Source organism: Falco rusticolus, chromosome 4 (assembly GCF_015220075.1).
Source record: "Falco rusticolus isolate bFalRus1 chromosome 4, bFalRus1.pri, whole genome shotgun sequence".
Taxonomy (NCBI): Eukaryota; Metazoa; Chordata; class Aves; order Falconiformes; family Falconidae; genus Falco; species Falco rusticolus.
In genome coordinates this window covers 12,340,591-12,412,679 of record NC_051190.1, presented here as the reverse complement: position 1 = coordinate 12,412,679, position 72,089 = coordinate 12,340,591, and the positions used below count along the sequence as shown (strand labels likewise).

General features: G+C 42.3%; 1 long non-coding RNA gene across 1 annotated transcript; it reads left to right on the top strand.

The window, feature by feature from the left end:
* The first annotated feature begins 14,752 nt into the window (after window positions 1–14,752).
* LOC119147634 lies at window positions 14,753–54,715 on the top strand. Its single transcript, XR_005104096.1, has 3 exons — window positions 14,753–14,930; window positions 27,639–27,751; window positions 54,548–54,715. It is a non-coding gene; the product is annotated as an uncharacterized LOC119147634 (long non-coding RNA).
* Window positions 54,716–72,089: the final 17,374 nt, after the last annotated feature.

Sequence of the window (72,089 nt, the reverse complement as noted above, 5' to 3'; positions counted from 1 at the left end):
AACCACTTCTTTAAGAGCTATGTTCAGTTGGGAGGGTGTTGTCAGAGACACGTGGGACCTAGTGTAGCCGTATCATAGCCACAAGAATCTACCAAAAGCAGTGGTCTACCTAAATCCTTTGGCATCCGTGTACTGAAGATGTGTTGATTTGTTACTAAAGTAGAAGCTGGCCAAATGAGGTCCTTCCTTAGTATGTCCTTGTTCTACTGGTGGACAAGCGTGAAGTAGCCCCAGTTAATGGGTCCCTCCTGGCTGTCCAAGATGCTATTTTATTGATGAAAAATAGCAGTTAATATTGAAAGCTGTGGAAAGAGTGGCCTGCCAGACACTTGAAACAGCAGTGAGGGAGGCTAGACATGTTTAAGCAATAGTAGGGGATGGGTCATATAATCTTGCTGCAGCAATCTATTTCCATTTGGTTCTGCCTGCTGGGCCCAAGGCAAAGCACAACTCTCTCCTGGATTAGTTGTCCAAAGGACAGAATCTAATGAGGCTAAAAATGGATCACGCTCGTTCTCCTTAGCTCTTGAAACAAACAAAAAAAAAAGTATGATGCCATTAGACTGTGGAAATCATTAAAAAAACCCATGCATATTAAGTGGTTGTCAGATACAGAAGATCAGGGGAAACAGCTCTCTACCTAAGTAGGTTGTTGCCTGATTTCTAGTAGGAGGCAGCTGTTGGAGCCTGCCCCACTAAGGAACTAGACAATATTTGGGAAATGTATGAAAATTGCAGTGGTCTTGAGGTTCCACAGCTATTTCTGAAGTAGGTCCACAAGGCAACTGCTAATACAAAGTGAGCTGCATGTTTTTAAACAAATAAGAGAATTTAGGTTAAATATTAACTTTTGGTCATTTCAACTCTGATAGCTTTGGCCTTCAGGTTGATCATTTAATGAGCTCCTTCCTGTTGCTACAGCAACTGCAACCCTGGAAGACCTTGATGTTTAAGTCAGGAGAAAAAAAAAATAAAGCTTGTTCTGAAATTTGCTTGGGCTTCTATTGATAAGTGTCTGTGCTCAGAGTCAATTGTTCAGACAAACAAGGCTTGGAAATGTGCCATAGGGTTTAATGCAATCCTTGTGCAACCCCATCCTAATCCATCAGCTCTTGTGCAGTGGTAAAAAAAAAAAAAACCTAAAAAACCCTCCAACAAATCTTAGATTTTGTGTTCTTCTCTGACATGTGTTAATTCATGTGATGTTTTAAGAAAGCAGGCAGACTTGCTTGTTCTTCTTGCTGAGTTATCATTGCACATGATATAATTGTGGCCTGTGAAGATGCATGCCCTCAATGTGCCGTGTACCAGTGGAGCGTCCGCGGTGCGATATAAGCTGACTTCTGGAAGGACAGTATTCATCTGTGCCCCGCTTCCGGCATGTGCTTGTACACAGTACTTGCCAGGTCTCAGCTGCTTCTTTTCTGTCCCTTTCAAATACAACTTCTGGCTAGAAAGTCCTTTCTTCTTAGACCTCTCCCAGACTCAAAGCATTCAGAATTTCCCCTGAACGCTGATCCTATTTTAGAAACTTTCTGGGATGACTTCTTGGCTGGCATACATCAATATCACCTTGTTGAATTCACTGTAGGTATGCCATTTCATGTCAGATCAGGTTTTGGCTAGTTGTTTTTGCAGTAGAAACCTCCCCAGTACTGTTTACTTCTCTGAACGTAAATCTTAACACTGTTTGAGTTCTCGCTCTGTCTAATTTCCAAGGACAAGAATTCTTTCTATGTCTGGGCAATTGCACCTCCATTTCTGATACAAGCAGAGGTCCAGAATGCACATGTGAGCATGACACACATTTTTCTTTCTAAGTAGAGTCCTCTCTCTCTCTCTCTTACAGAAGTATAAATATTTTAATGAAATGTAGGGCTACAGATGTATAGCTAAGCGCTCATCAAAGCTGATGGCAAAGCTGCTGTTTTCTTTAGTGTGCAGCCCTGAGGGCATCTTGTTTGAGTCACGCTTCACAATTGTTTTTAAATGTAAAGCTTTATGGCCTGATTTAAAGTACAGCTGGCAGGAAATGTTTTTTTCCTGTCCTGAAGAACACTTGAAATCTTCAAAAATAGTCCTGCTCCATGCTGAGATGGACTGACAGCTCCCAAACTGGAGAGCAGAAGCAGCCCATTGAAACTAGTTAAAGCCCCAGTAACTTGGATTCTCTTGGAGAAGATGAGACATGTTTAAATCCACAGCTGATTCCTGTGTCCTGAGACCTGAGTCTCCTGTATCAGGGTGGATGGCCTGGCCAACAGTGCTTTGCTACTTCATGTTTTCTCTTCCTGCTCTGATTCTTAAAAGTACACCATGGACCTGAGATAACAGCATTTTTCCTGAGCTGTCACTGTGAAAGCTCTTCCCAGGAACTGTTTCAATTTCAGTGACTCTGCATTTTCTGTCAAAATAGCATTTAGACAAAAACCTCCAGACTGTTTTCCATCCAAAGCCTGCTGAAGTCAATGAAAAACATTCCTCTTCAAAAGAATTATAATTACTATTAAGAATACCAGAATAAAAGCATAATCGCATTAGGAATTCGCTCTCTTGATGGAGGTCTGTATTGATCTTTGTTTTTTCTGCACTAATGGAAAATAGGAAAGGGGTTATTGGATAAAGAACTGGACTTCCTCTTGGTTTGAAAAATTGGGTACAAGACTAGTTCATGCCTGCCAGAAAGAATGTGTTTGATTGCTAGAATAGTCTAGCAAGGGATGGGCTGCCATAAAGGACAGCCATGACCACATAGTGATACCCTGGTCAGACATGTGTTAATACAAATTCACTCCAATACTTTTTGCCTTTAAAAAACAACAACAAACAAACCCTCAACCAGCAACACAGCCTTTTCCTCCTTCCTTGAAACTTTTGGCTGATAGAGCATCATAGATTTTAAAGATGGCTGGAAGAAATTCAAGAGGCAACAGTTGCAACATCATAGGTTGCTGTTTGTTTGTTTTTAAAAAAAGTATATAGTTAAGAATGAATGAAAATAAAAGACAAATGAAATCACCTCTCTACCTAACTCCTACCATAGGAATGCATGCGTGTGTGCACACAAAAATATCTTGGTGAGCTATTAGCCTGGAAGCTACTCAAGTCTTAGAGTGATCCAATTCTCTCGGGAAGAAGAAGAAAGTAAAGCTGCCAACTTCATGCATCAAGTGGAACAATAATCCTGAACTAAAAGAAAAGCTTCCAAGTCTTCAGATGGTGAATTATTTATCTGCTGACATAGAACAATACGCACTTTGTAGTTGATGTACGAGATTCCCTATGTGCGTCACATTAGAAAGCAAGAGGATGTGGAATTATACAACTATACTTTTTTTTATGGGGGAAACACCCGCTCCCTCTACAGATTTAAAATCTATAATTAGCCACAAGGGAATCCAAATGTCTCTGACAGCCCTTTTTGAGGTGTTTGATTATTATGTTACTAGGACCAAAGGATGCTGCTGGCAAAAGTTTGCAGAGTCAAAGCCCTGGTATTATCTGTCAGTTCTGAGGACAACTCCAGCAGAGTATCCCAAAGGACCCCAATCAGCGCAGTCCAGTTGCTTTATAAGAGAACACAAGAGGAGAAAAAATTATTTCTCTGGATTTTTGTTTTGACTGCAAGCTCTCATCACAGGGATCTTGTCTCCAAGACTGCCTGTAAAACACCTTTTACTACTGTGATGTTGGGAGGATAGCAGAAACGTGGTTTGCTTCTCAACAGGGAAGAGCCATCTTTGAAGGTGAGTCTTTGTCCCAGGATTGCCAAGCCTTCGCCCTGAAGTTGAGATCACAAGGCCTGGCTAAAGGCAACTGCTTTGGGGTTTTCATTGCCTGAAGCCCTGTCTGAGGACAACTGGGCTCACTTCACCTGGGAATTACCCAGGCTACCATGACTTTGCAACCATCATCATAAAATCTGTATTATTAGCACCAGTTATCTAGAGGCAAAAAGACATTGTACCTCATCACCAAACCTTTGAGTCAGCATTTAATATTCCACCTTTACTGAAGGTAAAGTTTCCTGTGGACTAGTTACATCATTACGATTGGAAAACTGATATTGTTCTCTCCAGTATCCCTGGAGCAGGCAAGATGCTGCTGCAGAAATTGCCAGAGGCAAGCCCTAATACCACCCTTCCATAAAAATCACCCGCTCTGCCGATTTCCTCTGTAGGTTGTAATGTTAGGTTATGAGCCATAGAAAGTACTTCAGAGATATTTAGCAGTGTTAAACATGATGATCTCCTGATGGGAATCGGTGCATATACCCAGCAGACAAACGTCCTCTGCCTGGTCATCAGAGCGGTGACACTACCTGCCCTCTGTGCTGCCTTTCTCAATGGGGAGGCCCAGTGCTCAGGAGAGAGTGGCTGCCCCTGCAGCCGGTCGTGCGGGTCAGGGTCAGGGCACATTGCATTGCTGTTGCCTGTTAGGGAGATCAATACAGGACTTCAGTCTCCCCTGCTTCAGCACCTTTCATTGGAATAATCCTCACATGCATTCAACATGTGAAGAAAAAAAAAAATAAATCCAGGTGCATCCCAAGTTCCTATTCAGAGCAGCATGCATGTTTTGTACAGGTTGCTTGCATGTAGTGATTCCTGGATGCATTGCCTCTGATCCTGGGAACTGTGGCTTTTGGTGTATATCCCTCAAATTAGAAAAGTGGCTTGAAAAAGAAAAGAAATTTTAAAAAGGCATGAGGTACTGAAAGGAAGATCACGGATGCAAAGGCCCCATCTCAAGTTCTAGTGAACTAACTTATCAGTTTCCAGAGAACTCGGTGAGAAGCACATGGCATTGTTTAACTGAAATACTTGGACAGGAGGAAGGCACTGTCAGTTTTTGCAGTGTCAATCAGAACAGGAAAAAGCTTTGTGGAAGTGCAAGACAAATGTGGTTTGGTGTTAGCTGGGGTTTTTTTGTTCTCCCCTGATCTAATATGAAGACCGATCTCATGATCAGTCTGGGTGGTGAGTTTGCAAGACTTTCTTGTGTTAAGGAGACCAGTTCCAGTTGTACTAATCTGGCCAAACGTCAATGAAGCTGATTAAATTCATTCCCTCAGCTCCCTTCCTTGGCTGTTGTTTTGCAAAGGAGCATTGACTACAATTAGTTCTGATTACCTTTTTTTTTTTTTTTTATAAAGGTATTATAAACCACTATTTTATCTTGTAGTATCAGCTCCAGCAAAGGGAGAAACCACAGACATGAAACTACACCGTTTGCTGCATTTAGTCAACCAGCTTGATGCAATAAAATGATCACATATATCTCCTTTCAGAGCCTTTGCTTCCTTGTTTCAGGATTGCAAACACCTGCAAAACCCTCTCCAAATATCTAATCACCACCTGTAATGTGACTGAACGGTAGGACCATTCTCAGCCTTCACCACCTTTGCTGTCCTGCACAGGGATTGCCAAAGTTGCTCTTTGCCTTCACTGTCTTTGAGCTTACACAATTTTGCTGTTAAGCACGTTGCAGAACAGCCTGATGACTGATGAAATACCTTGCAGAGATGACAGGACACAGTGTAGATCTTCACACTGCACTCTCACGGGAGAGAGCTGCACGTTGCAATGGGCCAGGGTCTGTCAGGAAGCTTCGGACTTTTTGACTGACATATTCGTGCTACAAATGATGTCATGAATTTGAAATTTTGAGCAAGAAAAACTCTGACTTTGCACTGAATTCAGGTTTGCATCCAGAATGGTTGTTCACTCAAGTCTAGAATTTTTCATCTTAAGACCTTTCCATGCTATACATTTGGGATCCTGCCACTGCAGAGGCATTTTGTGGTGTATGTTCAGAGTAACGATCAGTGTGCCCAGCGTACGTTAGGAGCGGAGGTAATGCGAGGGCATTTGGCTTGCTGGCGCGATGGAAGACCTCTTGGCCCTGTACAGCTTTGTATGGCTGGGTCTTCTTTGCTCAAAATGGGGGTGTTGGCACATGCCCATGCTTGTGTTGCACTGGCAGGACTGGCTCTGCAGCAGGCTGTCAGCAGGGGAGGTGTATGCAGGAGCTCAGCTGAACATTGACTCTGTGGCATGCTGTGATCATACTACTTCTTACACCCTGCCTCACCTGGGCCCTTTCCTAGGTGCTAAGGTGGGGAAAGCAGCATTTCACCTCCTTGGAGGGATGTCTTGAGGACTAAGAAGGGAATTACCTCAGGAACAGGGGTTTCTAGGAAGGGCTCAAATGCTTCTCTAGCTATGCTCCAACCTTGTCCCGTTGGTGATATTTCCACGCTGGGAAAGTGGGCACAGAAGTAGCTGAACCTGGTATTTTCAATTGTGTTGGTCTTGCCATTGCTGCAGATCGCTGTTTTATAAACACGACATCTCTAGGAGAAGGGGTTTGTTCTCCTCCCAGCTGCAGGTTACAGTGCATTGCAAGATGATCATGCAGGAGCTTTGCCCTCGGTAAAAGAGGCACAGGGGTTGTCTAGTTTGGCCCAAGTGCTCATTTCAAACCTTTTTAAAGAGATACTCTGTTCTGCAGTAATTTAAAATATGAGTACGTTTTTGGCAATGAAACAGTTCAGTACTTGCTGCAAGGTATCTCTGCATGTGTAAAGCAACACAGTTAACTGCCTGATATGCACCCTAAGTTGCCTTTTTTTTTTATATTCAGCTGGTATGAGCATGTATAGTAGATATACAACTCCTAAAAGAGAGACTGAAAAGGAGAGGAAAGATTTTCTGTTTTCCTTGGATTCTTTCCTTCATCGCTTCTCTTTCCAATAATGTCAGTCCCTCCCTGATGTCCGTGCTGCCAGCCTCCTCTGTGCCAAAAGAGTCTGTGATGCAGACGGAGCAATGCAGCCTGGTGTCACATCAGTGCCTGATCCTCCTGTACAGAAATGGGCCACCAAAGCAGTGACTACACCTCCCAGCATGGCTCTCCTCTGGGAGTGGTGTGTGGCTCTCAGAAGACCTGGCACCTCTTCCAGGAGCCGTGTGGGTCATGGTGTTGAGCGGATTTGTTGTGGGTGCTGTAGCAATGCTGGACACTGTCAAATCCAGATCGCTTTCCTCCAAGTTCAGAGAAGTGAGGATCATGCCTTCCTAGGCTGAAGTCTGGTAGGAATCTGATTCCCAATCAGCATAAAAGCAAACAGATTTTGTACCTCCAAGACCCTGAGCTTTGGAAATCTTGGTCTTTAATTTGCATTGGTGTGTATGGATGGCAAGGGACGTTCTCTCAAGCGAGGCAGTGTCCTGGAACAGCTGACAGGGTTCACAACCAGAAACTTGACCTTCTGTAACTCTTTTTGGACCTTGTAACTGGTTAGCAAGACTTCCATTTTAACCAGTGCACTCATGTGGCACAGTTTTAATCCTTCACTGCTTCTGAAGAACAGTCATTTAAAGGGAAATCCTGGCCTTGGAGGAGTCAGTGGGAATTCTGAGCTGACTTCAGGCAGGGCCACCACGCCAATTCTCATATCCCCACAATGGCTCTGGGTGAGAGGAGGGGAGAGAGCTTGTGTGTATCAAGTGCAAAACAGAGCAGGGGGGGCAGGAAGAAGTTAGGGTGCTGAGCTGTGCATTAAGCTGCTGCTGCCACAGGACTTCTGCCAAGGAGGGGAATATGTACTTTATGTACCTGATACACATGGTCTCTCCTTGCTCAGTGTCGAGGCCGTGACATACCAAGCACTTTTGTGGGAAAGAAAAGTACACAAGCAAATAGAAGCAGCCTTTAGCTCCAAACATGTCACAGTTGGTTGCTCCTGTTTTCTTGTCAGAGGAGTGGTTAAGTTAAAGTAATTGAACTATTACCGGGGGGGTGGGGGAACACCTATTAGAAGTGAAATAATTCAAAATATTGGAGATGGCTCCCTTGTGTGAGAGTGCCTGTGTTTGGCTTGGCTGCTGACCTGTCCTTAGCAATCCTTTCTCTTCTCTTCTCTCCTGCTGGCAAAACCGTGTTCAAGAGCTGTAGGATGATTCCTGTCCTGGAGGTTAGCGAGCTGTAGAAGTGTCCTTGTCCATACCAATACATGGTTTAGCTGGGAGAAATGGTGGATGACTACAGGGCATTTGAACCAGCTGCGAATATCTGGAGGCTGTGAAGGTTGAAGAAAGGGAAGGGAATGGCATGCTAACTCAAGTTTGAGCATTAGGAGTGAAAAGCTTAAACTGAGCAATGGAAACTGTAGATTTAAATGTCAGGATATATTTCCTAACAGAGACTTCTGTCAAGTTGTTGAATAATCCCAAAGGGAAGTGGTGGAAATCTTATACATAGAGTTATTTCTCAAATTAAGTTTGGATGAAGGCAGAAGAGAATACATAATTGCAAAAAAGTTGAACTAGATAATCTAGGAGTATTTTCCCATCTCTAAAGTGTGATTTATGCTATAAACACTGCCAGACCCTGCAAACTAATCTGTTGTACTAAAAGTGACTCAAACACGATTACTTATATTTTTATACCCCTCATGTTAAACATTTGGTTTGCCAGGAAGAGCTGGAGTATCCAGGACGCACTTTACTATGAATGGATTTCACAAACTATAATTACTAGGCAATAAATCCATACAAGTGGGAAATGTCTCAGGTCTTGTGCTAGATAATAAGAAAGGACAGGAACTGACTGTTTTGGGGGTTACATTTTTGTGTGAACTTGGAAGGAATTAAAACACCAGTGCTACTTTTGAAGGGCCAGTTAGGGCAGAGGCCACAAAATTGTTCTTTACATTAACAGTAAAAAATGTATTTACGCAGCTATTTCTTGGATGGGAGCTAGCACAGAGACAGCTGGTTTTAATTATACAAACAGATGCAATAACTGAGCAATTACAACTTGATCATGAGCCCATGCAAGGCAAGGGGATCTTTAGCAGCCTGTGCTCAAACTGCTTGTGTTGGGTAGGATCAGACCTGCAGGCAAGAAATCTTGTGCTCACTGCGGCAGTCCTAGGAAGCTGCTGGGAGTAAGACTTTTCCCGTGGCATGCTCCATTTGTGCACCAGCACACCTCAGTCTGATTTGGTGGTAGGTGCAGGTCTTGGGGAATAACCAACCTGACTGTGGTTCATTTGCTTTGTTGGCATTTCTTCCTGCTTCCAGTGGGGTAAATGACAGGAGAATATGACTAGGTGTACCTCTGGGCAATTCCCTACTACCATTTTGGGGGAGAGTGCAGCTATTTCTTGCCTTTTGCCAGAGGAGTTTGCTACTGATCATTACAGTAATTGCTATCAGTGGTAATGGTTTTAGTCTAATAGCTCACAAGGGGTTTCATATTACTACAGCCACATTGAAAAGAGCTTCTTGCCCAAAAGAGTTTAAAAGCCAAACTTGGATATGGATCTATCGATCTGTGACTGTTTTAGGCACAGATCACCACAGTACCAAAGCACAACCAGGCTTACCGCCCCACTGAAGGCGACAGGACTTTGGTTGTTGGTTGGCAACTTGAGTAGGGTTAAGCCTCTCCAATCTGTCTTTTTTACTCAATGTCTTTCAGTATTGTTTTTCTCTCCCCGTTAAAGAGGCTGTACAGGGTATCAACAGGTGAGACACAGCTTCATCCACATATATCTATACACATATATAAGTGTTCTACACATATATCTGTGTGTGTATACACACACATATATGCTCTACAGACTTTAAAAAGAAGTAATTATAAGCTTCCAGCTGTCCAAACTCAGCATTATCTTATTATCATCAGTCATGGGGCTGTAGTGGTATAACAATCTAGCACTGCTGAGAAGGACAAATAACTCATCAAAGGAAAGACATGCACTTGTGCATTCAAGGAATTGTGCAAACCACCAGCCTTTAACTGCTTGTCATAAAAAGCCACAGGTTCTGCAGGGAGGTCCCATCACCTTCTCACCTCCTCATCCCCTGGGCACAGCCTGTTCACTGCGTCCAACTGAACTGAGAGGAAAGTCTTAACCTAAGTCAGAGTCCAGCCCTCGGGCTCTCGATCGGACTCTGAAAATAGCAGCTCCAACCCATATGAGGTTGGGCTTCCTTGCCTTCTCACTCTGTTTAATATCACTGACAACTCTGCGTAGGAGGATTTTTTCTGGCATGTACAAGAATACTTGTGTAGCATTGCTCTGCTGATTAAAATGTGCAAAACAAACCATGTCAGGTCCTGCCCCCTCTCTCCCTTGGGCAAGGGAGCCTAGGCAGGACAGCCAAGCTGAGACCCTCTGTGAGCCTTTACTACAAAGAAGCAAGAGCTGAAGACCAGAAAGCAGATGCTGACCTGTGGTTCTTAAACTTTGTAAAAGACTGACTCAAACTGCTCTCCCATCAACACGAGCGTAACTGTATGGCCATCTCAAAGCTCTCTGATCTGGCAGTGTCTGGCTTGGTTTCTCTATGCCTCCATGGCAGCAAATCATGCTGAAGTGGAGCTTGTCAGTGTGGGGTGAGAAACAAAAAGGTGACCTAGCTGTTGGAGGAAAACATACAGGCTCTTGCCTGCAGCCTGGGCATCGAGCCTGCCATCTGGTTGTTAAAATTACAGCTGGGTCCTAGGTTGGCCAGGTTCCCTCCTTCCCTCAGCTGGACCTGACTCTGGGGCACGTTGCCTGCATCTGGCTTGCAAGTGTCTCTCTTTCCTCCTCCTTCCTCTGTCCCCTCTAGTTCAGATCCCCAAATCCCTCTCTGTGTGGTAAACAAGGGCATGTGGGGGTCTCCCAGGCCTCCCCTTCAGAGATGATTGATACTGATTTGCAGCTTTGCTTGTTCTAGTCTTGTCTCATCCTGCACCCCTAGCTCCATGCTTCTCTTAGGTTCCTCCTTCTACTTCTCCCATGAGCAAAACACGACAGGTATTCAGTCTCCTTTTCCTTCTTGTACTCTTGTCTAAAATCTTCCCCTTATAAGTTCTTCCTCTGCAGATACCCTCATAAATTATGTTTGAACTTACTGTTCTAAGCAAGGAGAGTCTTTATTTGTTTGGTAATGACTTCTGGCCATCCCAGACCAGCTCCAAGCTCCTTCTCAAAGAACTTGAGGATGCTCAGAAGTGTATAAACAGGAGGTGCTAAACACCATATAGGATTATAACTGGTAGGGAATGGTATCATATGGAGGCATGACTAGGCTCCACATTTGCCTCATATATATCCTCTGCCATGTGGTGCTGAGCAGACTCTTAACCTTGATTCCTACCTTTGTGACAGGAATAATATGCAGCCCACTTCAAATTACATTGAAGACCTCTTAATTCCTTCCAGAATTACACCCTCGCTATGCAAAGTTTAAGTTTTATTACAGATCCTAGACCAACCTTTATCTCATAGCGTTTGATCACTGATTTTTTTCTTTGGCTAGATGCTTTTTCATTGTAATTCCTGCTGTGACTTTCCCAACACTGCCCTTTCTGTCAGTCTATGTATTTTTCTGGTTGGAACTGTAGATCTCTGGATAAGCAGTATCAAGTATTGCTTTGAATATTGAGCAATTAAGATGATACAAAGCTCCTCCACAAAGCCAATAAAATGGTCTCTGGTGCACATACAGTTATCAACAGTGCTTTGTTGCTCTTTTCCCTTTTGCTTTATTAACCCTGGCCCTGTGGGCATTGAGCAATGATCCAAATGATATCTGTGCTGCACGTACAGTGCATTTTGCTGGCCACTTCTACACAGCAAGACAACAGAACAGATTTCTGAAGCTGAGTACTCATACTCACTTGCAAACATATTTGCAACAATAGCATAAGTTAGCTTATGCTTGCAAACTTCTACAGTGCATGCATGACTACTTAGCCAGAAATGGTCATGCACTCACACTAACTGAAATAGTGACAATTTGCCTCTCTACAGTGGCTGTAGCTACAGCAGGAACGTTCTGCATGCTCCCTAACAACTTTTATCTGCAATTAGGTTTTTAATGATTCATAAAGTGACTCCGAATAAGAAATTATGCTTCCTTCAAGTGAAATCTAGAGTAGTTGTTCTTGCTTTTTGCACAAGTGAGCAGGATGTTTTCCAAAGAGGGACTGAGAGAATGGTATGGAAAAGAGCGGTCTGATGGGGTAGGGCACACACTCTCAGAAAAGCTTATTTCAGTAAGGTGCAATGGGCTTTATTGTTACTTCTAATGGCATCTTTAGGGCTTTGTTGGCTACATGACAGCAACATGTGAACAATATGTTACTCATCCAAAGCTACCTGGCATGACTACCTCAAAAAATAGAGCTGCGAATAAAAACAGCACAGAGGGAAGTGACGACAGCAGCCACATTTCAGATAGGTTAATCTTTGTTTAAATGGTATTTTGATGAAGAAAGATTAAGTGATGTGCTGGAAGTCATGCAGTATGACTAATGAGAGAATTCACAGTTTTAAGTGATAGGAGAGGAAGTATCAGAAGGGATATAAACCATCAGGCATTCACACACTGGTGGATTGTCAGGAAAAAATTTTGCTGATTGGCAAAAGATATCACTGTTGGCTGTTTTTCTAATCTTCCTCTGAGATGTTTCAGAACATTAGAACTATCTCCAGAGGATCCAGAAATGAAAACTTGGGCCCAGAAGTGTCTTGCAGCAGCTCCAGGCTATGGCTGCAAGGACAAGTTGGCCTGAGATAAAACGGGGCTGATTTCTGGCTTGTCTGTTCCTCCCCAGTAACAGCCCAGCTGCCCGCTATGACACTGCAGAGGGTAGAAAGCAGCTTCCCATGTTTTCATGGCCAAGGAAGCACACTGACATATATCCAGCTGCAGACAGGCAGCTCCTTGCAGGATGGCAAAGTTGCAGTGACTTGTTTGTGTAGCTGTACTCAGGCAGGAGGGAACAGCAGGAACGCCATAGCCCCATGGATTTGGTGAGGGAGGTGAAGTTTTCAATTATATGATGAGTATTAACATTGTGTTGCAAGTCTATGTGTATTTTTTCATGCATTTTCCAGTATTTATTAGGCCTCTTAGGCTGGGTACAACTCATATTAGTAACATATAATAATAGTAATTAGTTCTACTTTACAGAAAGGAACACTACAGCAGAAAAATTATTTTGCAGGTGCTTAGCTCAGGGCTAGAACAAAATGAGTGCCCAGCAGCTCTCTAACCAAGGGAATATACTGCCATAGTCTTTGAGATGAGTGAAGTTTTTCCTTTCCAATAGTTTCAATATTTATGCCACTCAACTATTTTGGTGTTGGCTCTTTCTGGGCTAAATCAGTGTATAACAATGGAGAAGACCAAGGAAAGGTTCTGTGAATGGCTCTGGACAGCAGCTCCACGTGCAGCATTAGAAAAGTTTTATGAGAATTTGTTCAGCTAAATGCCCTGAGGTTACTGTCCAAATCAACCAGTAAAGCTCAGCCCATTTCAGAGGGATACAGCAAAATTTGCAATAAGGCTCCTTCCTTAGTCTGTGAGGTGATGCTATACCTATGTCACTGTGCAGGACTGTTAGTATTGCAAGACCTTGGAGATACCACAGCACTAGGAAGACAGGGTGACAGCACCTGGCAGCTCGAACCAAGTCCTAGCATCAATGCTGCAGGGACCACACACAAAATAAAACTTTCTGGCAGAGAATTTGATCATTGATCTCTATGGCATTGGACACACAAAGGAAAATACCACTAACAGGAAAAATCCAGCAAGAGAGGGAAGAGGTCTCTACACACTTTTCAGTTCAATTGCTGTATTTCAAGCCTTATCCAAAATCTAATGGATCAATGGGAATCCTTCCAGTAACTTCAGCTGAGGTTTTATAAGGTTTTAATTAATGGCCTGGTTGCTATGATTGTGTATGTTCCTCTCACAGTACCACTCAGGGTTGTGCCTCCAAAAAAGAATTAAGCAAACATGGCTCTTTGATCAACATTTTGCAAATAGCAACAAATTCAGTCACCTGGGAAGGATTTGATAGCAAAGGTTTGTCTCCAACTCTCTAAAAGTTTTCTATTATAAATGGAGGGAGAAAAACCATTTTTGACCCCATTTATGGCAGAATTCCAGCTGTATTAGGTTTAAGGCTAATTTTCTGATAAGAGGTAAATGCTTAAAATTAAGACTGAAAACGTCTTGGTATTAAACAGCTCTTTGGAGCTCATGTGAGTGTTTGGCATAGGACTGCAAACTGCATCTGACTCTGAGGAGAAAGAGCATGCTATACTGTAAAGGTTCAGGCTTCTCCTGTGGTTCTTTTTCCCTTCGGGCAAGGGTCTCAGTGCTGTGGTGTACCAGTTCAGCCCCTACCCCTCATTCTCCTTGTGTCAAGAATCAAAAAGATTATTTTTCTCCCTGTGCCTTTTGAAGAATCTGTCCCACCTCTTTTTTAATTATGCTGCTTATTTGCTCGAAAAATCCTCCCTTTGCTCTCCAGCACCCACCCCGTGTCTCATGCCCAGCAGCCACAGTCAGCTACGTTCCTTAAAAGCCAGTCAGGTTTTAATAACCAGCCAGCCAAGACAGTTGGTATTGAGTATCAGCTTGTGGGTGCTCATGTACCTGCTGGCAACCACAAACAAGGCCCTGCAATCCCTGCCTTGTGCTGGAAAATAACTGAGTTTGAAACCACAGAGCTGCAGACACAAAGACAGGGCTGTGGTCAGGACTGGGCTGAAAGAGCAGTGTCTGTCCTGGAGAACCTCACTTTGTTTATGACTGACTCTCTCTGGGCTGCTTTTAGTGATGTGGGATAAAAAATGATAGTGTGTACTCTGTAGGAGTGTATGTATATATGTGTGTGTGTACACCCCGAGACAGGCACATTTTTAAACAAACCACAGAACACATTGCAGTGCTTGAACACACTCCAGTGTGTCTATGGACATCTTGTTCTCTCTCTCCTGTCCTTGAGGTATCAGGTTTCCTTGTTTACTGTCTGCCTCATTCCGGATCTGGAATTCCTAAAGAGAAGCAAAACACTGTCATGTGACTGAAGACTTATTTCCAGGAAAAGCGGAAGAAGTTCTAGGAAAGGTCAGTCCTCACGTTCTCGCTTGCTCCCAACAGGAATACAGAATGAAGAAGATGACGGCAATGTGACGTCCCTGATCCTTTGTCTCTCTGTTGAGCCTGGGATGAGATCTAAAGGATAATCTAATGCTTGACGCAGAGTTCCTTACTCTTCTCATATTTTTCACCCAATTTAATGGCTTGTTGACATGGAACATGTCACACAGAAGCAGGATTCCTGCCTCTGGGTATGTCAGTCCTTCCAGTGGCTTTCTTATCTTCTGAAAGGTTATTTTTGCTTGTGCTGTCACAAGTGGTCATAACCCTGCATGTGACATACTAACAATACCATGGGACAGATCCAGGCAACAGTGTATGTGGGGAGGACTATATTCACGTCATAAAAGAAAACAAAGAGGAAAACACAAAACCAACAGCCCCCAGGTCCCATATACCATAAGCAACAATGAGAGCATTTCTAAAGCTCTTCTCACTGGGCAAGAGCAGAACCAATGAACCTTGATTATTTGGAGTTATCTGGGTGAGTGGCGTCTGTGTCCCTGGCCTTGTGCTATAGCTTTCAAAGACCCTGCACTATACCAAGTCTGCAGTGCCTCTTCTGGCTGTGTCCTACAGGTCTCGGGAGCCTAGCATCTCTCTCCTTGGGATGGGGCCATTTTGGCCTCCTCAAGGCAAAGGCGTCCTCAGGCACTTTGCCTTTTTAGATGATGCAGTCATGCATAGTTCCTGGCCCTCTCAAGGTGTTTCTGGTCTTGGATGAGATGGAGTATGAAGGATGAGCAAGGGTGAAACCTGCTGCTGACATGCCTTGTTCAGCAAAGAAGATGATGGATGTGATGGAATGAAGTGCTATAAAATGTAATGGAAATCCTTAGTTACCTACCCAATGAAAGAGTGGAAGACAGTGTTCACAGGTTTGGCTTTTGGTAGGAGCAAGGTAGACAGTTTCCTGCAGTGGCTGTCTGATGGCTGCCCTGTCCTGCAAGGCCATGTGAGCTATTACTGCTATGAGGGAGTGACATGGTGTGAAGGACACTGGCTGCTCCTGGGGAGCTGCTGCTAAATCTCTCTTACAGGCTGCAGCCACTGCTTCCACCTCCCCGATCTTGCTTGCAGCAGCAGGAGAACCCTTAGGTGGTGACAGATACTGAATCTTGTTCTGATAACATTGTGGTCAACAGCAAAAATTCCCATTATCTAGATTTTTGCCCTGCAGTGGCATGTCTTTGTGCTTTGTGGTGCTGAGTTTTCTGGTCTAGCTCCAACAAGAACATGTACAAGCATGCTTAAGTTTTAGCAACAGTCCTCCAAAAAGACTCACACGCTTAAGCCCTTTCTTAGATCCAGGCTCAAACTCTCAGCCCCAGGCATGACCAAGCCTATAATGATTCTCTGTTTCGGCACAATACTGCTGGAAAATACATTTGCCTGGAGACCTGCAGCAGGCTGAGTGTTTAGAGTGTTCCCCAGGCATCCTCCACTTGTGCAACGCGCTCACACATCTGTACAGATCACCCGCACAACATCCTGTTGTGTTGTGTCAGTATTGCAAGGGTCGTTGGTGAAGTTGCAGAGAGAGAAAATATCAAAGTATGCAGCTCTACTGCCATGAAGTGAGAACAGTAGATACTCTAGGCTCCATTGACTGTTCCAATGCAAATCAATGTTGGATTATAGAGAAAATCCAAAATTTGGAGAAGCAAGAAGGAAAGTCAGTAATGTCTGCACAGTCTTCATTCCTGAGGCACACTGACTATAAAATACAGTTGCCTATAAAATCTGGCACACATAGATATGTTATGAAAAGAAAACTCATTGCTGCAGCCTGGTAAACACCTACAGCACCTGATGTGGAATATCAGGAATTTCAGGAAATTCTGATTCACTGGCTCAAGTCTAGACTGTAACTTAAAATTAGCCATGCTGCCTGAGGTCAGGGCCTTAGCTTCTCTCACTTGATAGTGGCCAGCAGTGGTTACTTGCAGAGAGAGAAAAGGAAATAGATATAGCTAGTCTGTCCTTCCAGTTACAGCCAGGAGCAACTTAGGGATCTTCTAAGCCTGAAGTTTGTTGTGGGTCTTCATGTTAATACCACAGATCAGCCATGGGATGATCCTCATTTTGAACACAGTCCCACCTTTGGACTCGTAACATTCTGCAGCTACCAGATTTGTGGGTCCATGAGGGTCAGTGTGAGATACGCTTGTGTGTTCATTTTAAATATATGTACTAGAATGCTGTCGTATGTAGCGTTTCTGCACATTCTCCCTTGCCCATGAGACAACATCAGGCAACTGTTCCCCAGGTTCAGATCTCTTGTGTCGATCAGGCAGTGTGAAGGCATGCTGTGGTTCCTGTCAACATGCAGTTGTTTTCTGGCTGCTGGATGCTTGGTTACTCTGAGTAGAGGTGTGACTTTGAAGAGAAAGTCTTGGACCAGAAGAGCCCTAGCCCAGAAGGTGCCTGTCTTTCCTGTACTTTGTCAGAGTCCGTACTGAGTGAAGTCTTGGGCCATGCAGTCTGTTTGCTAACCAGAAGGCTTATGTGCTGCTAGGCTGCAATTCCATGTCAATTTGAATCAACAAGTCTGATTTTTATTTTACTGAGATCTCATCTGAGCTGCTATCAGCTTGGATCCAACCTGGTGGATCAATGAAAGTAATGACGCTGTACAGATTTGTTTTTCAGTGGCATTGATAAATCAGTGTTGCAAGATCCTCAGCTCAGACTCTGAGTCTGGCTAACTGAAGGTTGTGAAATTTCCAAAGGCGACAAGGGAGAAAAAACCAAAAAAACACTCTCCCCTGTGTTGCAACTCTGAGTGCAATCGGTTGCAAACAATAATCCTCTCACTGGACACTCAGATTCATTTTAGTTGGGTCCATGGAAAGTAATTTCTATATATATCAGCTAGATGTCTGACCTGAGGGTTAAACCAAAGAAATTTGCTTGCAGAAAAGTTGCGAATGCAAAATTCTGGCATGGCAGTCCAGGTTCTACCCTCGACTAGTACAGTTTGTCTCAAAATTGTGACCACGTTGAGCAGTTGTACAGGGGAAGAACTTAACCATTCTGAAAAACATCAGTAAGCTAAAAACCAAGCAATGAGAACCACCAGAAATGGAAATACTTGGTTAATGAGCAACAGTTTAATGAAGGTATTTGCTGTGAAGCAGCTCCCAGGACTGCACTGGTGCTTCAAAGCATTCTTCCTCATCTTCTTGGGCAGCTGTGGTTTTAGCTGCTCTGTGTCATAGACAAATGAGAGAACCCAATTCCCCTTGCTCACTTTGACTCAAAGTGTGGGCTAGTGACTGAAACGTGAAGGTACTATGTTTAACTGGATCTGATTCCCACACCAGCCTACTGAGACATCTCTGGTAGTAGTGGGTATGTCAACACCTGAACATGACACAAAGTCAGTAAGAGTCTAGTGAGTATTCAGTGATGTTGTTGGGATTATGGCAGAGCAGAGAAGCCCTAGTTTTGAGCTGTAAAGGTGATGTATAGGCAGGGGACACGCAGGCAGTCCCTACTTCAATGAGCCTGGCCAGAGCTTGACAGGGCTCTCCCAAAACACTCCCTTAAGCAAATTCAGAGGAAGGTGCCAAAGGGGAAGCATCAACAACACAATTTGCACCTGGGAGTTGAGGAAAACAACAGAAAAGCTCTAGGAAATTCTGCTCCAGCTCTTCCCACTTGGAAGAACGGATTCACAATGTGATTTCAAGCCCCCAGAAATCCCCCAGAATATAGGCCAGAACAAAAATAATCCAATCCCATCTAATCTAATTTCATTTCTCGCTATTGTGAAATGACCATAAAACTTTCTAAGACATTTTTACTTCTTTTAAATGTTGACTATCTGCAGGATCATGTCATGCATACTATTGCTATATGGACACTGTCCCTTAGTGGAATTATTTAACTGAACCACAGTACGTTGCAAGAGGAAATCCTTGTTAATGACAGCTACAGCCAGGAGAAGCCTTGTGAATATTTTTACTAGGATCACTATAACAATAATGGGAATATGCCACGCTATGACGATCATTCAATTATACCCACTGTGGAATTGCCATTGTAGGTGACCTTTCTTTCAGTAAGGGCAAAATGTAGAGCAGAACAGACTCCTGATTCAGCTTACCCACACCTCAGTGGACCTGTCTTCGGTCACCTTTCACGTGAATGTAAGGAGGCACCTAAGATGATCCCCCATCTGAATCTGAGAAAGCAGGTGTAAGAATAGGTCAAAGCCCTTCAAACCTTTTAATGCATTCAATAATCTTTCATATGCAGTGCAGCAACTGCTGAGAGCAGTGCTTCACACCTCAGGTAGTTTTCCATTTTCTCCTTGACTAGTACCTTGATTATCAAACTTCTGTATTTGTAACTGGTGTTACATTGAACTCTGGATATAAAGACTAATGACAAGAGAAAGTGGCAGTAATTTCTGACTCAGCATTTTCATCAATAAAATCAATCCTAGAATGACTGACACTGCATCAGCTAGGGCAAGAATCTGATCCCTTTGTACTTAAGATACTGCTTCGAACCATAAAATCAAACGAGGTCACTTATATGGCAAGGTGCATGAGTAAAGGCATCACAGTCTGACACATCTTTGGTGAAGCACAATGAAGTACTCCAAAGGGAGGTGCAATAGAAGGGTGAAGTGTTAATAGTTCCTTTGGCTTTTCATGACTCCTGTTTTGCAGAGTGATCATGTGCTGTTTTGAACTTCACTCATGTTTGTTCTGTTTCCTAGATCTGCCTTTGTGATGGCCACTCCCAGGGTAATCACCCCTGAGGAAATTCATGTCTGGACTGATGAAGCTCAGTTTTATTCTCAGCTCCTCACTGACAATATGGAGGTTTTCTTACACCTGCATTTCTTCTAAAGCCTTTCTAATTTAAAAGTCAGTGGATTAGTTCTGGCTGCTTTGGTGTCAGGTCTTCCATGTTATCTGCACATATTCTATTACTTCTAGGATCCCAAACCCACACATGAAATGTGCCAGGTAGATTTTCTCTTGCCTGGTGTTTTGTGTACAGGGCTATGCAGGGTCTGTGTTTAAATTCTGAGCCAGGTGTGCCAAGCCTGGATTTCAGTGAACCAAGAAGTTTTGATGACACCATAGATATGGGCTATAGCAGAAACATATTTAAGCCAGGAAGAGCTGCATCTGCATCACCTAGTGGTGTTGAGACTAAGGCACTAATTGTTGATACTGGGTTTGCTTTTTTAAGTGGGTACAACACCAGGTCAGTGTTAGGCAACTGCAGGTGGCTTGCATCCACACAGTGTGAATACCTCTTTATCATACCTCCTCAAATACCTTTCCATTTTGTGTGCAAAAATGTCTTGGGACACTCTTGTGTTTATTGAGGGGTACCCAAGGGATTCTGCTGAGTTCAGCCTGGTTTCTCTTCTCTCTTCCTTAAGTAATGCTCACAGAATATTTTAGCTCCAGAAAGAGAATCCTTTAAACTCCACACATCAACTGTAGACTGCGCCCTGCACAGAGCAAGGGTTATGAAAATGGCCACTCAACACTATGGGACTCAAGAAAGCTCTGTGTTCCTACAGAAACAGAGCTAACCTGCCTCCATATCAAAGCACTGAAGGCTGGCAGGGGCAGAAGCAGCTCGTGTTTGGATGGATGAAGACTCCACATTATGAAAACCTCCCAAAAACAATACAGAGGGAAAAATAAAGTGTTTCAAAATTTGAGCCCAAAGGAAAAGCAAATTGACGTCTAACAAAAGACTGATTCTCTTCTCCCATAGAGAGGTGTCTGCCACTTACTCGAGCTGGCAAGGCAGTGTCTCAAAGGGCAATTTAACCAAGTTGCATAAGGCCTTGGCTGGGTGGCTGTAGAAATATAGGGCCTCTTATCTGAATGCTGGCCACAGCTGTTACAGATCTTGAAGGAATTATCTCTGTGCTTGTCAAACATCTGCTTTGTAAGCAAAGAAGCTGAAACACTAGTGGTGCATATGACACACTGCAGCTCATGGGGCAGAGCCAGGAGGCAGAAAATGGGACCTTTTTTCCCTGGCATCAGAAACCTGATGTCCCATGAGTGACTCTAACGGATGGTTAGGCCCTAATCCCTTTGCATTATGTAGACCTGTGCCTTGTCATAGAAAAATAGCCAATATAGTCCAAGTGCTGATCTCAGTGTCTTTGGTAAGCTATAAATCATCTACAGCTCTCATGAATATTTTGGCATATAGCCTACAGAACTACATTTATTTTCTCTCTCACTACCCAGGAATTGTTCCATATACATGTGGGTAAACCAAAAAGGGCTGATGCTAAAAATTGGGATGTGCGTTGAAGCCCTTTGACATTAAATATCTTCTTCCTTTTCTGTCTTCCCTCTATTAGTCATCACTATATTTTTCCTCTGCAATACAGTCACAGTGTTTCTTCCGTGAACAAAACTAACTGCCTTTCTGTATCTCTGGTAGTCTCTCCATTACTAACACCCCCACAACACATAATAAATACCCTTTGAGAGCATGGCCATAGGGAGTGCAAGACATCTGTATTTTGGGTAACCAGAATACTTTCTGGGTTTTGTGTGTGCTTTTATGGTACCCCCAGTCCCATAAACCCCCTTGATAACTGCCCATTGCTGTGACTTTTTTGCGTGTATGCATGTGGATCCAGATCTAGGCCGAACCTTCACTTTCTCAAAATGTAGATGCTGTGGGAGAACCTAGTCCAAATATGAGAATGGGCCACCATATGAGGTTACTGATTTTGTATTTTGTCCATTCAAGACTTTTCTTCTTTATGCTCTACCAAAAACCACTGGCACTGAAGAGGAGGTTGGTGACAGTATGAATGGATGAACAACCAGATAATGAATGTAAAGGGTTGTCCTGTGGTGTCTCTCATCTGTTTTTCCCCTGGCAGAGACCTATAAGTGTTCCTGAGCTGTTTATCCACATCTTTTTGAAAATGTCTTAGTTCAAAGTGACACAGCTTCACATTTTCTTTATATGTATAATCAAATGCAAACAATTAAGATTGCCTAACTGAACTCTGTGCCAACAGGTAACTACAGTTCAAAGGACTTTTTACGCAGTTAACAGGTTGGACAGCATTTCCTCCACACCCTTCAAACAAAGTTATGGTGTAACATCTAACAGAACTTTCCTGTCAAAATCTCCAGTTCCAGGGTGAGCTCTCAGGCCAGCTGCCTGAGGCCCCAGGTTGTGAAGGACGCCGCTGGACGGAGTAGAAAGTTAATGCATGACATTAAATGTTCAACTGAAAAAATGGGAATGCATCCATCTGAGGCTTCATGCAAGACCACAAGGCTATTGCTAGTTCTCTGTGTGTCAGCTGCAAACTAACAAAGCAGTATCACCTTGCAATGAAGACAATCTTATCAGGGACTACCAACCAATTTCCATTTCAGTTATGTTGCTGCAGTTTTTATCTCATTATTCTCAATGACACTGGGCAGAGGAGCTGCTAATATAAAGGAAGCTTGTGTTTCTAGTTACAGCTTAACACCATAAAGCAGAGAGAGTGGGTTTTGTTCCAAGTTCGCCATAGATCTAGGTTGCTTAACATACTTTTGCCTCAGGGCTTTTAATCTGCAAAGTGACGTGAGCAGTTACACTTAGCTGTGAGTCTAAAATCATGACTATATTTAAAGTGTTTTTTCTGGAAGATAGTGCTGGTATATAAATATCATTGCAGTGCAGGTGGCTTGGCTATACTTGTAGGAGAGATCACCTCCAAGTGTCTGCTCAGATGCTGTATTTCAGAGATTCGCATAGTTAAGTTCGTGCTCATCATTCACATGGATAGCTGGATTTAGTTTAGCTAGGGCTGGAGGTGGTATTTGGCTAGACAGGTGTCTCATTGAATGAAATTTGAATCTTCAAAGAAAGGAGAGCAGCAGGGAATGGACTCAGCCAAGGACTGGCTGTGAGATATGGGACTCTTCAACTTCCAGGTTCAAATCCAATAAAGTTAATAGAAATCACATGTCTTTCTTGCCATCTGGCAGCCAGTTGTTAGCTTGTGTGCATTGTATTGGTGAATTTTACTGTCAAGTTACAGGACAAGTGACTTTACCAGCTCTAAAGACAAGCTGTGAACAGTGAAGAAAACTGAATAAACTCTATTAATCTAGGGCAGTGGTTTGGTACTTTAAAGGAGTCATGTGTGAGAGGAATGAATTAAGTCTTATTTGTCTTATAGCTCCCTTTTTTGACAGAGGAGGATAGACTTTACAGCAGATGCACACCAAGGCTTCTTAGGCTTCTTCCCTGTGTAATCACGTAGGTCAAATTCTTCTACCATCTCTGTGGTCCTTCCCATGAAACTGGATGATGGTTCTGATGCATCAGGAAAACTCACAGTTCTAGTCACCTGTTTTCTTTGGTTTGTTTGAGGAGACAGGTTAACCTCCCTTTTTGAAAAAGCTTACTTTTATCTTCACACTCACAGAAAAGATGGCTGTGAATACAAGCGACAGGTAAAGGGATGGTTTGCTAGCATGGCCAGGGCACCTGCAGGATGTAAAAATGTTCAGTGACTCATGGATGTGTGATATTATAAAACCTGCACTAAGCATGTGCAGGTTTCAGAAGGGTTTTTTACTCCTGAAGAACCTGAACCGTGGAGTCCTGTCTGTTCAGCTCTGGCCTCGTAGTGCCTCATGGTTTCCAAACTAATGTTATACCTCAGCGGGCGGCGGTTTTACAGTAGCCCTTGGCTTCTTGTGTACTGCAAAAGTACAAGCCCTGTGATCTCTGAAACACCCCGCTATTTTGAAAACAAATCCCAAGGCACATTGCAGTTTACCAGAAGGAGAAAGGGGTTTCTGAATTTCTGCCCACCCCAGTCTCATCCCTGGGGAGCGCTCTCATTTCTCCACAAGCTCCAGAGCCTGCTTGTAGAAAGTGATGAGAGACCAGTGCTTCTCTCAGTGGGGAGTTAATTAACAGCCATGGGTGAAACACAGAGAGAAAGTGTTCTAGTGCCAGGGGAGGTTTAGATCAGGTATTAGGAAAAGCTTCTTCACAGAAAGGGTTGTCAAGCAATGGAACAGGCTGCTTAGGGAAGTTTTGAAGTCACCATCCCTGGAGGTATTCAAAAGACGTGTAGATGTGGCCCTTAAGGACATGCTAAGCGGTGGGTTTGGTAGCACTAGGTTTACGGTTGGACTCGATGATCTTAAAGGTCTTTTCCAATCGAAACGATCCCGCGCTTTTCCCCGTCCCTCAGCACAGCGGCACGCTCCCGAAGGTGTATTTGGAGAACTGGGTTGAGCCATCCGTATTTGGAGCAACTGGCATGTGTTGTTGTGACCTTCAGTTTCTTTCTTTTGACTACACTTGTTTTTCCCCATATTAGTTTCCTGTTTGTTTGTACTTACCTGGAAACTTGTGGTGCCTCCTTTTGTTGTGCTGACTTATTTTAGGTAGGGGGGTGCATTTACATTGGCTGGAAAGTGAAGTATGAAGAGGTTTGCTAATATATCTGATGTCACAAGAAAGGTTTAGTTACAATGTGCATATGTTGCCTAATGCTTAGGCACAGTTCTGGAGCTGCTTTTGTTTCTCCCCATTGGGTTTATGCATCTCCTTGTATTTCACTTTGAGTTTGTGATCATAGAAGCACAACTTGGCAGATGCAGCTGGCTTGGTTCTTCCATATGAAATTTCAGGGTGGGGAGAGAATTTCTGGGCATTTTGTGGTGGAAGTGGATGTCCCAAGCCAAGGTTGGAGCTCCTGGAGTTGAAAAAAAACCCCAGTCAGATCTTTTGCATAAAACCAAGCAGTAAATCATGGGCAGTGTGTCAGATTAAAGTAAGAAAACAGGCCCCCAAAACCACTGTTATCCACATTCTATCAGTGTTAGTAAATAAAAATTAAACTAATGATTGTGTAACTGGGGAAACTGAGGCAAGGAGTGACCAAGACCACACATGAAATCACTGCAAGAACTTGGAGTGTCACCTAAGGATTCTGGGTGTGACCTCTTGCTAGAACTGATGATTTGGGGATTTTGGGTGTCTCAGTGTGAGAGCTTTAATAGAGCTTGGTGTGTGTCCGGTTAGTTTTTTTGTTTGGTTTGGGTTTTTTTGTTGTCATCACCCCCCCTGCTCCCTCTCCCTGCTCTGGATGTTCACTCCTATCTATGTGAGAAAAGGTACATTTGCAGCGCACAATTTTGGGTGCTGTAGAAGTGAATTGTCTGGAATAATATTTGGAAAAATCCTTACCTTGCATCCACCTTCTTCCTTGAGTAAGCAAGCCTGTGGGAAATAGTTCCACTGACGTGTGCCCTGAAGCTAGAGCCTAAGGCAGAGAAGCCTACTTGGCTTTTGTCCCTTGTAGCGCACAGGTGAGAATAGGCTCCCAAGTACATGACTTGCATTTCTAAAATGTGAAAGGCTTACACAAGGAACGGCAGATGTAGCTACAAACTTGCCAGAATGTTATCTTTCTCTGTGTGGATCTTTCTCTGTTGTTAAAACTGGGGTCTCACTTTAAGGAAGTAGCAGACCGGACTGTAAGACGGACACAGAGAAATTATACCTTTGTGTGTGAAATTAAACCTTTGTGTGTTTGGCATGTTAACGTGGGCTCTGAGAGCTCTAAAGGGACTACCCCAGAGGCGTGTACTGGTTAGCAGTTTTGGCTCGCCACAGGTAATAGGAGGCTACACTCATGAAGAACTGAATGTACAAGCTTATTAAAACACCAGTAGCCTGTTGTCTTTCTTCAGGATAAATTTCTTGTCTTCTTTCATCACAATTTATAGAGCATGTTGAGACATAATTGAGAAGCAGGGAGTGTTCCTGTGAATGGGAAAGCTCCATTTGGATTAATCATGGGTGATTAGGCATTTAATAGCTTTTGCAGCTCTTTAGATTTGAGGTCCGCAGCAACAGCTGATGCAAAAATGCAAAAAGTGTGTATGTGTGACGGTAAGAGCTAGCATGCAAGGGCGTGTGTGCAGCCCTGGCTATAGGCATGTACATGAGTTCTGTTCTCCTGGTCTTGCAATTTCATACTTCGACCACGTTATGTCTCACAGCTGTCTGTATGATCACTTATTACTGTCCTCAAAAATGGTGTTAGTCAGCATATTCTGAGCTTTTTTTTGGAAATTGTGAGGAACTACAAAGTTGTCAGGAGTGTGTGTGTGTGCAGAAATAATACAAGTAAGGTCATTGCCCGAAGGGGAAGGTTGTAACTCAGATTTTTGTGTGTGTGTGTGCGCTTGGTCTTATGAGCAAAAAATGGATGTATTAAAAAAATTAATCAGAGTGTGGTAGGAATACGGTAAGTGAAATTTGTGTTCTCTCTTTAAGTAATGGGAGGAGAAAACACACAGAACCATCCTTTTTTCCCCTTTTTAGAAGTGTCCCACTGACTGCTTTGATCTAGGCCTGCTTACTGATCTATTAAATCTTTCCTCTGGGGAGTGTCATGGAAGGTCTTAATTTCTGCAGGCCATCTCTCTTGATGCTGCTCCATGAGTTTATGAGAGAGAAAGATCTTGTTGTCAGATGTCTAAAAATCTATTTTAAAGTGGAGTAAAAAGCAGGATATGTCTTTTTGTTCTGCATTTATCCAGCTCCTGCTCAGCAGGACTGCTCATGACTGAGGTCCTTGATATCTATACCAGTATAGAAAACTAATAAAATAAGCTGCTACCTGGGGCAGGCCAAATTCCTAAATCTGACCAATGTAAAAAGTAAGGCTCTTTAAATGCCAAGTAGACCATCTGTGAACATGTTATACCAGGTTTCTGGAAGACCAGCAATTCAACTGAAATTGTGAAACTCTAAAAAGTTGCATAGATGATAGTTTGCGATATGAGACTTTTAAGTTGTGATGAAGCAGCAAAAAATCCTGCTGTGTAAGTCATGCTGTCTGGGAAGGGAGCAGCTGGACAATAGCGAGCCTACTAATGATGCTTGACCTACCGAACAGCCAGGCACTTGAGGTGAGACTGATGCATTTCAAAAGGCTATGCAGCCGGCTACTACGTTGCAGTCAGCTGTTCTATTCAATGTTCTTGGAAGGTACCTGTCACGAAAACATCTTTACTGAGACTCACTTTAACATGGTGAGGCCCTGTTGTAATGATTCATATAAGGGAAGGTGTAGATACTTGTTCCCCTCTGAATACTTGTTTGCATCTTGATGACTTCTTAAGACTGAGGTGATCAAAGCTTAGCCCAGGCTGAGTGGGTGGAGGAAGGAGATATTGCTAAATGAATGCTGTGCTATTAATTGCTGAGCAGATGCCTCCCAGATTGTAAACACAGTCTTTTTGCAGGGCTGTCTCAGGGAAGCAAGATGCAGCTGAATAGATTCCAGCCTTACAACAGTGAGAAGGTGGCCACAGCATGTGCATAAAGTTGCTGCTCTAATACCTGAGCTGAGATTAGGAATGCTTTGGGTTTGTGTTCTCCATCTGAATGCTTGTCCTTCCCTAGTTCCTGTTTGTGTGATTAGAGGCTTAAACAAGTGTTGGTATAAATTAGTACATGTTACAGCAAAAAAAGTCAAAGGTTTAAGTGGTGAATGTAGGTAGAAACAGAAAGTTTTTCAGACTACAGGGGTTTTTTCCCCTGAAGCAGAGAACCAAATTAAACTGTCTTGCAGTTCTATCCACTGTGGCATTGCTCTTTACCAACAGGTGTTTTTTTTCTCTGCAGTTTCTACTCCAATTGTGTGACCTTATTCAGCTGACTTCCATCTTGTGGAGGCACTTACTTCCCAGCCTGCAATCCAGTGAGAGGCCATGGCCTTGGGTCCTGATTCTGCAGATGTGAGTGTCCTTACCCTAGTTTCCATCAGTGTGCTACAGAAACCTGCTGGTTTCTGTACTAAAATTAAGCACAGGCATGTGTGTTTGTGGAATTGGGGCCTGAGAGAACAGAATCCGAATGTCCCAGGGAGTGTGTGCTTTTTGCTTTTAACCCTCTGAAGTGTATGTGCTTTGAATTTGTTCTTGAAATGCATTCACTTTGCTGTATCTGCTTGGGAGTCCTTTTGCAATGAAGAAAAGGAAGGAGAACAGAAGTGGTTCACCCTTAGGTTGTGATAGTTTTTTTTGACAGGGGATGGGATCAGTTTCTAATTTGACAAGGTAATCGCCTCTGTCTTGTCCAAACATCCCTTGGTATGTAGGGGGGTTATGGACAGAGATCTTCAATGTCAGCAGAATAGTGGGTTTCTTGGGGACACTTTGGATGTCTAATGAAGGGGCTTCCTGAGTCCTGTCTGAAGGAAATTTATAAAGACACGGAGCCAGTGTCATTCTGCAGTGTGAGAGGTTTTGAAAAATATGTATGTGGCTGTCTTGTGTAGTTGACAAATGGATTTCATGGGTGTAGAGGAACTTTGTGCTCAAGGTCTATATCTCAAAATATTTCTGGAGCTGAAAACAACTGAAGGAAAGCTTGGGGATCTGGGATGAAGCTCTGAAACAGAAGACTGCCTTTCAGTACAGTTTTGTAGATTGGAAGTGTACAGGGTTGTGTCGATCAAGGGGTTTTTTTGGTGCCTCTTTTTGTGTTTTGTTTTTTGTTTTTTAAAAATCTATTGCATATGGAGTCATAGATCACAGTGAAAGTCATACTTCAAAAAAACTAGAAAATTGAAAAAAATGAATGTTTTCCTTTATTTTTGTGCATTCTAATTCTTTCCTTTTATTTTGCAATTTCCAAGTGACTGAATTCTTCATTACTACTCTTCCAAAGATGACAGTTTTATCACTAGCTACAGGAATTGGGTATCTGTTACTCATCAGGTCTTCCTTGACTCATTGGTGAGGGCTAACTGTGTACCTGCAGGGTGATTCAGCCTGTATTAAGACCTTGGTGAAATAACATTTGGATGTGCCTGGCTATCTCTGTAGGCAATGGGGAGCAGTGCTCACAGTTTTTGAGTTAGGAGCATAACCCACAAAGACCCATCTTGTCATCAGTGTTTGTTGCCAGTAGACACCTTCTCAGCAGGAACATCCTGGTGTAGTGCCTGGTGTCCAAGCCTTTTTCAGAAATGCTGGTTTCTAGCAATTCATATTCCTGCTCTGATCCTCGACCTTGTCCTGTGTCAAGCAAGATTTCTTGAGACAAACTATATTCTTTGCTGACTAACAGGTAGGGAGGTGATTATAGGCTTAAAGTGACAGTATCCTCAAGCTGTGGGAAATCTTTAAGACAGTGCCATGCTGAAGTGTGACACTTGTTTGATAGAATATGATATAACTTTTTGGTGTCATGACTGGATTTGTTTGCTGCTTGCCTCCAGTAATACTGGACAAATTGTGTGGTCTTGCATTTTAAAGGAAGTTAGTGCTTATGGAAGGTACTGATGCTGTGGAGATTTGAAGACAGACTTACATGGCAAACTTCAGTGCGCTCTGGCAGTTGAAAAGGTGACAAAGCTAGCTCAGACCTCTCTGGGAAAGGGGAGTGACTGTGATATTTAGATCTGCTTGTGAAAGTTTCTTTTCCCAAATTTGGGGATTTACATCCACTTCAGATTGTCCTATAACAGCTTGCAGAAGAAAGACAGTATGGTTACCCCCACTAGAAGTGTCCGTTGCTTCTCCTTGGAGCCTGGCAGCAAATGTCATTATTCTTCAGCAATCCAGGCATTGGCATCGAGGACAAGGAGACAAATACCAAGAAGGGAGGGAGCTTTCAGTTGCTTTCATGTTAAATGGATTCCTGTGAGGTTTTTAACGTGCGGTGTTGATGGTGGAAACCTGTGACCTAGAGATAGGAGATGCCCGGTTTGGCACCCACATCGTGTCAGTGCTGTTCAGGATGCAGCAGGGTCACCTGACTGGGCAAGAACATGTGCTGAGCTCTTCTCCGATCTCCTGCAGTTACGTGCGTGTGTGCCTGTGCGCACTCATGCTGCAGAACCAGCCAGAGGCCCTTCCCACTGCAGACCATCTGTCATCATGTATTTAAAATAATCTGAAGCTAAAATGGGAGCGTTCACTTTCCCTTTCTCTCCAGCCAGAGCCCAGAACAGGCAGCAGTCTGCCTTAAAGACTTGCAAGTAAATTGTGCAAGATCTTGGCAATGAAAGTATGTGGCGTGTGTCTCCGCAGCTGGGGAGCTGTTGCAGGAGAGGGTCAGGGGACCCTATGCAGGACTGTGGAAGATGCCAACATAAAAGCCCAGCCTGCATTGCCAAATTACAATTCCTGGGGTGATGGAAAGGAGTTCTTGTAGGAGCACTCACTTTGGATCTGCTTTCCTTATAATGTGTTATGTCCAACCACAAGTCTTCAAATTATATAGAAGAGTAATTTTCCCAAACAGTACACTTCTGTTTTCCAGTGACGCATAAAGGCGAGGTAAATGGTAAGAAATAAAACATGCTTAATTTAATGGGGACGACAGCAAGACAGATGGGTGGTGGTGGATCATTTACTGCAGGCCTGAGAATGCCAGCTTCTGGGTGGAGATGAGCACTGAGAAAGTGCTCAATTAATCTCACTGGAGGCCAGTGAGCTGCTTGTGCTCGCGCTCGCTCATGAGCTGCTGTGGGAACTCAACTGTGTTTGTGAATTTGTGTTGTCTCTGGGGATGTCTGTACGGGAGTGATTGTTCTTCATGTAAACACCTTCCCTCTCAGGCAAACAAAGCAATTTGTGCTCAGACAAGTATTTGCAATTCTCCCATTTTGTAATTCATTTCTCAAAAAACATTGTCATTCAGCTGTGGAGAAGAAACAATGCTATCCACCCACAAATAAAGGGCAGCAAACAGTCCGTGATCTCTTCAGGCTAAAAACTGTTTGCTCAAAAGATTTGCCAGCTACTTTTCAAATAACAAAGATCTTCACAAAAGCATGGACTGGGTGATGATTAGTGTGGGATGTTTGGGGTTTTTTTTTCTGCAGCCTGCTTTCCTTTTACCCCCTAACCTGCATGCTGCTGTACCCTGCCCCTTATGTGCATGTCTTTAAAACCTAAGGCTGTTGCACATAAAAGGCACATGCTTAAGTGGCTGAGACAAGTAAAGGTAATGTTTTCTTTTAAGGCAAGGAGAAACCTGGTAGGAGTTGCCCTTAATCTGTCCCCCTTGTACCACTGGTGATGAAATTTTCTGGTTCTTCCTGGATATGACAGTGAGAGAAGGACTCATCAGATAGCCCAATTCAATTAATATAGGTATGTATAGCACAAGACTGTAACGCCAGCATGACAAGATAGTGGACCTATGGATCACTAAGGGGATAGCATGGACTGTCATCTATGGGCAGCGTTCTATACTGTTGCATCTGGCATGTGTCTCATCTGAAATCTGTGTACTGATCTGCAGGTGAAGTATTTCCCAGCATGGTCTGCCTTTCAGTGCACCTATTCTTACCAGTCACCTTATGCATATAATGAAATAGCTTGTCTCTTGCTGCTTTTTTTCCTAAATAAAATGGGGAAATTTCCTGTTAATTGTAGGAAACTCCAGCATGACCTTCCTCAAACTGTCTCCCTCCTTAGCTTTTAGCTATGGTATTTCTACTGTGTCTAAAGAGAATTGTTAACCAAGTTGGATCCTAATTTAGTAGGTGCAATGCTTTGTATTGCTACTGAAGTCTTTGCACTGCTTGGAAGTCTAGGCCCTTTTGAATGATGGAAGATTTTGAGCTGGGTTTAGTATAGGAGTAAATTTCACATGGACATGGGAGGGGAGTATATTGTATGATTTTTGTACTTCAGAAGCAAAATGACCACATACAACTTGAATGTAATTTAACTTGGGTTTGCAAGAACTGTATTGTCTTGGGTGGAGCCAGGGTTGTAGCAAGGAGCTCAACAGTCTATAGATCTTCAGCTCACCTGAGAGGTGTTGTAGGAATGTGGGTTTGGCTGGCAAAGCTAGTCCAAGCAATGCCCACTCCTCTCCTGTAGTGCATTCTTGCTGGGTTGTGTCAATGTGGCCGTCTGTAAGGCCTCAGTGTAAATCTGATTATTGAAATGAACCAGGCTAAGAAAGCTCATCTTGGGATGGGGGTGGGGGCTGGGGGGAAGGCGAAAGGCATCGGGCCTGAAGGGCAAGACTGTCTTCAGTGGCAAAGGCAGTTTATGAAAGTGTTTGCAGAACTTAGTGTCACTTGGAGTGGTGGTACTTCACCTCATTCTGAAAATTTAGGGTGTTTATTCCATACAAAGAGGTAATAAAGCAAATTCTTGTAGTAGAGTCTAGGAAATGGATGAAAACACCTCAGGGTTTGGCACTCTCAATGAACTAGCCTTCTGTTTGAAGACCCTGCATTTTTTTTAGTAGCATTTTGTTCTGTGTTGTAGCCTGCTGTAAGGTACAGATTGTTAGCCAAAGAGTTATAAGACTTGAATCCAGGAGTGGATTCCATCCAGACTGGTCCCTTCTTAAAAGTGACAGATACCAAGCGATAGATAAAGTCTCTTCTGGATGGGCTTGTATCCTTGTTGTCTCCCAAGGGTATATGCTACCTACTTCCTGCCTAGCACAACTGATGGGAGCTTACGCAGGGGTTTCTGCCACTTTCGATTCACTAAAGACCTTCCTGCTCTTATGCAAAGGAAAAGTAGATCGGTGGCAAGAGCAATGTGTTCTGTACTGCATAGGTCTCCTTGCTGAGTCTGAGTCAGCTAAGGAGTAACAGCTCCATGGCCAGATGAGGGGTGGGATTCCTCATGGTGCTGGCATCCTGCTTGGAGCAAAGGATTTCCCTTAGAGCTAGAGGAAACAGACAAGTTTATGCAGAACTTCAGCATGCATCAGAAGGCATAATTCTCTTTTAGGTGATTGCTTTCATAGTGAATTCTTCTGGGCTCTTCCTTTAACAATTACTGGCTTTAGGTAAAGGAAGATGTTTCAGATTCTAATACCCACAGAATAGCTGCAACAGTAAACCTTTGGTGTGTCTGAAGCACAGGAATGCTAATTTATCTCATCCACCTCAACACAAGGAATCAGTCAAGGGGGAATGAGATCTGAGACACTTTCAAATACCAAAAAAAGGCAGCTGAAATAGGAAGAATTATGGCTCATGCATCTTTTCCCTTTCTTCCCCTGACTTGCTAAGGTTGAAACCGTGACCTTCTTGATGGCAAGAAGGTTTTAACACCAGAACTGAATTCTTAATCTGAGGAGAGTTATATTCTGAGTAATACTTTGTGTGCACAATTACAAGACCAAATCTTGGCTGGTATAAATTAACTCCACTAACTGACTTTGACCCAGTTCAGACTTGCATGCATCTTCCCTCTCCTCCTTTTACATATCACATTATCTCAGTTTTATCAGATCTGTCACTGGCCAGTAATAAAGAAGTTAAATGATAGAGGGATGGTTCTGTAGTGGCCTTTTGCATGCTGAACATCAGAAGCTTCTCTGACCATCTAAGAATCAAAGTAACTTACTGTCTAACATCTGTCATTGATTATGCAATGCATTCTTCTTTGCACCCCTTAAAATGTGAAGTATACAGGACACAGGAATTTATTGCCTGTACCAGAAACTGCATAGCAAACTGCTGCTGGAATAATAGTGGAGTTCTATGTACTGTGTAGTACTACGGAGTACTGTGTAGTACTATACAATGGATTACTTAACATTCCTGTTTAGCAATACCTGATTGAGCAATAAGATGCAAAGCAGCACATGGTGAGATCACTTTACATATGGTTTTAAAATCTCTAAAGCTATAAGACAAAGTGGGTATCTTATATTTAGAGTGACCTGAGTCATCCTAAATAATGCTGACTACCCACATACCAGAACTATAGTCATATTATAGAGGTTGCTGAATCAGGACTTGCCTGTGGATACCCTTGTCTGTGTGAGTAATTGCACTGAAGTTAATAACACTTGTTAATAAAGTACAGCTTCTGGGAATTAGGTCAGATCAAGCCTTGGTATCTTACTGTAGGATGATTTGTACCTAACATATTGTTCCATTAAACATGGACTTGTACTGATAGCTTTCAGTGCTGTAATAGCTGTGATTAGTGGTAGTTCTTGTTCCATATAAACATCTGTCTTTCCCATGTAGATTTTCTGGATAGTTCTCCTGTTGGCTGTTCCCAGAGTGTCTCATGTGAGAGGCGGCATACCATTTCTGAGGCAGGCCAAAGTGGGAAAACACGCTGAAAAAGCACCTTTACGTTAACACAGTGGGAAAGTGTCTCTGTGTATGACCCAAAGGTCAAAACATTAAATCTTTAGGCTTAGTGAACTGAGATGTTTATAAGCAACCAAAGTGGTAAAAGCCTGATAGGAGAAAGTATAGTACAGGTGAAGTTAGAAGCAATTGAAATATTTGTTCATCTGCATAAAGCTCTGCTCTTAGTTTTGAATGCTGCGGAATGAAGTTGCATAACTAGTCCTGTCCTGCTCAGGTATGCATGCCTTGCATGAGGTACCAACCACCCTGATGTCCCCTTGACTTCAGGGTGTCCTGATTCAGTACCTTCCATCCCTCATTCTGTTTGAAGGCTCAGCTTTGTAGAAAGAGATGCCAGATTACCTCTTCAGTGCAGAGAGGTTTGGTGTCCTTCAAATTCTGGCCTCTCAAATTCTGAAGAAATGTGTGCACTAGGAGATGAACCAGGAAGGTTTTTGTTATTTTGTTTTCTCATGTGTTAGTGAACTTGTCGCAAATTACACAACTAACTCTACTGGGTTTCTGCTGAAATCTGTGGTTGGAATTCAATTTGCCTTGTGTGTCTGCATTTCCCAGCTTCTCTTGATGAAAGTAGGCTCCAACAGTGCACATTGTCAGAGTCTTGCATTCAGTCAGCTGCAGGTGTATTTTAAAAGCCTGAGGGCAGATTCTGTTTGGATATGAAGCTCTGTAGCTCAGATAGCTGATTATCAAAGTGGCTGAAACCAAAGCTGTTGTGAGTAGCCCGGTGAGGAAGGGGTTAGAGGAGCAACTAGCCACTCTGAAAGGGCCAGATGTCATTGTGACCTTGCTTGATCACTGTAGTATGTAAGTGGCTTTTGTCAGGCAAATGAATTCAAATGCTGACATATAACCAACAGCTAGGAAATTACGCCCATTGTTTACTTAACCTGCCTTTTTAGGGGTCTGCCTCAGAGTTGTCTCACTCCTCTGAAATGAGTACTGTTAAGGTCAAATTGTTTAGCTCCTGGTTCCTACTCCGTAATTTTGATGTGTTTGCAGTTGTCATGTGGCTTGCTTCAGTGCTCCTTTGAATTTCTTGATAACCAAAGAAAGATGTATGTACTGCATACAGAAGAGGTAGGGGAGACTGAAAAGATTATAGAAATTGATGTTGGAGCATATTAAAGGAGGAAGCAGATTTTTTTTCTGTTGCCTACCTCCTGAGGTTACCCTGCTTAGTATGGTGCGAGGGAGGAGAAAAAGGTGTTGCAGCAGGTCACAAAGGCTGCCTCATTCATGAGCCTGCATTATAGTTGACTGACATTCAGATTCTTGTAGTGTGCAGAGCTTTTGTACTTGCCGCTCCCCCACCTCCCACCCCCAATATACATCCCGGTGCTGTGTTACTGCTGCAGTATGTTTAATGACAGAGGGAGGAGGCTGTCCCGTTGAATTTCTACCCCCTTTCTCATTTCCCAGGCCTGGTGCAACCATAAAATGAGATATTTCAAAGGCACAGAATGGTAATGAGTACTTAAAACAGTTTCTCCGTAGACTTCAGAGTATTGTTGATACACCTCCTTTCCTGAGTAACAAGGCACATCAGCTTTTCCAAGATGAAGTTATGATGTAAACTTTCCAGCCAAACTAACTGTGTGATAAATCAGTACATGGTCCTTGCTGTATTTTTATATTTGCAATTGGTAACGTGACAGTTACCCATAAGTTTTTAAAAATGCAGCCTTTTCTGTAGCAAAGGCAGGAATCCATAGGCAGAATTTGCCTGATTTCTCTGGGAGGCTGCTGCATTAGGTTGTATTTTGTGGTTTCTTTGAGAAATAATGAGATAGGAGGGAATCTGAGCCCAGGGCAAGACTACAGTCTCCTTCAAATGGTCATGTACAGCTCAACAGTCAGCAAAATCATCAGGTTGCTGATGAGAAGATGTATCAGTGTGCATTTCCCCTGTGGTCGGTGTTGTTATCTCTGATGCACAGCTAGGTATGCGATAAGATTTCGCAGTGGTCTTCCTTGGAATTACAGTCAGCCAAGAGGAAACCAAGACTGAGCATCTTTTCTAGCAATAGGAGATGCTGATTATTCCCTCTAGGATGTGATCTTGGAAAGGAGAGATTGAAGCCAGCTATGACAGGAAGAAAGAATTGCATTCCTCTGTTCTTAAAACAGACTTGAAGCTGGCACTGTTTTCCCCCGTGTGTGACATTTGCAAATGCATATTTTAAGAACTGGCCTCAAGCTGTGTCTGTGGGCTGGCAGGGCCCACTGGAGGCTGCTGTGGTGGGGACTAGATGTCCCCCAGTCTCTAAACCTCTGCTTGGTTGCTACCAGTGACACCTCATCTGTGTGTGATGGTATGTCTTGATTGTTTTCAGCTTTTGCTTGTAAACAGACAGGCCCACCCCTGTTTGTGGATGTCACTGTTCATTGCTGGTTTGCTTCTGCCATGTCTCCCTAGGCCAGGCTGGCCTCATTCTCAGTATCAGTAGGGGTTTGGGTGGGAGAATAGAGTGTAAAGGAAAAGACTGAAGTCAGGGAGCAAGCCCAGAAACATTGGCTACCCAGTGACTAGCCACGTGCTCCCAGTGGACCAAAGCAGTTGGCTTCTCTTTCTGCTCTGTCATTTGACACTGGAGTCTGTGTCTGTTTCTGTAAACACATCAGTAACCACCTTCTGAGTTTCTTGATGGGGTGCTTATTCCAGGTATCACTGTCATTTGAGACCAGTAGTTGGTGGAGGGTAGCTAATAGCACAGATACTCCATTGGAAGGTAAGGCTTCCCACTGCCTGCCAGGGGAATGAAAAAGCAGGAGGATTTATGGCAAATGCAGCCAGTTGAAGGAAAGGTGTTATGAGCTATCACAATTACATGTTGTTCTTTAAATGTGTTTTTACAGCATCTGCTCCTGCCATTCTCAAATCATGTATCAGGCTTGGATGTGCCTTAAGGTGTGATCATTTGAACATAATACATCTGGGCTTCCTTCTGTTTTTTCTTGATACCCTCAGGCTGACAACTTGAGGTTGAATGTAAGTGTGAGCTGTGTGGCACCTCTGATGTGATATGATGTGGTATGACTCAGCTTAATAGGGTAAGCTGTCACCACAAAGTACTCACAACCCAGTTGTCTTCTCACCTCCTGCTTCTATTCACAGTAAACTGACCTCCTGAAAAGTGCATCAAGAGCAGGGGCTGAAAAAGAAATGAGGGTATGAACCTATTCTGCTAGACTTGAAAGTACTAGGTTAAGTTTTCTGTGTTGGCTTTTTGTCCCTTAACATGAAGCTTGTAAGCTTTCAAGATTATCACTGTTCAGGCCATGATAGCTGGTTGGATGCCTTATTGAGAGTGTAAAATGGAATAATAATGGTCAATAAAAGAAAAAATTTGAAACAGTTAAATAGCGAAGATCCACACTAGGCTTTAGTAAAGCCTGTGTGCCACATTCAGCAGCAGTTCTGATGTTGTCCAGGGGATAGGTAGACATGATTGACCTCTTGTCCATATTGCAGAGCAGTTGTTTTGGTAGTAAAGATACTGCTTGAGTTGTTTTTTTTTCTCTTCCTCTGTTGTCCCCACCCCCTCAATGCTATGAAGATAGCTGTTGACTTAGAGCATCCCTTCCTTCTCTGTTCAGGTTTTATGCTGAGGCAGATATTTATCTTTAGGCAGGAAGTGATGAGGTTAGTCCCTGCTGAGCTGTCAGATTAACGGAAGCTATTCAGGAGAAATCTGATTGATGCAGGAATAGCTGTAAAAGGGAATGGGGGCAGAGAAAAGAAGGATGGTTCAGGCCAGGATAAGATGCAGCTACAGGGCTAAGCAAAAAGGGCAAAAATAGAGGCAAGCATAAGGTGGTAGGAAGTACTTCTTGTCCCTTTAAACTTAAGAAGTTTAAACTCTTTATTTCTGTCTTGGTCTGGAGGAGCTAGATCAAGAGGAAATTAATGCTAAGTAAGAGGTTTAGAAAGACAGACCTTGCTTGCTTTAGTACTGACAGGCAAACTGCCTGTAACTTCTGGAGCAATGAAGGTGCAGTCTGAGCAAGATTTTTTTTTTTCCCCCTTCCTCCCTCCTTTTTTTATTTTTTAAAAAACACAAACAACAAAAAACAGAAAACTGGAAAAGTCTTATGCAGAGTCCCAAGAGTAGGGAAACCCAGGAACCTGGATGTGTTTTAAAGGGCAAAGTAGAGGGGCTGCAACATTGTCTGCCACTGCCATGTGCATGCTCATGTTGGCAGATGCTGCCTTTGGCTCTAGCTTGGAGGGAAGAGTTGGAGTGATTTCTGGGTACAGAGTTTGGTGCACGGGTATAAAAAATATGGGAGAAGCAGAAACAAAGTGATGGCGGTAGTTTTCTGACACATCAGGTGTGCCTAAGGATGGTATTTCAAATGTAGCCCTTCCACAAAAAAAAGAAGTGAAGAAAAGCAGGAAGAACATCCTGTAGATAGGGCTAGAACACCCAGGAGCTTGATGTTCCTGCTCAGATCTGTTCTTCCAAGCAGCTAGAGCATTAGTATGCTTGAGCAGCCTTCGTGGCTACTGGTTAATTCCTCTACTGTGCTGTGCCTGGGGACTTCAGGACACAGGTCTTCCTTGTATCTGGCCTGGATAAACAACCTACAATACCAACAGGCAGAGCAGTTGTATTAAAAAAAAAAAAAAAAAGTGTACATGCTCCTCAGCTGATATATTCATGTCCTGAAAATAATGCCGGATTCAGGGTGTGGGGTCCTACAGAGCTGTTTTCTCCTGAATACAGGTTGCCTGCAGTGGCTATGCTGTTTAGACTGGTTCACGCTGCTCAGCAGCTTGGGAAGTGTGAAGAAGTCATCGTGATGCTGGTGTATCTAATGCTTGTGGATCCCCCTCACCTGATTGATCTTGATGGGCCATAGATATGGTAGCAGATCCTGGGGAAGTGGAGGGGACAACTGTGGTGGAAATGTCTGTGGAACCACAGCTTCAGTCTGACCTCTCATTTTAAAGCTTCTGATACTATGAACCCAAAACTGAACTAAAACAAAACCCTATTACATGCTTTTGAGTAACAGTTTGACTAAAACCTGATATTCTTTGGGAAGAACTTCTGGTTCCTGAGAGGGTGCCCCTATTCTGTTTTCTACTGAACTGGTTGGAAGTCATGGAACCCATAAGCAGATGCCTTTTAAACCTGCTTCTTACTCATAAAAGAATTGTTTTACCAGAATGAAACAGTATGGTTTTACCTGGGAGTGAAACTGAATCAGAACTATGCCGAAAGGGCAACCATTCAGCTTGTTACAAATTTAATCTGTGACTAAATATAAAAGTGCCTCTGTAGGCCTCATTACAACCAGGGCTGATGCAGAGAGGTGTTGGGACTTGCCATGGCTGCTAGGTTCAACTGCTTAAGTTTTCAAGGTGGGAATTATTTGACTGTCCCTGTCTCTTCAGGAGATTCTACTCTCCTGCCCCATTTTGGGGTACAAGATCAGTGCTTCTGGCAGAGCAGAGCTTTGGATGTGATTGTATGAAATGAGAATCTCTTCTGTTCTTTATGCTGTAGATGGTTGAAACCTCTACTTCAAGGATGGTTGAGGTGCGGCAGCATTGAACTTGGGGGAAGGCATGCAGAAGGAAGAACTTTGATGTTGGGTGATTTGGGGACATTTAACGTTGGCTGTAGGGCTAGAGTGCTCTCTGCTGTTACACTGCAGCTCAGAATAGCTATAAAGAGTGAGCTGGTTGAGTTTCAGTCCTGCTAGCCTTGTGTGTTACCCTGGACAGTGCAAATAACACAAAGGAGGTAGTGAAGCTTAAAAGAAGAATTATCTGATGCAAAACAAACCAACCCATTAGGATGTCAGACAGCTGCATTCCTTTCACAGTAGGCCATGAGTAAGAAAAAAGGAAAATGACCATATTGTTTGGATCAGTAAAGCTGTTTACCCCCTCACCTTTCACCACAGCTGGCATGGGGCTACTTATCAAACACACACAGATATATATATAGTTATACATGTTCCTTTTCCAAGTTAAGTAAAGGTGGCCCGTCCACCTAAGTCAAAATTGGCAATTTTGTCTTTTTCAAGATGAAGTGACTTGCTTGTGTGGCAACCCTTTTAAACTGACAGTGATACTCTTCTGAACTGTCCTTTCTCTTTCCCATCTTCCTTCATGTTTAAGGGGCTTTGCCACTTCTAGCATCGCTGCAAAAGCAGAGCTGGAGCTTTTTTGTCTCTGAAATAAGGTGCTTGTCTCAAGGAGTTGGAATTAATTATTTTGGCTATCTCAGAACATTACAGAATGTGGAAATAAAGATAGTTCTGTCCTGAGAAGTTGGGCAAGGCATTTTGAGGACCTTGAAAGTTGCTGGATGTGATACTGGAGAGTCCAATATTGGCATTTCCTTCTTGGTTGTAACAGTGGAATTTCCAGTAGTGTCTACAGGAACTGTTTATGTAAAGGCCGTGTTGAGAGTTTTGAAATAAACATACATTTTGGCTATGACCTCATCGTTATGTTTTGGGGTGTTTTTTAGGGCAAGATCTTGAAGGTAGGTGGGAGGAATTGTAACGATGAGATCAGCAGATAGAGAGTCAGACTTTTGGAGTGCTCTCCCTGTGTCTAATCCCAGACCCCTGCCCAGATGGAAATTTACATAATCCTGTTTTTACTTCCCCTCTGTTTTCAGCTGGTGGAGTAGTCTTTGCTTTGAAGTTAGGAGTTTCTGCATGGGGGAGCACTGTAGAAAGAATGTTAGGGCATAGATGCATACAAACCATTACTGTAAATGTAAAGCTTTTCAGCTGATCTGTGCAGTTTAACTCCGATGGTTTTGTATAACATTTGACTGAGTCATCCCTTGAACTAGTTTTGAGACTAGACTACTTGTTGCCAATGTCTAAAATCTAATTTGCTTCATGTATGTGTTTTTATCAGGCCTGGAATTCTAGCTTTATCTAGACCTGTTCAGAACTTGGGTTTTTTTCCAGTCTAATTTAGTATAATACCGTCAAAAATATTGCTCTTAGATAGGAACACTAGCAGTGTATAAAACTCTATCACTTTTGGTACTAAACTGAATCTGAATTACTGAACTTTCCAAGATGAAAGCAGCTGCAGGGAATTCTCTTAATTCTGTCAGTTTGTTGTTTTGCCTTCTTTTAAAGGGAAAGGAGAATTTTATCCTTTCCGCCGCTTAAGCTTCAAACAGTGACAATTTGGGACATATGCTAAGTGTAAGGCTCTAGTCCCTTTTGCTGTAAGTGTTGTAGAGAGAATTTTGTTAAGATAAATGTAAGGTGAATCATGTAAAGAATTTATTTAAAAAACCCTGATCTTTGGATTATTGTCTAAGAGAATATTTGATCTTCAAAACAATGGATATAAATGAAAAGATAATTTCTGGGTATAAATGAAAAGATAATTTCTAAGTCTACGTGATCTTAGAGCAGAGGAAGCCCAATCATGCTCTTCAAGGCTGCTTTTTTCATTTCTGGTCAGTAAAATCCACAGTGATGATTTCCTCAATTAGGAGTAAGTCCATTCCAATAACTCTAAGTATAGTTTACAACAATGATCTGAGTTTGAGGTGTCAGAAAAGGGAAGGAAATAAATGCCACTTGACATATAAGTCTTTTTTTCATCTGCAGGCTGCTTTTTTCATAAAGGAACAATTTTTTTTCTAAAAAGCTACAGTTACCAGGTAATACAAGATCTTAAATTAAGACTTCCTTGTAACTTAGTGACACAAAGCTTAGCGTTTATATGTAGTGACTGTTCCAAAAGTGAAAATATGAGTCTTTCATTCTTATGTATATTCAAGAACATTAGTTAAATTTTTTCAATAGTGCTTTAAGTCCTTCTTAAATACTGTTGGCTGTGACTATCGGAACATTGAGTAATGAAAAACCGTGGCAGAACTGTAAGAAAAAAAAAAAGAATGTAGCTTTTGTAATTCAGAAGAGCTTTCAATGTTTCAAAATGTGTTTTCTAAAATCATTTTTTTGAAAGATAAATTATCCACAAATCATGAAAAGCAATGGTAAATGATTTTAACACCAAAGTACAGTGAAAAGTCGTCTGGTTTTTTGTTTGTTTGGGTTTATTTTCCTCACAAAAAATATTGCATCCTGTGGCTTAGTCTTTGAACCATTTGGGATTTAAGGGTACCGTAGGATTATGCTGTTCTCTATGGACAGTGAAACTAGACACTTGACTTTCTGAAGAAGAAGCTGGAACTTTTGGTAATCACAAGACTGAGAGCTGATCACAGGCTCCAAGATGAAATTGTGAGATTTGCAATGCTGTGAAGGCAGACATTTTTTTTCCTCCTTTAACAGTAGGACTTTCCAGAATGTAGCATAACTTTATATGATTCATAGTCCATGGTAAAGATCCCAGTTTGTTGTAATCTCTTAAAGGGGAGAAATGATACATAACTGAAAGAGGCTTCCTCATGGTGATAATCCTCTAAAATCAAAAGGCAATATGTAAAACACTTGGGTTGTGCCAACCTTATGCTCCACATATAAGTCTTCTCCCACCGTTGTGTGCAGTGCTTAATCTTGACATTATGCTAAGGATGATGCAGGAAATCTTATGTTAATATGCTGATGTATAATAAATGTAAGAGAAAAATCATACAGCTCAGGAACTGGCCTAAGAATAATAGCAACCCAAGAAGAGGTTTAAGTATTACTGGTAATGGTTTCCCTGTGAGAAATGAATGTGAACACTAGATAATGTTGTTTTGGTGGGAGCAGGTTAGCAGTCAGTATACCTCCTGGTATAGAGGTGTCAGTCCCTGCAGGCTCTTAATGTCATTCTCCTTCCCTGGTAATTGTGCTACCTGACAAATCAGCAGTTATGGGAAGAAACTGGACATAAAGAAGCTCCTGAGCAGGGACAATTGTATCACTCATCAAGCAGGTCCTATTTGAGCTTCTCATATTTTCTGTATTGAAAATGTTAAATGTATGTCACTTGGTGGGAAGCTAATTTTGTTTCCTTAAGCAGTATTTCTCAACAGAAAATGCCACTATACAAAAGAAACTCGCTGCCTTTGTTTTAAATGGAAGTAAGTGGAAAGCTGTGTGTTGTAGAATTTCACTGTTTTTTTCTCAATATGATTTCTCGTTTTGTTCTAAACACTTAATCCTCTGAGAAAACTATTTCCAGAGAAATAAGATCTCTCTCAATCCAGAGTTAAGATGTTATTGCTGCTGAAAATTTTGAAAATTTTCCACTGGGGGGGAGAGGAAATTCTGTCTTCTGTCAAAAAAGGAAAAACTAATACTTTTTTGCCTTGAATCTAGAAGCTTCCTTAAAAAAATGTTAGTTTTTAATGAGCAACTTTTTCACACAAAAGTTGATTTAGAGACCCTGTTTCCCACTGAAAACAGTCAGGAGAAGAAAGAGGCAGCTTGCCTCAATTATGTGATGAGCAAGGTCATAATGAAATATCAGATTCCTTTGTTAAAAATAAACCAGGAAGCAACTGATTGAAATAGTTCAGGAAGGACACTTTTGACATATAGAAGATTTTTCACAATTCTTAGGGATGCAAAAATGTGCACAGTTTTCCTAATACAGAGTTTTGGACAGATGCCCTGTGGTATTAAGAGCAAACAGATACAGAAATCCGTTCCTAGGGGGACATAAGAGTCTGTTCAGCAGATACTGGTGCCAGCGTTAATATATAGCTTGCTAAATATTCTGTAAGCTGTAATGCTAGTAATGTTTTTGTTTTGTAGTTTCTTCATTCCCAGAGTATCAAGTTATTCATAACTTCTCTAAATCTGATTTCTATATTTAAACCCACTGATATGATTAACTGAAACAGCTTATCCTATCAATCACTCTGAGTATTTCATGTATAGAAACTGCACTCTGCAAAGGAAATATGGCTTACTAAGGTGTAAAATAAATGCTGAGAGAAAATGAGGCGGTTGACTGTGGCTGTCAAAATTGAGGGAGTTCTGAGGGCTTTTCATTTGCAAATATTTTTTTTTCTATGTCTGTCTAAGGTCAAGTCACTTGTCAATCAGTTTCCAGAGTTCTGCATGTATTGTGATCCCACAGATATAATATAATGAATAGTCTCTGAATAAAGTTTAACATTTCATACTTTGATCGGTTTGTAAATTTGTATATGATTCTTATATTGGCAGTAAATTTAAGTCTGAAAGACCTAGCAAAGTAAATGAAAAATATCTAAAAAAAAAAACAAAAACAAACCCAAACAAAACTCCCCAAAACCAAAATGGTTAACACCCACCTTTCCACACCCTCCCAAATGATTAAGAGTGATTATCTTGAAAGAGTGGATGAAGCCTGACTTTGAGTCTAGGCCGAGTTTCATTGGCTTTAGTTGAAAATTTCAAGGTATATCGAGAGGGGAACATACAAAAATACAGGGAGTGGAGGAGGAGATATAATCCAGCATGAATGCCTGCAAATACCAGTTCAAGGCCAAGAGTAATGTTTGATGAGAAAACACAAGTGAGTATGCTGGCCTACAAATAGTTTGACATTTTGGCTTGTACCTTGGCTGTTCTGTATTCAGAAGGGAGTTGTACCTAGGAGAACTAGGTACAAAGCAAGAAAAATCTAAAAAATTATTGACATAATTAGTAGGTGAAATTAGCATGCTGGCAGCTGGGCTAAAAAGCTTTTGGCCAGCTTGAAAATGGAAAGCCAATAGCAATTGTTGAGTAAACTTGCTGCAGTCACTGTTGACAAAGAAACAAGGAGCCTTAATGATAATGAAACATCTTGTTCTTGATGTAGGTGGTCAGTTTCTTTGACTCCATTGATTACTTTTTTTTGCCTATTCAGCCTAGTCACTAATCTGACACAGTGAGTAGAGTTACTTAGCTATTGCTTGGGTTTATGATTTCCAGTTATTCTCTGTTATTGAGAGTTCTTTGGGTCCTGTTCATGTGGCTGCACGTGTATATGAACTTGTCCTACACAGAAAAGTCACTTGCTAATAGTTTTACACCTGGATTCAGTCTGGAAGATGCTTGCATGTGAGAAATCAATGGTTCAATCTTTACTGAAGCTGGTTAGCAGTAGGAGTCAAAATGATGAACACGTGAGGTTTACTTTTGAGATTATTACAGCAGCAAACTTAATGCTGTGTTTCACTAGTTAAGTCACTTCCTCCTTGAGGACTAAAGGAGTCACTGGACTGTGTAGATACCCAAACTGAAGACTTTTGTCACATTACAGTAAAAAAATAGTTGGATCCTTTCAATTTTTTTTTCTTTTTGTGTGTGGGGGGAAGCTTACGAATCAAATCTGTTTGTGTTCAGTCTCTCATTTCCAATGGGCAGCAGTTTGAACCAGTTCTTTGTCTATTGGAAAATATTTGTGTGCTTTCAGAGGCCACTGAGTCAGTGCCATACAGAGCAATTGAAATTACAAGCAAATATTTTCCTCTTTCATGCAGTTAAGTGCCTAATAAATCCCCATAAATATAAGCTTTGCTAAATGAGACAGCATAAATAGGCTTTATTAAGCCCAGACTTAATTTACTCCACAGTCACTTTGAGAACATCTGGCAGCCTTAAAGTGAATGTAAAAGTCACCAGTGCTGACTTTGAGGCCACAGCTGTGTAAATGCACCTCGGTATGCACATGAGCTGGGCTAATGGTCTCAAGTGTGACACTAGGGCTGACTGCTGGCTTCAGTGGTAGGTGGTTCAGGAGCTGCACTGAGCAGCAAATCACTTCTTTGCCTAAGCCAAAGGGAGGATTACAGCATGCTGCAGCAAATAGTACCATCTCCTTCCACCTCCGCAGCTGCTGGGGTTGAAGAACGGTAGATGGGTTGGTGCCCCTGCCACCCATTTCCTTCACACCTTGAAGGTGGCAGTCTGTACCTGTGCTCCATGGTACTCTGGCATAGATATAATTCCCTTCTTGGGCAGATGTGGATGCCCCTTCTTTTCCACTCCAGCAGCTTAGCAGGTCCAGGCTGGGATCTGATGAAGGGAAGCGAGGTATGTGGAGATGCGTGGGAGAAGGTGGGCAGGAGCAGTGGATCAGGCCACAGCTATTGTGTGGATGGAGTATGCATAGAAGGAGAGGTATGTGAGTGTCCTGAGGGTGTATGCATAAGGAGGGTGAATCCTGAGGTAATGGGAAACCTGAAGTAATAGAGTAAAAAAGACAAACTGACCATAAATCTGATTCTTCTGAAGGTTCTCCAGAATGCTCCCTCAGCTGACACTGCTGTAGATACCAATCACCCCCTCCAGAATTTGTTGCACCACAAAAGAAAATGAAATAAATAACCTCTCTTGTTCTTGAGAAGCAAATTGAATGATTCTGTTGCTGCTGAGAAAACTGTATATTGGCTGTGGGAGCTGGATTCTGATTTTAGTTGCTGTTGTCTGAATCCAAAATAACTGTCTGGTATAGCGCTGTCTTAGTGCTTGAAACTGTAAAGTCTGATCGTGCCACATTGTACAGGGATGGGTGGTGCGAAGGGATGAAGGCATCCATCCCCTTCCATCATTGCTGTGTGCATTCATAGCTGTGTAGGTATGGCCCCTTCCCCTTGCTTCGTTTGGGTTCAGAGCAGTGCCCAGGCTTTTTACAGCCCATGTTCATGAATATGGACCAAGACTGACTAGCAAAGAACTTGCTTACGTGGGAGAAGAACTTGGCAAGTTTTTAATTTCTTCTCTTGAGAGAAGACCAGAGGCAGACAGATAACTACTTTATTTCATCCAGTGCTCTGACACTTAGCGGGCTGGGACATACAAAGTATTTAATTGATAACAGTAGAAGATGTCAGGAAGAAAGGTTTTCATGTTGGACTGATATATGTGCCTAAATCTTCTGCTCTCTTTTCTGTCTGCTTTTCGTTTGTACATCTTGATTAAATTGTCTTTGTCTAGGCACTAAATAAAATGTCCAAGTTGATAAAAATAATTGTCATTGCTGAAATCTTTGCTGAAGCTTTCTGTGTGGGAGAAAAGTTTCCCTTTTCTTGCTTCTCAGAAAGGTGTTTCCTACAGCTCAGAGCCAAGGCACATTGGATTAGAAAATGCATGCATATCTACGCCCATTTCCAAGCAAAATATTATTAACTTTGTGGAGCTTCTTTACGTCAGTTGGCATTTTTGTCACAATTACAGAATGTACTTTTAGACTGGCTGAAATGTGCACTTAAGAAGAAGAAAAAAAGAGAAAAAAAACCCTAAAAACATGCTCTTTAATATGCAGACATGTAGGGAAAGAGTGTGGTAATGAATTTGGCTTAGTTTATTGAGTCTGGGCCAAATTCTGATCTCAGTATGCTGGCCTCAGCTGAGTTGCTCCAGATTTTCACCAGTCTGACTGAAGCCAAACTGTGTTCTTTTGTCCTTCAGCATTTGACTGTTGGTATTAATAGTTTGGGGCAGGAAGGGGGGATAAATTTTAAGTGCAAGGATTTGCTAGAACCCTGTCCTGAATACATACTTTGCTTTAAAATATACAATACATATTTTCAGTCACTGGGTACCTGATGTCACAAGTGAGGTGTTTCAAGGCTTTCTACATGGATACGTTTGTATAGATATCACCTTTTGCAAGGAAGTGCAAAAAACTGGCTCCAGCATCAGTGTATCTGTACCAGCAGAGTCCCCTGTAAGCTGTGAAAGCTCTTCCTGAACACTATCAGTAGTTGCCTTACATGGGTTAACACATCACTGGGCAGTGGATGCTTCTGTATGTTTAATAGCTTTAATCTTCCTAGCCATGTACAGCTCTTAGGACTTAGCTTTTGAACAGCCATGTCTTTAAAGTACATTGTTTATACAGACACTTATCAAATGCAACAAATGTATACACCCCCCCCCCCCCCGTACTGTTTGTGAAAGCAGTGGCTAAGCTGTTAGTCCAGAGGGGATATTAGCTCTCTGTTATTTTGCACGGGTACTTACACAGTGGTAGCAGGAGAAAATCACTTAAGTCCTTAAGCCTATGTCTATGCTAAAGCATGTTAGAAATGTTCTCAGAGTTGGAAACTCCATCTTTATATTATTGGCGTTGTCCCTGGGGTGCCATCGGTCATCTAGCACTCTCCCAAACAATTCCTTGGCATGGTTCACAACCCAGTACTGTTTGGCACCAGTCTGCATAGGTGTGACCAGCCTGTTCCAGAAAATAAGAGTTAATAGTGTGACTGTGGAGGGCTCCCATGCCAGTGGACCTTGTTGTTTAAGAATATGTGAGAAGCCAATCAGGCCTTACGTTTTTTATATTCTTAAGCTTTATTTATACTAGTAAATAATCAACTCTTGTCAAGTCAGTGATAATATATGTGTTAAACCAATGCAGGGTTAAAAAACAACAAAACAAAAGTCATGGTACCTCCTGTGAGATGTATTGAGTATCCTTAAATTCCTTACTCAAGATTAAAGATACGCAACAAAAAGAGATTGGGTTCTTAAAGGGTAAGTCTGGGATGTTAGAGAGATTACCCTTGTGAAACATCCCTTTCACAGAAAGGATAGTAATGATGATGTACTTCTGTGTCACCGAAAGAGGTTGACTAAATCAGCTGTTATCATCCATGCAGAGGTATTTACCTGTTTCCCAAAGGAATTACAGCCCAAGACTACTAGAGAGCTTCACTGGGAGGGAGAGAACATTGCGGATACTATATGCATGATCTAAGGCCGTTTTCTTTTCCTGTATCCTGCAGTCTTAGAGGAGGATGTGAGCACTGCAGGACAGAGTTGAAGGCTCTAGAGTTATGGACCAGAAGCTGGGGTGTGGATGAAGGGATTCAGTCAAGGTGTGGTGGAGGAGGGGGTGCAAGCAGAGTAGCTTGAAAAAATGGTGGTGATCCAGCAGTAGATTAACAAATTTAGCTGTGGTAGAACAGCAGGAAAGAAGTTTAGATAGGTGAGCTTATTTAGTCTAGCACTGCTTTGTGATGGATGAAGGGCAAGACTGAACTTCAGAACTATGGAAGAAAAGCACATTAGGATGCAATGATATACATGTAAGAAGGAAGACTCAGCTACCCTGGAGCTGGGCTGAGGTCCAAATGACAAGGAGGGTGGCAGCGTAGTCAGCTTTGACAAAATGGGGCAGGGGATTAGGCTCGAGGAAAAAGTTAGGAGTTAAGGGTGGAATGCCTACTCATTGGATTCTGCCTTGTGCAGACAAAGGTGGCAGGACAGCTGGGAGGGGAGTGGAAACAAATGTAGAGCACAGTGAAGGAGAGTGGCTGGTTTAATTATTATTTTTTTTTATTGGAAACCAAGTGGGTGGCAATGTTTTTAGTTCTCTGCACTCCAGGCCTCTGAAGATTCAGAGGATGATGCTATAAATAAATGTCACAGATCATCATATGTGCTTCTTTCAGCATCTGTTCTGTAGTTTATGGGAAACACCGAGATTTGCTGACTGGCCATTTTAACAAACATCCTTGTGTAGAGTGAGCGTATAATGACATTAGGGAGGTCACCTTCAGTGGTGCCATTTGGTGTTACAAATATATTATTGTCACGTTGTAACTGCTCTCCTGAAATAAAGCATACTCTTCACTGGAAATACTTAAGACAGTAGGACTGCATATTAAGCAAAGTAATCCATCCTGAAATAAACTCTTGGTCTGGATCATAATAACTCTGAGCGCCTCAGCAGATTTGTCTAAATCCAAAGTAACTGCGGTGACCTGGACCATAGTTTGGCCTGGAGTCTGTGAAGAACACGAACATAACTTCTTGAGAAATTGTTCAAGAGATTTGTTTTTCATAATAGATCCAAAAAAAGTGTGCAAAAGACAGCATTTGATGTCACTGAAACCTTTCTTTTCTTCCCTTCCATACCACAAGTATAAGATTATGCAGAATCTTCTAGTATTTATGTACTTGTAAAAAGTTTGGAAACATGGAAATTGAAGGGATAATGTCAACAGGCAGCTGTATCCAAAAAAGGAAGCTATAAAGGGAAGGCATAATGTTACTGGTTAAACTTTTTTACCAAAAAGGTCATTGTTACATAACAAATGCCTAATGATAAATCTGGAATGTGCAGAACTAAATCTTTGCTCAAAGGGAGCAGTGCTAATTGAATTATCTTGGCCTAGAAGTGGTGTAAGTGTTCCCAGTGTCTTTTCACTTATACTCTCCTGTTATTTAGTAATCTTGTGAGCTGGGTTTTCTGGTTGTGAGGTTTTTTTGGTTTTGTTTGCTTTTGTGTTTTTGGGGGGTTTGGTTTTGTGTGGGTTTTTTTGGTTGGGTTTTTTTTTTTCCTCCAGAGGCTTCAGTTTCCTTATTGTCATCTATTCATGTCCATATGGTGTTTTTCCCTGATTGGCAAGCACTACAATTGGGTGTGATGAAGGGACCAGCTGTAAGAAAAGTTAGAAAATGTGATGAATCTGCAACTGGGGTGGCCTTCAACTAGATCAGGTTGCTCAGAGCCCTGTCCAGTCTGACCTTGAATGTTTCCAGGGATGGGGCATCTACCACCTCTCTGGGCAACCTGTTTCCGTGTTTCACCATCCTCATCATAAAAAAATTCTTACTTGTATCTAGTGTGCATCTACCCTTCTTTAGTTTAAAGTTGTTCTGTTGTTCCTGTTGCCTGAGCAAAATCACTGCTCAGGCACTAAGAGACATGGGCAGCAGGCAGAGATTGTGCATCCTGTCCTATCAATAGCTTATATATGCCAAAACGATGCCATCTGAAATAATGCCACTGTAGTCCTGGTGGCTTGACCACCTTAAGACATCTGTTAAGCAGCTCAGCTCAGGTAACAGGGGTGTTGACTTGACTCCCTGTTTTGGCAGAAGCCAGGAGGTGCTATTGAACATGAGGGATTCTGACTTCTGATATGGAACTGTTTGATCTTTGGATCTGATCTGGCAAACTTCTCACTCAGCTCTCTTCCTTGTATCTTCATGGTCAGCCACAACTTCAGGGTGTTCCATGCTGTGGGGAGACAGTGTAGGGTCTATAGACGCTCAGGTGTAGGAGACCCCATACTGCAGGACCACATGTTCATGTTTCTCCCTGATATTTGGCCAGAACTGTCATGTGTAAGTCCCTCTTGCAACATACTAGGCTGGAGGGTCCCAACACAATCTTTTAGAGGCAGTTGAGACTTGGCTGTGGTGAGGGTGCCCACTGCAGAGATTACTGGGGATGACAGCAAAATTGCAAGCTAGGCATCAGTGTAGATCCCTAGCGTTGTATTTGGAATACGCTGGAATGGAGCCCATTCTACATTGACTTTAAGGTATCAGGACAAAGACATAGTTTGTGTTTCTTTAATGTTAATCATGACTCCATGCTTGTCTTGTGGACAACCTCATTCAGATGTGCTGAAGCTTCATCTATTGTGTCAGAGGGCAGCTACATTGCTTGATTGTTTGCTGCAGACTATTATTTACTCTGGCTGTTTACATAACCTACAGGACTGGTACTAAACTCTGACTGCAGTTACCCTGGAATAAACCTGGAGTGATTCTGGTGGAGCAGTTGTTACTTTTCGTCGTCCATTCAAGTCAAAAAGGGCTCCTTCATCTGCAAGCTAGTATCAAACTGAAAACAAAAGGCAGGGAGCTGCTTTCTGGCTGGATCCCCAAGTACACTACATAACCTCTTGCAGGACATCAGCCAATGGAGAGAGAAATTCATGTGCAAAGACATAATTCCTTATAACAAGCTAGGGATGGTGTTTAATGTAAAAGGTCTCTAAATGAACCTCAAGCTGGAGTAGCATCTCCTTGTCTACAGTGTTCTAACTTGTACGGTTTCACAAGGAGTAAGTTGTAGCCCACATTCTGATCTCATGCTTGCGTTGCTTTAGACACAACTTGATTGCTACTGTATTCCACTGGTGTAAATGAATCGGAATCAGGTCAAGGTGCTTGAGAACACTACCTGCAAAAGGAAGAGACACTCACTGTCTCTTTCTGCCCTTCTTTTCCTTTCACCCACGTTAACAGCTGTGATAAGTGTTTACATTCTAGGTTCTTAGACTTAAGAGACTCTTTACTTTGGGATTAGGGACACACATGCAAGTGCATGAAAATTGTGGTGATCTTGCCTAGTGAAAGAAATAGTGGTTATTTTTCTTCATGCTGACCCTGCCTTCTTACTGAGAGTATTGTATGGCAGATCCTAAGAAATAAGCAAAAAAAAAAAAAAAAAAAAAAAAAAGCAGATAAACAGTGTAGTATAAAATTCAGGCTTGTGGCTGTGTGTTTGCATGGAAAACTCCCTGGTTAAAGTTACTGCTGACTGGGCATGGAATAGTTACAGGATGTCAACTATAAAACAGTGGAGGCCTCCAAGAAAACTAATGCCTCACAAAGATGCGATGCTGAACTTAAAGCCAAACAAACAAGGTGTAACTGTTGTCTAATTGGTTTCAAACAAACAAGGTGTAACTGTTGTCTAATTGGTTTAGATATGTTGTATGTGTCTGCATGTGATTGTGTTTGTGTGTTTTAGCACCAGTAGCTGGGACTGTAAAACTGTTTCGGTGACACTGGCTTAAAATGTTTCTGCATTGTCCAGGTTCTTTTCTCACCAGTCGATATGAAGCGGTCATACAAGCAGAGAGCTCTTCCCCATCACAAAACTGTTATGATCCTACCAATATTTTTGCTTATGAGGTAAATAGACACCCAGGTGAAATGACCTGATTTATTTCATAGGAAATGGTGTTTTCTTTGTAATGAGGTTGCACTGCAGGCAGATCAGACCATTGTGGCGTACTAATTCTTGCAGCCTGGAGAGGTGAGGTGCAGTGGATGGGTGAGAACTAAAGCAATCTCCCATGTCATACCTAATTCCCAGACTAGGGTGGAGAAAGTTCACAGCTTTCATTGCAGCTGTTTTTCAGTGCATGCCCACTGCTGAGGACACAGTTTAGTTGTGTGATAACATGAGGAAGAGACTTCTGTCTGTCTGAATGACATGCCAGGTACGTTTAGTACCTTTCCCAGTGTTCTCCTGGCTGAGTAGCTGATGCTGTTGAGTCATTTTTTCTGGGGAGCTGCTGCTCTGCTGTGACAACAGCCAGGCACTTAAATAGGAACCTGTATCGAGACCATGCAGGATCAGAAGTCAGCTTGGCAGCTGCATATTGCAGAATATCACTAGATCAGGACCTTCATTGTCAAAACAAACCATAAAAATTGATAGAAGTACTGCACACCCTTGTTGGGATTTTTTTTGGGGATTCGGCTTTGCAGGATTATGGTAAATGTCACAGATTTGCTGCTGACAACACTATTGCTGTACCTGTAAGAAAAAGGCATCGTTTTTTTTGTCCAGGCATTTAGCACAGTTTGTATAAATAATTTTGAGCTGTGGAGGACCTGATCTCTATACTTCTGGGTGGTACCCAAGAAGTGACAGCTGTCTGAAACCCCTTGGGACCTTTAGTCACAGGTTGGGCATCCCAATGCCTACTCATAATGGCTTAGTGCTGCTGGGGAGGAAAATCATTTCAGGGGAAGATTATGTTAGATGTTAAGGACTGTGCTTTGGTCTCTGGCCCCTCTTCTCTGGATATCTTCCATTATTGAACTTGCTTACACTTAAAGTAAAGGAGCTGAAATCCAAAGTAGTTCAGGAAATGCACACTGGACCTGGAATTGACCCCATAGATTATGGATTTGTTGCTTTGTTTGCCATATTAACTGAATGTTATTGGCTATAGTTTCTGTGTCAATATCCGAGATGTTTTTGGTAGTAAATGGACTTTGTGTATATAGTGAAGTCAAGACAAACGTAACCATAGAGGCTTATCTGCCCTTTACAGGCAGCTTGTCAAGGGCAGATTTTAAGGACATTAGTAAGGTTTGTCTTGTCCTCTGGGTAATGCAGGAAGCAGCTACATTGAACTTGCCAGAGCTGGCAAGTTCCCACACTGCTAGTGTCCCTCTGTCCTTTTTGATACCCTTGGTGAACCCTTCACCAGCCTAGATGGGTTGAGGTAATTTTATTCTTGGGTTGAGTACGTTGTTTTTGCCATTTTCCTTGGATATTAAGTACCAATTTAAGAGCAAGGAGGATTTTCCCCATATCTGTAGCTGGTATCACGTAGCTTAGCAGCATTTGCTGCTGTGTCATGATTGGCTGTACTACATGAAGTCTGGAGTTCTGGTTTTCTCTTGCTGCTGCTGATCTGCTCTGTAAATTTTGAACTTTGTTGCTGTCTGCTCCTCTTTTTCTGTTTTCCTCCTTTACTGGTCTTTCTTATTTAGATAAAAAATAGCTTAGGGCAGGGGTGGCTTGTTGCTCTGGAAAAAATCCTGCCTCTGCTGATGTGAGTAATGAAACTGTACTTAATTTGATTCTGGAGCATGGATTTCACTCTGCACATCTATGTGGTGCTTAGCAAAATGAGACCTTGATCTTTATTGGAGCCTTAAGGTGCTACTGAATACGTAAAAACAAAGGAGACAAAATAAAAGTATCTTCCTTTCTGTTTTTATGTTGTTCTAGGTGCCTGTATGTTTCTGTTGTGTTATGGATCACCGTACCCTTCTGCTCAGTATTTCCTCTTGAGCCCTTTCCAAAGGCACTGATTTCAGCTTCGACTGTGCCAACATATACGTGGAGATGAGTGAAGTCATTCGAGGTTACACCTGTCTAGCTGAGTCTGCATCTGGGAGCTAAGCGTTATCCACAGGGTACCAGTTCAGGTGGATGGCAGTAGAACTGTTATCCTGTGACACCCCATGCCTGGAGGAATCAGAGCTGCTTCGACTGTGTACATAACTGTTCCCATCAGATACTAGGTACTGTACCAAGGGCATGCTATCAAGGCCCTCACTTTGTTGGGAACACGAGTAGGGTAGCTTTATCTTTCTGCTGCTCCTCCTCCTATGCATTCTCAAAAACTTACTGTTCTCCTTACGAGAGAGATTCCTTACATTACGGGTCTAATTCTTAAGAGTACTTCAGTATATTGACGTGCGGAATTAGACTCTATAACTCGAAAGTTATAAAGTAGGTATGTTTATTGCGCGCAGATGCACGGGGGATCGCTCCTCCACAAGCGTGCATGCCCGAAGTGAGGAACCATCTCACATTTATACAATGAAACAAATGAATATTCAATTAACGCCTATACATATTCGTTACCTAAATCCCGCTTCGTATGTTAATTAGCTGATCAGTCCGTTTCCTGGAATGTGGTGGTCTTGCAGGTTTGTAGGTGATTCATGTTCTTGTGACCATCCGATCTTCTTCAGGTGATTCATGTCCTTGTGACCATCCAATCTTCTCCAGCAAGGAGACTTAGCACTCCCTCCCTCTATTTGAATGTCTCTCATCTTTTTCTCATTCTCTTTTAAATAGCCCCTTTGTTAGAGAAAGAAGGGCAGGCGTCTCCCCGTCTCCCCTTTGTTAGAGGAAGAGGGGCAGGTCTCCTCAAAACTGTAGTTGTCTCCTCAGAGCTGTGTGCCTATGTGACCAGACACCGCACCCATGACTAGTCACCATACCCACATTCCTCGAGCAGACACATACAATCACAATCGATGTCCATTGTCCCCATTTCACACTATTTCTCCATATCAATATATCCTCAGTCTTAGCTGAGCCTTGGGTTTGATGAGTGTAGCTCCTGTAAGAAGCAGAGTTACACTGATCAAACTCATAACCTAACTAGTGTTAGAAAGAATACTGGCAGTCTTGGGCAGCGCTACATACATGGTAGATCATGATGACGTTAATGGTGATGCACTTTTGCACTTGCTAGTGTTGAAACACAGATGTTTTCCTCTCTCAGCTTCTTTCTTGGAAGCAGTGCTTAGGTGAATTTGCAGCAATAACACATACTGGAAAAGGCAGTTCTCTGGATGCTGGCTTCAGGGTATCAAATTGGGTAACCTTATAAATAAACAGTGCTGTTCTGTGATTCCTTGGAATAGAAAGTGTGGTGCCCATGGTATTTCTGCTGTGGCTGAGCTATATTCCTCTAATGCCCTCTTGCTGCAGTAGCTAATGCAAGATGTTCTTCTGCCAGATGTGTCTGTTCTCTGGAGCATCTCACAGATTCATTTTTGTTGGCTTTAGTTTGTTCTCAGCTACTATCATGCTGACTCGTACAAACAGTCATGGCACTTGTTTCCAAAAGTAAAATACAAAAAAGGCACTCTACAAGAGCACGAAAGGGCAGAACTAGCCTAGCTGGTGGAATCCTAGCTATTTTGTTCCTGTTGTTTGTTCGTTCATCAGTTCCCAGATTAGTAACGGGAGCTTTGGGACTGTGACTTCAATCTCTGATGTGGCTGCCTTGTTTTTTTTTTTAAAACATTCTTCTGACTGCTTCACCAGGCATTTCTAGTCATTCCCTTCCATAATTTGGGGCTTTTGCTAGAAATACCTGTTTGCAACATTTGGGTGTCTTTCAAATACCATTTCTAGCACATGTCTTTTTTACAACTAAGTATTTTAAGTTGATGTGCACTATGTTGCACCCATAAGCCTATCTAAATTTTTCACGTCGGTTCGTTAGTCAACTGATGATACTTAGAAAATTTAGTTGAGTTGCTGGTTGGCTGGGATGCTAATTTGACATCAGACAGGTCTTTGTGGAGCCATTTCAAACTTTCCCAATGTTAAAATGATAATGTTTGATAGAATACTAACAATAGGTGTCCTGTTTTTGCCAGCAGTGGTCTTAGACTGGCTGCCAACTTAGTGTTTTGACAGTATACCACAAGTCTTAGGCTGGGCTATTTTAAGACTATATTCTGTAGAAGAGCTGAGACACTTTTAAAATAACTGCTAGCACCTAATGGAAACCACATGACTAGAATATGCAAAGGCTGTAAAGCATGGTTGGTATAACGCCTTTGTTATGAGTTTTATGCTGTTCCTTTGTAGGGCAAAATAAGAGTATTTCCACCCTTTTGAACATTAGTTGGTGAAGCCGGGTACTCTATCCAGAGCAAGATGCTTCAGGACAAGGTGTAAAATAATGGTAAATAATTATATGATATCATTACTTAGAGGCATTTTCCTCTGAATTCCTGTTGTTTAATGTTTGGCTGGCATCCTGGAGCCTGAAGATAGATATCAGTGTCACTGTGAATGTTTTCTCATTATCTGTATAACTGTTGAATTCTTATCTCAATCTGCCAATAGGCTTTTTTACATCTCATAGTGCTTGTTTTACTTTTATCTTGTACTATGTGTTGGGGAGTGTATCTTACCAGTTGGAGGGAGGGGATATGTTTTGTGTAGGCAAAAATAATTTCCACTATTGCAGATCTCCTGACTTGTGATCTTGCTTCGTGTCTTGACTTTCTGTAACAATAGAAGGAAGTTAAGTGGCTAGCTGGAAATTGGCTAATTCATACATTTGGGGAAAAGGCCACCACCATGAACATTTATAACACAGAGATGACTGTGAAAGCTGCCTTTAGATCTATAATGGGTTTCAGAGAATCACATTGTCTAAGGGAAAACTATCTGTATGTATGGATTGCTGCAGAAAAAGCTGAGAAGCAGATAGATCTTCTGGCTATATATTCTCTTTCCTAGTAAAGATATGAAGAGTTCTGTAACCTTTTTAGTAATAACTCATTTCCACAGAAAGAATTTGAAAATATTGCAGATCTTTTCCCTACTAAGATATTTCAGCATAGAGTGTGGGTCATAATCAGGATAGAAAAGGGATTGTCAACAAGAATAGGTGTATTTCACAAGTTTAATATGTAATTGTTTTAATGTGTTTCTACAGCAGGCCATATCAGCTGTCTTTTGAACTGAGGTTTTTCCCATGACACGTGGTGCAACTTCTATCAAGCTGTCACCTTTCCTGTGCTCCCTATCTATCTTCTGGAATCCGTGCCACAGTAGTTACAAATGAAAAGATGTGTCTTTGGTGGTGAAGGAAGGAAAAGAACTATGAAGACTGGAATCTAATACAAATACAGTGAGGCAAAATGTAACTGACTAATGAACCTTGTTAGAATCACAGATATTATTTTTTTCTGATGAGGTTGGAAGGTCTGAAGTATTGTACTTCTAGTTCTGAGCTTGCAACAGTGCAGTGAAATGGAGAGTCTGTGTTTTAGCCCAGGGAACCTGAAAAACGCAGTGTTTCTGTGTTTTAAGGAGGTTTTTATAGGTCAGGCTTTCATTAATGCCATTAAGTTTTCTAATCTCATTTCAGCCAAGCATTTATGCTGCGACGTGTAGTAATGCCAGAGGATTAGCCAAGCTGGGGTTAGCATTGCAACCTACAGGCATTAACTTCTTCAGTGCCAATGGCATCAGCAGGAATAGGAGAAATGCCAGTATGTGTCTCATGTGAGCTCATGTAATGCGATAGATAGTATGTGCAGAGCTCTGTAGTCGCTCATAAATGCCAGTGTGTTGCTCTACAGAAAACATCTGTAAAATCTGGAAAAAAGTCTTTCTACTTATTTTTGACTCCTAGCTAGTTGATTTATTTGTTATCTATAATTTTTTACTGTTCCCAGAATGATTTCTCAGCATTTGAATAAATCTTGTAATGTAACTTAGCTTCAGAAATGAAAAAGTGGACTGCTTATTTCTCTCTATCCAGCCCCACTGGTTGTACGTGGAGTAGTCTTTAAAAAGAAATGGGGCTCATGCTTTAAGTTTTTAAGTAGCGCAAATAGTAATTGTGCCATGGGTTATTGCTAGAATTACAATGACAGGCAATTAAAAAGAATGCTATTGCCTTTTAGGAAGAAAAACAAGTTTAATTGGTAACATCCCAGACATGTTCTGCCAGTCTTCCTCTCATCTTTTCCTAACTGGTTTTGATTAATGTAATTTTAACCATAACTTCTCTGTGTAACTTGGCTTCTAAGGTTCTTTCTGCCAAATTGCATTATTCTTCCCTACTTGATGGAACTGTTTACAAGTGTCACTTTCAAAATACTGTTGCGGGAAGGCACTGTACTGTTGCTGCTATTTAGTGTTCTTTCTCAGTAGCAAGCAGGTAACCCAAAATTTGAGCAAAGTAGGGTAAGGAGAAAAAAGCCTATTTTCTGTGCACCCTGGAGTGTTTACACTCTACTAGAGGTAACCATTACAGAGTAACTGCATGCACTGTACATTTCTTTTGGTATAACTCATAGACATGGGTTTAAAGCAAAATTGTGGATACAGGTGTGTGTCGGGAGTTCACCCTGTGAAGGGAGGAGTTTACCTCCGTTTTTCCACTCCCTTCTGTTAGCCGTTCTTGTTCTGATCCTGCAGCCCACGCTGACTGTTCCAGGAACCAAGTTCCTCTGGTCCATCCGTCTGTTTGTCCCTTATTTTCTGGGGATTATCAGAGGTGTGACTATCTAACACCTGGGAAAAGTTTGTTTTAAAGCAAAATGGATTTTTGTAGTGCAGAGTATAGGCATAAAAATATGATGATACCTGATACTACTTAGAGGGAGATAAGGAAATAAAGAGTAGTAGTATTTTGGCATAATGTGTTTTGATTTCTAGAGTTAGGAAGGGTCGTCTTATGTGTGCTCTAGAAACTGCAGTTCTCTCACCTGTAACCTATAGACTTTGTTTTGCTCCAGCTTAGCTTCAGGAGCATATAAACAGTGTACTGTGGTTACACCACAATTTTCACTTAGTCTTTAATCCACCATAACAACATTTTCTGCTCAGTTTAACTGACTTGCTGTTGGGGAAATGAATGGCCTTGGTTCAGCAACTTCATGTGTTGTAGATGCTGTGTCTCTATGTACAGTGAGAAAAACCCAAATGTGTAATCCTCCAGCAGCTTGTGGCAGATGTCTGTGTCAACTTGCTGCGTTTTGGACAAAAATCAAGTTTTTCTTTCTGATTTCTTCTGATTTCCAAAACTCGTACCAAAGTTTAGGTGGGGCACAGGCACAGAGCTGGGCTCTGCTAAGCTGGACATCCGGCCTTGCAGTGCTATGGACTAGTCCGCTGAACACATTGGTCAGCATCTGACTCGCTCTTCAGGTATCCTATGCATAGAGGATACAACTTCTTGGCATGTTGGCTCACAGTACTCGGGTGAATAAGGCCTCTTCCGATGTTTTGGCGGTGGTGGTAACCTTCACCCATGCAGTTCCCACCACATGACATCCTGAAAGCTTCAGTGGGATTTAATGTGTAACAAATTTCTGGTAGGCCTGCACCCTGTGATAGTGGTTACTAGAGAAACTGAAACAGGTGATGGTGTTGTGCTTACTAAAGCACTGTAAACAGTGCTTTGCAGATGTCTGTCAGACAAAACAGTGCCCAAATGAGCTTGGTTGCTGTGTGCTGAAGGAGCTCAGAGAAGTTTTAGGTAGTATGGTGCTTCCTGGAGCTGTCGCAAAGGCCAGAGGATTGCAGCTACTGCACTGGCATTCAGTGAGACTGTGCTGTGCTTTTTCTCTGCAGCTGGTTACGTTTTGAGGAGGGTCCAGATAGGACCAAAGGTTGTTATTGTGCCCACCTTTTTAGCTATACTACTAATTTAGAAGAGGTTGCTGGGGCTTTTTCTTGCTCCCGAGTGTCCAGCAGGAGCTGGGATTCAAGCCTCCAAATGTTGGTTCTGAAATCTCTTGGATGAAGTGCGTGTGTCTCTGTGTGTCCCAAGGCAATCGACTTCTTGTTTTGAAGCCTGCCTCAGCAGAGGGAAGGTCTGTGTTTCCAGTAATGAAAACCGTCATAGCTCCAAATGAGTCCCTTGTGTAACTGACAGATGGGTGCAGAGCGGAGCTTGATCTAGCCTCTGAAAAGAAATAATAAACAAACAAACAAATCCTTAAAGTCCTAACAGTTTCAAACTCAATGTACAGATTAACCACAAGCCTGCTCATATATATAAAACTGTATGACAGCTGCAGCAGAACTCCTTTTCCTAGTAGAGTCATTCATTTGCCTTTGCCTAATTCCCTTACCGGTGGAGACTAACCTGTGGACAGCGTGTGCATTTCCATATTACCTCTGTTGGCAGTTCATAAGAATAATGTCAGCCCTTTCCTAACCTGAGTTCACAACTAAACCAAGCCTATAGATTCAAACTCTTCTGAGATTGAGGGGTGGGGGAAAAGGAATCATGTGCGAATGCAAATATTTCTGGCTTGTGGATACCACTAAAGATTACTGGGAACAAAATCTTGCATTCATTTATGGAAATAATATTTATCTTCTATTTTGGGTCTGTTCTGCTGTTGCATAATTCCCCAGGTTTCAGTGGGGCTCCAGGAGATGGGAATTTGGCATGTTTTACCTCACCGTGTGTTGTTTTTTATTTTCTTCTGTTTGGCTCAGAGCAGTTTGAGCAGGGCATTAGAAAATTTGGGGCATGTGGCCCTGTTCCTAGCAGCATGGTGGAAATGTGTGCACATCTGGGCAATACTCAGCATTTACATCTTCTGTGTTGGTAAAATTTCCCTGTATTACTTCAGTGAGGATTTGGAGAGGCACAAGGTGAAATAGTAGGAATAGTTACTACCGTGGTATGCTGAGATAGTAGCTTTGCATTCTTGAGATCATTCTAGGGGCACACAAATAAAGAAGGGTGTGTAGGCATGAATGGCACCAAACATGCATGGGAGTGGTGTAGCCCATTGCTTGATAAAGGTTTCTGTGGATAAAGTGGCATTGACACATGATTTTGAGCCCATGCCTCCAGCGCTTTATCATTCTTGTTCCCCTACCATCCAGTACCATCTAGGACCTTAACTAAGAGACCTTCTTCCATGTGTTTCAGCACTACTCAGGACAATAGACATCAAGCTCTGAGAAAGGCCTACAGTGAAAACTTTCTCAGCTCACTGGGGATGTTTTTAGCTTCTCCTCCCCATGTCTCTAAAAACAGAGTGCCAAAAACAACACTGAGTCACTGCAAGCTTGCTCTTCCCCAAAGCATAAGCATGTTCCCCACCCCACCCACATCCAGAGATGTATTGCTGCAAAGAGCTGTGAGAAGGGGTACAGGCTGGCTACTGAGCCCATTCCTGATGATCCTTGCACGTGTTTTTTGTAGCTGCATTTTGCATGGTGGTCCTCAGCTGTGGCATATCTGTGCAAGTGCTCCATCATGCATTGCAGAAGGAAGGGATGGAAAGGGAAGGGGATGTAAAGATCTGGTGTTTAAACTGATTTGGCTCATTTTTGCCTGGATTGAGGAGTACTTATATGAGCAGCCTGGCTGACTGGATGTTATGAGCAGCTGTGGTATATTCAGGGCCATGTTACAGCTCCAGAAGGATGTTTCTGGAGTGCCTCGCTGAGCAGAACTGGGCTGTTTGCTAACTGTTTGCCTTTCTTAAATATAGGCTTAGGGGAAAATTGAAAGAAACCTTCATGTGACTGAAAGCAAGTCGTTAGCCATGGAAGTCTGAATGTTTTACGGACTTCTTTTCCCTCACTTGGAGTATTTACAGACTGGTTTACGGGGACATGGTGGAAAAGTTACATTGTCCAGTTCATGTACATAGCATGAGAATAGATATGGACTTGAAATGAGCCAAGGAGAAGAAGCAGGCTGTGTTGCACCTCAGCTGTCTCGCAGACAGCTTGGTGGAGGCACCCTGCTAGAGGAGTTTACTGATGAGGACAACTGTGCTTGTGCCTGTCCCTATGTATTCAGGGGATAACCCAGCTGCCCCCAGGCCCCTTAAAGTCCTCCAGCTCCTACCAAGTAGAGTCTTTGCCTGGGTGTTTTAGTTTGATTCAGTATTCAGTGGCACATGATTTATGAGCTGTGCTCTCTGATTTATAATCTGTATGGCTGGCAAAGAAAGCAGGATCAGGCACTTGGCTATTGTGCAAACAGGGATGACACATAATATCCAAAGAACAACACAGGAAAGATAAAATTACACAGATTGTTGAAATACTCTCCTCAGCTGTGTTGCTCATGTGGATGAGTAAAATAAGAATAAGGGTTGTTGCGTTTTGTGTGCAAGTTAGCTTTTTTAAGCTCCATTTCCCTGCTCCATTTGTGCCTAGCTCAGTCCAGCCAGCAATGCCTGAACTCTTTAGAAAAAGTCTTTTTAATGTGAAAAATTCTATGTGAAGGATGCTTTGCAATTGCTCACAAAGAAGTTGTAGAGAATGTACTTCAGTGACTGCTTACCATGGAGACTGTTAACAATGGCAGTGGGCAGATGTTGAGTAGCAGCAGAAGGGCTGGAACAGGCTTGGGAAACGCAATGAGTCCCAGACCCTGGTGAGATCCAAAAGTAGCGGGAACTGGCAGCTGCCACCTTGCTGAGGCACAAATGGATCGTGGTAGTGTACTGCCTCTGTGAAAGGCTGAAACTTCCAGCTCTTGAATGCTGTCAGCATGCCCGTACTGTCTATCGGCATCCCCACCCTCTGATTTTGGAAAGGAGACTGAATTTTTTCATGGTGCCCATGAAAGGTCACTGACCTGAGGTTTTGGTCTCTGCTGTGTCATTGACTGGCATTGGACTGGTAATATTCGTTCTCTATTAGTATATTAAGGGCATAGTTAAGAAAAGTGTAGTGTAAATGGATCAAGTACTTTAAGACAGCAGCTTAAAATTTTTGATTTGCCCTTTTCTTCAGCAGAAGACTAGGTATTGCACAAAAAAAAAATAAAAGGTGTGAAAATATCTACCTTGCTTCAAAGTCAGTTGGTTGGTTGGGATTTTTTTTTCTTGCTGATAAGACCAGCCCCCTTTACCCCGCACTCACTGTTTCTCTCTTGGTAGTTAAAAACTGACTTTGTTTTTTCCCCATGTTTAAAAAAATCCTAAACCCTAAACTTGGAGTGACCATTCTAAACCATGTGATTTCTGGAACATGAAAGAATTAACTTTTCAGGAACTAATACTTCTTTACACAGGCTTCCAGCCTCCCAGGTATATTGAGAACAGCATATACTGTAGCTAAAGTCTGTGGTGATGGTATTTTAGAGTTGTGCAATTGTCTTGCTAGAGGCAAAGGACATTCTGGGAAATCAGCCAGGAGGAACTTAGAATAAGCAGGGCAAGTAGTGTAAACGTTAAGTATAGGGTGGGATGCTTGGATGTGGAAATAGCTGGCCTGGGATGGTGTTCAAACTGCATGGCAGCCTCAGAAAAGGAAGCTTGAGTGGAGTCATTTATAAATGCTAGGGCTTTGTATAGACCCATCCTATTAATATTAAGAAGTTGAGGGGACAAAAAAAGATTAACATGTTACTCTTGGGCCATAAACACAGTTGGATCAACACTCGTGTACATACATCATCAATTTCCAAGTAAAAAGGATCTGGCTTGATTTGGTACTGCTCACATGATGGAGAATAGCAAGCCAAAGCACTGTAAAGCAAACAAGGAAGGACCAAAGCAGCCAGGATGTTTGATTCACTTATTAGCATTCCTGTATTTCTGCTAGAATAGAGTGAAAGGGGCAGAACCTCTGGCTCTGGCCAAATGTCCAGTCTTCATTGAACTTAAGCTTTATTATTTTTTATTTTCACGCATGCACAGGAGATCCAGTTCCAGCATGGATGAGCTGGTCTCTGATCCAAGCATGTAAGTGCATCAAGCAGCAAGTGACGGCAAAAGAAAAGGTTGGAAGAGAAGCAGATTTAATTGTTTTAATATGTGTAAGTATGGGTGTTGGAGGGAGCATGCATTTCTGCTAAATAGGATGCCAGAAGATATGTTTACTTGCATGGAAAACAAGGTGCATGTAAAACAGGTTGTCCTACAAAGTCCTTTGTGGAAAAGCAGCTGAGGGAGAAAATCCAAGGCAATAGAAAGGGAAAAAAACATCTCATGGAATCTGTACATTCCAGTTATAACAGTTATGCAGCTGATGTCTAATGTAGGTTAACAATCTCTCCTTTTGGTAGTACAGACAGATGCAAAATAAGTGTTTAATATTTCTGCTATTTCCTTTGCTTCTGACTCTAGTTCTACTTGTTCGTTCTTCAGAGGACAGATCACTTCCTTCAACGTTTGTCTATTATATACAGTACATACCAATGTAAGAAGAATGTTTAAGCATTCAAGATGTTCTGTAGCTGTCTGTGCTGGTTTTGCTGGTATGCCTCTGACATTCTGGATTAATTTTTCCCAACTTGTTTTTCATTTTTGTTCATATAGTGGCTGATTGTGGATGTGGAAATGCTTGGGCATGGGTGAAGGGAGGTATTATCTCCTTTTTGTTGCACCTGAAGGGGAAACAGCCATGAGACTTAATCTGGATGAAAAAAGTGGAAGCACTAGAACTACATCCTCTACTTGTGACACATAGAAAGTTCCCCTTTGTTTTGACCCACAGTACGTTTTGCTTGGTAATAGGAAGTAGGTCATCAAACTAATACCAGATGCAACTGAGACACTTCTGAAATACTCTGAATTTCTTAAATCCTTCTCGCTAGGCAAAGCAGATATGTGGCTGATGATATGAGATCGTCTGATTTCTCCTGAGAATAAATGAAGATAATGCTTCTGGTCATGTTATTTCATCTGTTAGTCAACTTTAGGTTGACTACAAAGGGCTCCCCAGGACACCATGGTAGAAATGAAGTTGTATTTGGGAGTTCATTATTCTTAGTGAGTTCTTAAAGGTAACTTGCCTGCCTAACCCACTGACTCTGTAAAGGCATTACTGAGAGACAGTTTGAGTCTATTATCATGGATACAAGGCCGGTAGAAAAGTGCATAAAAGCCTTGAACCCTATTAGGCAAACACAAGTGCAGTGGAAGGATAACCCTGGTATCTTTCCTAGTTAATGGCAAACTGGCTCATGCTTCATCTAGATAAAGTTGACACAACCTGGTAGACTTGAAGAGGCAAGTAGAACATCAAGGAGGATGATCTCTCTGCTCCAGACAAAGGGAGTGCACTGGATTTCAATTGCATTCAGGCAACCTCAACAGCTGGATATTAGCATCTGGCCCAGATTTTTCTCTCTACTGGGGATCTCCTCTTACCCGTGTCTCTGCATTAATACTTTGAACAGGAGGTGATGCAAAGCACTTATGAGCAACAAAGCCTCAAAGCTGTTCCGACTTCAGAGCTTTCCAAGAGTATTTCAATCTTAACTTAAAAATAATTTAGGATATTTCTCTTTGTGCTGCACATTTAGTATAAGTGTAATCATCCATTCTGAGAAACCTTGCATACAACCTCCTATACAGTGTTTTTAACCTAGGTTTCTGAAGCAATATAACTTAGGCACTTGCTGTCAGGCTTCATCCTCCTAGGACCTCTTGGTTGATTTCAGCTATGCTGGACAGAGATGGTAATTTGTTGTCTTTCTACTGGCTTTAGAGAAAAGCAAGCAGCTATGAGAAAGAGAGAAAGGAAAGTTTGTGGCATCTCTGAAAAGGTGTCGTAAAGGTCACATGAGAAGATTGTATGAGAGATACCAGAGAAGCTATGTGTCATAAATGATTTTTAAGTGACACTAAGTGATCCACTGTCAGGATTTAATTCTATAGAAAGCTTTGCATGATTTATTCCATAGGTTATGGAAGTGCTTGCCATACTCTTGAACGTGTTGGATAGCCTGGACTTAGTTTTGGTTGCATTCTGCAAAGGTTACCTTTCTTCACAGATGCTTTGTAAGGCTCTGTTTTGGGTAATGCAATGGAAGGCAGAGACTGAAAAGCAACTTGTTATGAGTTAAAGAGTTTTTGTGTTCTGTAAGTGTTGGTTTATTGTGACTTGGATGGATTTCTGTATAATACGAATATTTCTTAGGATATTTTTGGTTTGCCTTTTTTTTGAAATCTCTGGCTGCTAGGTCATAGATCCTTGGAGAGGTACTTAACAAGCTGGAAAAAACATCAGAATGAAATAAAATAAAAAAAAAAAAGTGGAAAGGTTGCATGCATCCTTGATGTATAATGGAGTAATATTTCAGTTGCAATACAAATGATTTATTTACCATGGAGTCATTCTGCACTGATAATAAAAGTACATTTCATCTTGGAACAACCCATTGCTGTTTGCAGATCAAAACCATTCATTCATGGAGTTGTTCTTCTTGCCCCTGTGTCTCATGTGTGAGCATTGTTAGGTGCCAAATGCAATCAACACAAATTCTGCTCTTGATCACACTGGTATCAGCCTCACCCAGAGGAGAACTTGGCTTTTAGACCTCGTGTCACATTTTAAGAAAAATAATATTGACTCACGTTATTTCAAAATCATTGTTTATAGCCAGCAAATTTTAAATCAAAACAGTCAGGCACGTTTTCTTTTTACACTCATCGCTAAATAAGCCATGGAAAAGGTTTCTGTTTGCAGAATGGTCTTTTCCTCGCCCCCCCCCCCCCCCCCCCCAAGTTTATTATGTTTCACGTGTTCTAGTTTATCCCAAGATTGTACTATTGTTCTCTTCAAAGTTTCCTAGGCCATTAATCTTTCTCTATTGTTTCCATTTGGCCTCAGGATAGGTCAGCTGGAAATTGCATTCCCAGAAGATATTCTGGTCTTGAGAACACAAAAAAAGGAGTGAGGAGAGCCTCCAAATACTGCCAGTTCTTCATTCAGAGAGTACAACTAAGTAAACCCATAAAGGCCGTACTTCTAAATCTTTATTTCCTCAAGGCCAGCAGATATACTAGGCGTTAGGCACAGTGTTCAACAAAAGCTCCTGTTCTCTTGTTTAAAAAGTGAGTCTTTTCACGCTGTATTTCCATGCTGCTCTATTTTTCTCCTGCCTTTAACTATCCACCAGGGTCCACTATATTGGATATGACAGTTCAAAATGTGTATTTAAGGCTCGGTGACACACAGCTAACGCCGTGGCCACAAAGGAACAGTTACGGCAACTGAACCGTGAGCTGCTCTAGTGTTGCAGATCCATCAGTCTTTCCATTGTGACTCCTCCTTGCTCCCGGAGGATTTATAGGCGCATTTTTGAGAGGACTCCAGTAACTAAAATAAAGTTGTATTTGTCTCCACAGAAATGCTGCAGCCACATATGTGACTGTTTGGAGAAAAGAAAAAAATAATAAATTGAAGCCCCATTGGACTCATGCTGTAGTGGCTCTACTGATAGATTTTCAAAGTCTTGTCTTAAAGCACGTGTCTTTTTACCTATTTTTACATCTGTGTTTACTGTTTCTGACTGACACATGAGACAAAGTGTTTCAAGCAAGGGCATGTACTCCGCAGGACAGGAAAGGTTGTAAATGTGTAATATGGTCTTTCATTGTTCAGTTTTCTTTCTTTACGTCTCCTAAGATCTCTGATTTGTTCAAGGCACAAGGTGGTTATACTCTGGGGCAGAATTTGTGTTGGGCAGAGAGGCAGGAGCATGCTGTGAGCAGGAATGAGGCCAAGGGGTACAGATGATACCGAAGGGTGCCCTTATGAAGGCAGCTGAATGGCACCTTGCTGTGCTGTACTCTGTCAGCCTTTATCCGCAGAAGTCTTGCTTGTCGTCAGGGAATTTATTTGAGAGAGATTTCTTGTGGATGACCACTAATGGTGTTTTCCTAGCTTCATGGGTTGGTCAGTCCACGGTGCTGGCACTGGACAGGCAGTTACAGTCCCAAAGACCAGAGGAGCTGTAATTTTAACATAGCAATTTGGACACTCCATCCCAAAGATCTTTGGCTGAAAGTTGAGTGAGCTGTGCCTACATCGTGAGCTGGCTTTATGATGCATTGCCATGTTACAACAGGACTGAGCCTGTGCTCATAAACCCAGCCTCTCAGCAGGGGCTGTGGCTTGTTAGCAGATAGATTTCAGTTGTCAGGGAATGAAGGGGCCCTATGAAAAGGACATCAGCTGAGGACAAAGCTTAAACTTCCCTGTTAACTGATGGGGTCTAGGGAGAAAGGACATGGGCTTGCTTCTGTGTGTGTGAGTGCTGGGGAAGTTCCCAAAATGTTGAGTGACCAAAAGGTTCTGGGTTCCAGCCATTCACTACACACAGGCCTGAGGAAGGGCTCCGTGGACCACATGGTCACAAACTAGTTTCTTTTGTATACGCACAAGGTGAGCAAGTATGATTCACACAAGCAACTTTGCCACCTCAGCATAACATTGTTTTGTTTTTCAGAGGAAAAAAACCCCTCCCACTCGTTTATTGGTGAACATAGCAGAAAGCTTGTGTTTTCGACGTCCAGTGCAGCAAGTCCATATCTGAAGGCAGTACCTCAGGGACTGGTCAAGTACCTGGTCCCAGCACTTTTCACTGGCAGCTGGAAAGGAGGTTGGCTGCAGTATGTGGGACAAACATGCCCTCTTGAGTCTGGGAGCCTAGCGAAGAGAGCTTGGGACTGCTAGAGCTAAGGAACATTTCCCTTTCATTTTACATCAGAGGCCTGTGATTTGGGAGACTGAAGGCTAAGGTTCAGACTGTGCGCTGGGTTTATGTAGTTAAATCTTGGGTTTTCTTTAAAAAAAAAAACAACAAACCGCAAACCCCACATATATTTTTTGGCCTTCATCTTTATTTAGGTACTGATCTCCAAGAAACACTGTAGTTATCTGCTGACTGGGAACTCTTGGTCCCACAGCTGAAAGCTCCTCTTACCTAGGGGAAGAAGGATGCCTGATTAGGTCTTTTAACTTTGGTTGTTATGCCCAGACTGCCAAGAAATGTACTTGTGAGGGAGGCCTACTGCATGTTCCCTGGTGGCAGCCTCAGGCTACAGCCTCCTGTTACATCATCCCCAAAACTAGGCATGTGCCTCTCCCATGCAAGACCTCCTGTGTGGGTTTGCATCTGTTCCAGGTCAGACACCCCCCCAACCCCACCCCCATATGACTGTGCCTTCAGTGTTGATATCAGTGTTAGAGGGAGGAAATTCAGGGGAATGTGCATTGGCGGAACTCAACTGGACTGCCCAGAGCGAAATGGAGATTGAGGCTGCAGACTGTGACTAAGTGGCTGCATCCGATAGAAAGGGGAAAATCTAAAATGTTATCCCCCATCTTCCTGTTTACAGCCTTTCATAAAGCTGGCATGATCTTAAGGGTAACTCCAGATTTTCCTCCAGCCCTTAAACTACAGACCCCTTATCTTGGAAGGGGCATAACAGAACACTTAGGCAGACGTTCCACATCTGCTCTGCTCTTCCACAAACTCTTTCCACTGCAAAGCTTGATTTATGACCTATGCAGAAATCCTCATTTGAATCCTAATCTAGCATTTAACCATGCAGTACTTATTTGTTCATAGCTCTTTCTAGGAAGGATTGGTCTCATTTAGTGTCCAACAATCTTTCTTTGTTAGTGAAGTACTCAAGTCATCTGGATTTCAGCTGTTGCACTTTTTTTTTTTTCTTTTCCCAAATTATTGGAGACATAGCTATCTCCAGAAAAAGAGAATGTGTTGGCTGTGCAGAGAGCCCATTGTACTGCCCAATCAAAGAGAAACTGCCACCATGTGAAATGAAACACGGCCTAGGGGAAGCATAAACATGGTATATGCTGGTGTTTGCAAACTCGCTCTTGATCTTCTGGAGCAGATGAAGTCTTTAAGTTGGCTAACGACGAGTTAGGGCCAACTCACTAACACAGTTTGAAGTAAGAGATTAGTATTCTGGAAGAATAGTGTGATTTGATTTGTGACAAACAGTACAGGTATTTCTTCACTGACCTTTTGTTTGTGTGTTTGTTAGGGGTGTCCCCTGTGAGTACATAGTATGCATCTGTGAGTTTGTAACTAATTACCCCGTACTTACAAGAAGGAAGTGTAAAACAATAGATAAGCAGCATCGTTGGGTACAGTAACAAGGTTAAATAGCTGGGAACTTCTTCGCATTAATCCTTTGCCTAAATTGAGAAGCAAGTAATGAAGCGCTGAACTGTTTTATAACCTAGCTTGGAAAAGACAAGGGTAGTGCAGTGAGTCTGGCTGTCAGTGAGGCTAACAGACTGATACCCCCTTTCACAAAAAACACCAGTAAAACACATGCTCACACACTGAGAGTGCAAGCAAGGCAGGCTGGAGGTGGTGTTCATAGGTGCAAAGGGGAGATTGTGAGAGATCAAAGAGTAAAACCTGAGTGGTAGGGTTTTTACTTTTTTAACACTTACTGACCTAAGCACTCTGTACCATTGGGAGAAAGGATAAATGCTTCTGTTGAGAGAAAAGTCTGGTTTTGAGACAACTTATTCTTTCTGTCTGTTGAAGGGCCAGAGCCAGAGACCTTATGGCTGCGACACCTGTAGATCCATAGTGCTCATGTGTTCAAGAATGGGTGCAGCAGCCCCCCAGTCCCTTTCTAGCAGTGAGATACAGAAAGTTTGGCATGTTGTCTAGGAGGGTCACTTGAGGGGTCTAAAATAGGTCTCGGGCACTGGTCAGTTTCTCTTGAAGACAACCTCTGAGAAGCAAGAGTTGCGTGTAGGAGAAAGCTCCTATAATGGATGTGGTTGCCAAAGGTTACAATGAGATGGCTGATTCCATGTGGTTGAATAGGAAGAAAAAATAGAGCTAAAAGTGAGCTTAGGCTTCGTTTAGAAAAAAATCTCTTGTTCTGTACAGCAATGAAATCTGGTGGATATGCAAGGTGCAAAATGGAACAGGATAGGAACAACCTGAGCGTTAGGAGTTTCATTGTGGAGCTCTGAGCTGCATGTTTTCTGGTGTGCTGCTGCTTTCATGTGGAATAGGCTCTATTTTGGGTGCCCTTCAATTAATTAGCGACATTCAGAACCAAGTCTGAAAAAAAGCTACAAGCAACAGAATATATCTGTTCAGACTGTTTTCCTGGCATGTCCCTAAACAAAAGCTAATTCTCTGGAGGGGAAATGCTTTAGTGTCCTTTTGCTCGGAAATCATCAGATTTGAGTCAGTTCTGAAAACCCTTAACTGTAATAAAATGATTCTTTCCAAAAGATACTTGGGTTGTTTTCCACCCTGCTCAATGACATCCATATTCCATGGCACTGACTGCAAGTTTGAAGATAAATGCATGTCATGTCATGAATGTGTTTTTACTTTGTCATGGGGAGACACCAGCCAATTAAATTCTGAAACAAGGGATTTTCAATTTGTTTTCTTTAAAAATAAATAAATAAATAAAAATCTGTTAATTCTATGGGAAAAAAAGCATGTTTACCCCTGCTTTGGTTATTACTACAGTAGTCTGGGGTA